Source organism: Pelmatolapia mariae, linkage group LG16_19, assembly GCF_036321145.2.
Source record: "Pelmatolapia mariae isolate MD_Pm_ZW linkage group LG16_19, Pm_UMD_F_2, whole genome shotgun sequence".
In the NCBI taxonomy this organism is placed as follows: Eukaryota; Metazoa; Chordata; class Actinopteri; order Cichliformes; family Cichlidae; genus Pelmatolapia; species Pelmatolapia mariae.
Genome location: NC_086241.1, coordinates 44591405 through 44663493, shown reverse-complemented (window position 1 = coordinate 44663493; position 72089 = coordinate 44591405). Strand labels below are relative to the sequence as shown.

The window sequence follows — 72089 nt, the reverse complement described above, 5'->3', positions numbered from 1 at the left end:
GTTGAGTATTGACATCAGCTGCACCGGTGCATGCAACGTGAGGGCACTAATGGACAGGGAGGAAATAATACTTGAATTCATTTTGAACAAAGACGTCATGCCAAATATTTTTTGATAGCTGTTTCAATTATGAATACACAGACTTTGTGATTGCTTTTTTCCTGTCAACATGTATTGTTCACAAATAACCACGGGCCACAACTGAATCAGATAGTTCCATCATTTCTCTTCATCTGCATTTTCGATCTGAAAGTAGAAACAACTATAATGAGGAGAAATTGAATTTTTATATTTATGAACGAGGACTGTGTGGAGGAGAGCCGAGTCAGGAAACAGGTTGTTCACCTGACCGACAAGCTGGAGTCAGAACCTGTGATTTATCCTCCCTGACTATTGAGTGATGTTATATGCTGATGTTATTTTCCTGTTTTGAGCCAAACCAGATTTCTCTATAGGAACTCTGTGTTAAAGGGTCAATGCACCAAATTGGGTTTTGATAACAGTTTATTTCTCATGCAAGGAAAGACACAAACTGCTCAGAGGGATTAGTAATGAGCACAAGTTAAATGAGCTCATTGCACTACGTTGGCTTTATCAGCCCTGCACAGAACAGATTGGTCTTAGACTCTTTGATTCTCTTAAATAAGTAGAATCTGAAACTGAAGGTTTTAGATTAAATCTGATTCCTAAATCAAGAAGTAAATCTTAAAGAACAACCTAGGTTTGTAATTTGGAACAAAGTTGCGTTAACTAAAACTATCTTGAACTGTGGAAGGTTAAGTGTGACCTTCTTAGCTGCAAACCTTGAACTGGTTTAGTAGCTTTTATATCTGTCTTACTGTGACATAAGTGCTGCAAAAGGGATTTATCTCTCTCCCTCTGTCTATCTCTCAGTCCGTCTCTCTAAAATATTCATTTTACTTTATTTTCTCTATATATGATGTAGGTTTGAATTTTCCCTGCTAAATTGTGACGGTCTGGGAGTCTCCTACGTTCGACCTGCCTGTATGTATGTTTTTCTATGTGTTTTGTTTTGTCTCCCCTCCCAGTCCCCTGCTTCCCCCTTTAAGTGTGTGTGTGTGTGTGTGTGTGTGTGTATTCCAGCGTGCCAATTTATGGGCGTCATCAGGCCGGAAGGTGTTTCCCGTGTTGAAGCCGCCACACATGTCTTCCGTCTAGATTGGCCGCTACTTAAGTGTTTGACTGAGCTTCAGTCAACGCTGGATCATTGAGTTACCAAGTAAGTGAAGTCCCAGCTCTGAGTGGAAATAGTCTGTGCGTGTGTTTCTGTGAGTTCACCAATCTGATCTCTGTACCTTGTCTTGTTAGGAACTTGGAGAGGAGTGTGTCACAGGAGCGAAGTGTTTGTAAATGTCGAGTGTTGGAGTTGTTTTCCTGTCACACCTGGACCACCAGCACAGTCCTGCAGGATGGGAAAGTCCTGCATTTGGGCCCCGTTCTCGCCACGCACCTTAACATAAATAATAAACACTTTGATTGAGAAACTGCATTTTGTGTTTACTTTTGTAGGGTTGCCTACCGCTGCAGGAGGCTGCATCATGAAACCAACATGATGAACTGCCAGTGGGAGAAGCACTACCCTATAGACCTCTGTAATCCAAGTAAAAGTAGCAGTACAGCTATATACAAGTTAATACGAAGGCACAGAATCAACAAGAGCTATGAACTAATCTTAGAGCCGGGGCTACACTGGTGCGAGTCATACAAGGATCCAGCGATGAGTAGCTTCCTTTCCTCAACTTAAGTAGTGGCAGGGATAATGAGGCACAGGTGTTCACTCTCCATAGGTGCGTGGGGCGAGGGCAGGAACCACCATGACTTCCGTCCTGGCGAGACAGAGAGCGCGAGAGAGAAAAATAATGACGCTGCTGATCATCTTCATGCTGGTCCACCGGGCCGTGACATTCAGTAACATGAATATGGAAGTGTAAAGAGTGTGCAGCACAAGAGACTGCAAGATCTCAGTTATTGAAGCACTACAGGTTAAACCATGGTCACTTTGGCCGCAGACACGCTTATCCATGCACATATTTAAATTGTCCATGTAGTCACCAATGTAGATCACATGTTGATCAGACATTGCAGAGATCAGTAGATTCCTGGTGTGATTGAAGACAAGCTTTTCATTGATGATTTAAAAAGAGGGTGATGAGCTATTATTATTATTATTATTACTACTACTACTACTACATTGTCTTGATTAATCCATTAAAAAACAAACAAAAATAAAAACATTTGCAAATGGTTCAAATCTTTCATAAATATTCACGCAGAGCTGGAAATTGTAATTTTTAAATTTGATTTGTGCAGCTAATGAAAGTCTTCTGAAGGTAAGAAGGAGATGTGCAACAAAAAAATTGCAAAGTTTATCTTTTTTGTTTTTTTTCCTAACAAACGTCTGTTCATCAATATATTTTTGTATTCAGTTCATTCTGTTATTATTGTGTGAATGCTGCTGTTGCTCAATTCCTCGTTATTATTCTGAATTCTTTGTGGGATTTTTGGGTGCTGTGACTTTTGGTGTTTGTTCCTGTTTTTCTTTCTTTAATAACCTTTTCTCACAAGATGTTTTACAAAGTAAATACATTTGGAGAAATCTCCCTGACTGTAGTGGCGATTCCTTTTGTTTGAACAACCAAACATCCAAGAATTAAAATTCCGCAAGCCACTGCTGCACTGAGATAAGATCTTGTACGCAGGCAAAAGAAGTCGACTGTCCAAACTTGAAAGTTGCATTTTATGGTTTATTTATTCAGTTTGGCAAGCAATAAAAAGATCAATTTTTGTTGCTTCCTGCTGCTTCTTCTGCTCTGGTAAAAAATAAACAAGACATAGGCTCACTCCAGTGCATACTGGTCCTATACCAGTCTCTTTATTTAGAGAAAAATAGCCCTACAGTTCTTCCTGACTGACTTAACAAGATAAACAACAAAACAAACCCAAACAATTAAGCAAGTATTAACCTACAAATAAAACTTGTGAATAACCTAAAATATAAGTAAACCAACAACAAACTTTAACAAATTTCAAAATATAAAAAATAAAGAACAAATAGCTCCAACACTCCGGCCCCTAATTGTGCATACAATCACAATTACTTTAAAGTTCCAAAAAGAAAGGAGCTATTCACTCTGATTTTCTTCAAGATCAGGCTTCCAGTAGCAAAAGAAGTTTGCTCATGGATGACTTTTGCCATCATCCATGATCCTCTTGGAGCTGTAGCGCCTGCAATCCAAATAATATCTCCAGGTATAAGACATCTTTTAGTCCTCGTCCATTTTTGTCCTTCTTTCATCAGAGGTAGGTACTCAGCAAGCCATCTTTTCCAGAACAACTCTGCCATGTATTGTACCCATTTCCACCTTTTCCTGCCATGAAGATCGCTTGGATCAAACAGTCCTGGTGGCAAAACTGGTTTGTTTTTCAACAACAAGTGATTGGGTGTCAGTGCTTCAAGACCATTTGAGTCATCTGAAACTCTGGTAATGGGTCTGTCGTTCAATAGAGCTTCAACTTCACAGAAGACTATTTGGAGTCCTTCATCATCCAAAACTTGTTCTTTGAAAATTGAGGCTAAAATACTCTTTATGGAACAAATGAGACGCTCCCACACACCACCTTGGTGAGAGGCTGCTGGGACGTTAAAGCTCCATTTGACACCATCCTGAACAAAAGCATTTTGAATTTTAGCATAGCTCAGCTCAGTCAAACTCTTGATTTGCACCAACAAAATTTGTAGCATTATCAGACCTGATGGTCGAAACTGGGCCTCGTCTACAGATGAACCTCCGCACAGCATTTATACAGGAGTCTGTATTAAGTGTATGTGCAATCTCCAGATGTACTGCACGACTGGTCAAACAAGTAAAAAGAACATCCCTTTTAAGGAGACTTTGTCTCTTTTAACACTTATAGGTCCAAAATAGTCCACTCCAACATTTGTGAATGTAGCTGTGTTTGGCACGACTCTATCTTCGGCAGATCTGCCATCTTTTTTTCAACAAACTTTCCTCTGTTGCGTCCACACATGATACAACGAGAGATGATTTTCCTGGCAGCAGAATTTGCATTTACTATCCAGTATTTTTGTCTTAGTTTTCACAGCATGTCCCAACTTTTAATGGATAGGGCTAAAATCAATGTTGACACATTCTGCCTCTGCTAAATCTTCTGGAGTCAGATTTCCTTTCTTCAAAGTGGTCTTAAATCTTTCCATTCTTGTCTCCACTTCTTGCTTCTGACTTTCCCGATCATTCTTATTCAGATCTGCAGCAACCAACTCTTTCCTCTTTCTGCCCTAGCAACACTAAGGTCTCTTTGAGCTTTAAAAATCAGGCTACAGAGATTTTGAGTTTTGCCCAAGACAAGAAGTGTTTAGTTTGTAGGATTTTGTGATTGACATTCACTGTCAGGTCCTTTTTGACCTCTGGGTCATCTGCAGAAATTACACTGCAATCCACATCCAGTTTAGGCCACTCCTCCTCTGACTTGTAGAGAAAGCCTTGCCCATTTATCCACCTCCTACATTTGAGGAAATCCCCAGCTCTCATGGCGCTACAATTCTGATTCCATTTTATATTCTGTTTAACAATTCGATTCTTTATCGATTCTCCCATCGATTCTTATTTTTTAAAAAGGGGAACATACAGGTCGATTAGCTTAGAACTTTGTTTTATATCTTATCTTTGAACAAAATTTAGGACTAGCATGACCTTACAAACCCAACAGCGAGATCTTAAGAGATCCACAGCCTACGGCTCCTCGATGGGGTGCCACAGGTCCCCAGAAAAAAATATGTAAATGTAAAATAATAATAAAATAAATATTCTTCTGTAGCAATAACAAAGTATAACATAAATTATTCTGTGGCAATTACACAAGAATGTCCAGTAACATTTACACTCCCCTTTTTAAAAGTATATATGAGCTGAGCACTCAAAAATAAAACTACATCAGACAGCAAAAAATACAGTCAACTCAAGTCCAACGGCACTGTACAATTCTGCATCCCTCAGCTATGGAAAATTACAAATTCTTTTGCAGAAATATAAGCATATCTGCTTTTTCAGGAACGATACGTGATCTTTCTGGACTTATGGTCTCTCCAGCTGTGGAGAACCGCCTCTCAGACAGGGTGGAGGATGCCTGCACACACAGAAAGCTTTCAGCCAGTGCTGACAGCAGGGGCAGAGTCTCTCTCTTGCTCCACCACCATAGAGTGGCGTTATCCTTGCAGGGGATGGGGGTTAGGCTTCTATACATCTGGCTCTCCTGATCAACTCTCTGGGCCAGGGAAGCAATGGACTGCCGTTGATGGAATGACTGCAGCCCGTTGAACTCCTCTTCAAAGAATTCCTCCAAGGCAGTTTTTTTTTCTGCTTTACTGGTGGCGCCTGAAATAAAATAAAGTTTTAAAAGGGAGGAAAATGTGACATCATGACTATCCTTAAGTATTTATAACTGTCATTTTATTTATGATAAATAAATCATCAATTGTACCTGGTATCGTTTGAAAAGATCTTTCCAAATGTTCTCCTTTATGCTCCTTGTGAAGACAGAGTCATCTTCTTGTACGGTGTAGTGTTGATGTAGCTTTTGCAGGATGGGCAAAATCTCACCACAGGTCGGACTTTTGTCGCTGGAGACTGCTAGTGTGGAGGTGTAGTGCTTCCGCATGAGCACCACAAACTCCTCTGCTTTTCTTAAGTCATCATTGCCCATTTTAGCCAGTCTGCAACATCAACAAAACAAAAATACAACAGATATGTTGCATAAAACAAACAAAATTAAAACCCGAGTCCATTTTAAACCATATTATCATTATGTTTCAATACTACTCACCTTTCCTTTTTCATGGACTTTCTTATCCGTGGATCGATGGCTGCAGCCTGGATGGCAGGAAACTGCTCGCAGAATCTCTCCTTCATCAAATACAGAGAGTTCCATATGGTCTTTACATCTAGGAGCAGCATATGCTTGGGCAGCTCTGAGGGGTAACACATCCACAACAACTTTGCCAACTTTTTTACAGCATAAGGTCCACCTTCCACACTGTTTATCACCTTCCATGACTCTAAAGCGTTGGACGCATCAGTGCCTATCAGTAGCTCCGCATCTGCATCAATGTTGTGAAGTTTAACAGGTGAGGCCACTGATCAATATCCCCTTGCGTGGGAATATTCACCGCAGAAACTGGCATGGTCATTTGAGTCAAAACATCTGGTAACGCCATGAAATCCTTTGCTTCCAAAACAGACAGACAGTGCACTAACAATCCTAATCTGACTCATTGTTCTCAGAAGGATATTTGTCTTTTTCCCATTTAGATTCAGTCTTTTTGCCAGGGTTTCTGTACAGAATGTACCTGAACTTCCAGGATCCAGAAATGCATATGTTTGCACAATTCTATTGCTCTTTTGGCTCTTAACTTGAACTGCAACAATAGAAAAAACTGCATCAACCTCTTGACTGGCCCCAATATACCCACATGTGGTACCACAGCTGAGTGGTTGCAGTTGAGAAGTTGACATCGGAGTTTGTCACCTGTTGAGTTTGTTCTGAGGATGCACCTGGATCTTTTTGCTCTATATGAAGGACCCCTGGGTGCTTTTGGTGACACACGTCACAATCCAAACGACTCCTGCAGTCTTTGCTTGTGTGACCAACTGTAAAACAACCAAAACAAATTCCCATTTCCTTGATAAAAGTCAACTTATCCCAATGCATTTTAGCTCCTCTCCATTTTCTCTCAGTTTGTATGGAAGTTTCATAATAGTCATTCTCATGTTTGAGGGCAAATCCAACTCTTTCATATAAACAGTTTGCTGTGTTAGATTTAAAAATCCTTGACGAAAAAGAGAGAATGACTGAAGACCTTTCACATCTTCGCTTTTAATAGGTGCCCAATTCTTAATCTTCTCCATATATGCAGAGGCAATTTTATTTTCATTCCCAAAATGTTCTTCAAGAAGATGTTTGGCTCTGGAATAGCCCTCCTCAGGAATGCTGACAACTATGCACCAAGTCTTTAGGCTGCCCCCCAGTGGACTGCTCTAAAAAAAATGCAAACAGTTGCTCCAGTTATAACTTTTAGCTTCCACTCCATTTTCAAAGGCATTTATAAATGATCTATACTGGAAAGGGTCTCCATCAAACACAGGGCTGTTTCTGGCTGGGAGGACAGAAGATAAGTTTTGTTTTACAAGTAAAGTAGTGATGTCATTTTGTTTTTGCATAATATTAGCAATCTCATTAGTATGGTTCTCAGTAGATTGAGGCTGTGTTTGCTGCGTCACTTGAGCTGAAGCATGAACTTTTACCATCATCTCATCCACCTGATGTTGTTTTTGACTTTGTTTAGGTATGAAGACCTGTGATTCAGATCCAGCATGATCGATTAATGTCTATCAGAATCGAACTAGGAACAGCTGACGTTAATGTTGTGACCTGCTATGCACCACAGACTGGATGCAGCGATCAGTGTTGGTCAAGTTACTTGAAAAAAGTAATCAGTTACTAATTACTGATTACTTCCCCAAAAAAGTAATCCCGTTACTTTACTGATTACTTATTTTCAAAAGTAATTAATTACTTAGTTACTTAGTTACTTTTTAAAAACACAATTTACAACCTGAATAGGTGATAAAGCGATAGATCTTTCAGCCAAATTCTACTTTTTCTGCATAATCCATCATACAAAATGTAATCAAATGGAAAAGTCTCTTCTTAAAACTTGTTTTATTAGTTTTAATCTTTTAACTTTATGCATCAAGCAAAAATTAAATTATATGCAACATTCTGTGACTGGAAGAAATTTGTTTAACATTTAAACCTATTTTCTGCACATTCCAGCACATAAAACAAAATATTTTTTTGTGTTTACACTCACTCTTTCAAATAGATGCAAGTAAAACACAGCAGAAAATAAATAAAGTCAAAGACTAGTTGCTCTATTTTCACCTGTAAAGCAGGACTGGGGTAGGCGGAGGTTTACCCTGGTGCAGGTGTGCCGCAGCGGACAGTTGAAGACTCCGCGAGTTTCTCTGTGAATTTCCCATTACGTCGTAGCGCACTCGCTGCTTGCTTGGAAGTTTAGGGGGTTTTTTCGCTGTAAAAAGAAGTTTTCTTCCCACGCACAACGGACACTAATGTTTTTGTCACTTTTTATGGAATCAAACTCAAAATAAGGTCAGTACTTCCACGCTTTAAACGCTGCATGCTCATACTCTCTCCCGCACTCGATATATTGTCCATTGTTGATCTGCAGACAGCTGTTGTCACGAACGTCGCACTCGCTTACGTCACTGTCATGAGACATTCTTGAAAAAACTCACGGTTTTAGTAACGCAGTAACGCAGCGTTCCTACGGGAAAGTAACGGTAATCTAATTACCGTTTTTGCAACGGTAATCCCTTACATTACTCGTTACTTGAAAAAAGTAATCGGATTACAGTAACGCGTTACTGCCCATCTCTGGCAGCGATGAAACGAAAAATGAATTTTGGGACAAGTTGGACAGGATCATACGGACCATTGCCCCGGATGAACACATTCTAATCGGAGGCGTCTGAACGGCCACGTGGGATCGAACAGGGGTGGCTACCCACAGTGCCATGGGGGACAAGGCCTCGGCGTGAGGAATGACGACGGAATACGTATCCTCGATTTTGCGGCGGCGCACGATCTGGCTGTTACCAACACATTCTTTAAGAAGCGCCCATCGCACCTAGCCACCTACACCAGTGGCGGACATGCAACTCAGATCGACTATTGGATGGTTCGGCGGCGAGACCTCAAACAGGTCACGGACACGGAAGTAATTCCATATGAATCCGTGGCCCCCCCAGCACCGTCTACTTGTCATGGATACGAAGATTGTCAAGCCAAAGCTGCCCAGATGCCAGACAGGACCAAAACGATTCAAATGGTGGAAGGCGAAGGAGCACAAGGAGAAACTGACAACTATGCTCCTCTCACTTGCAGTAAACACTGACCAACCTGTTGAGAAGATGTGGACTGAAGCGGGGGAGCGCATCCACAACATTGCGGAGGTCACCGTTGGTTCAACAAAACCGGGCAGAAAATACATTGAGAAACAGGTCTGGTGGTGGAATGAGGAGGTACAAAAAGCAATAAAAGCGAAGAAGCTGGCCTATAAGACTTGGTGGCGATCGCGAGCGCATGAAGATCTCACCCAATACCGCTCGCTGAAATCGGCAGCAAAGAGGGCAGTGGCCTCCGCGAAAAGACGACACTACCAAGATCTTTATGACCAGCTCCAAACCCCAGAGGGGGCCAATAACATCTACCGACTTGCCAAAGCCCGCCACCGCGAGAAGCAGGACTTTGATACAAACCATGTTGTCCAAATCAAGGGAGCCGACGGGCAGGTTCTGCGAGACCCCCGAGACATCCTTCAGCGCTGGTCAGATTACTTCACTGGAATCAGCAATGAAGAATTTACACATCCGCCTATCCCGCCCGCGGACCCAGTCGCAGGGACTGTCACACCAATCACCACTGCCAAAGTCCAAAACGCGTTGAAGAAAATGAAAAACGGAAAAGCCACAGGACCGGACGACATCCCAGCTGAAATCTGGAAGATGATGGGCGACCGCGGTACAACATACCTTGCGGCACTCTTCAACCATATCACGGTCGAAGACAAAGCCCCCCGAGCTTGGACATCGAGCATCACAGTGCCCATCTGGAAGGGCAAGGGAGACGTCACAGAGTGCACCAACTATCGACCAATTCGTCTACTCTGTCATGCAATGAAGATCTTCGAACGTGTCCTGGAAAATCGGATCCGTCAACTGGTCACAATCACCCCGAATCAATGCGGCTTTGTTAAGGGCTGTGGAACTATCGATGCCATACACGCGGCCCGTTTGCTGATGGAAAAGCACCGGGAAAAGAACAAGACGGTGCACATGGTCTTCCTGGATCTGGAAAAGGCATTCGATAGGGTCCCCCACAAGCTGATTTGGCGATCATTACGAACTCATGGTGCCCCGGAAGCTTATGTGAAATGGACTCAGCTGCTCTACCGTAATGTCACAAGCGAGGTCCGAAGTTCAGCGGGAACATCACCAGCCTTCCCGATTACCGTTGGCGTCCACCAGGGCTCGGCCCTCTCGCCCCTGCTGTTCACTCTCTGTATGGACACCGCGACGGCTGATCTGCAATCACCACATCCGTGGAGCCTTTTGTATGCAGATGATGTGTGCCTATCAGTAACAGAAAACTGCCTAGCCCTGCAAACCCAAACACAAGCATGGAAAGACCGGCTCTCCGAAAACGGCATGCGCCTGAACATCAAGAAGACTGAGTACCTTGAATGTGGCCCCCAGACCAACAGTACCATCACTATCGACGGCGAGCCGCTGACTAAAGTTGCCCAATTCAAGTACCTCGGGTCCCTTGTCGCCTCGGACTGCCAAACTCTACCAGACGCCAGACTCCGTGTCAACACAGCATGGAGGAAGTGGCATCAGGTGAGTGGAGTCTTATTTGACAAGAGAATGCCAATCTATCTTAAGGCGAAAGTCTATAAGTCGATTGTGCGCCCAGTGGCACTCTACGGGTCAGAGTGCTGGCCAGCGACGACCAAACACGAACAAGCTCTTCACATCATGGAGATGAAGATGCTGAGGTGGCCTCTGGGTCTCACACGACTTGACCGAGCGAGGAACGACGATGTCAGGAAACAATGGGGAGTGACACCAATCACAGACAAGATACGAGAGGCGAGGCTCCGATGGTACGGCCATGTTGTCCGTAGCGATAAAAATTCCATCGCAAAGACAGCCCAGCAATTAGATCTGGATGGAAACAGGCCACAAAGAAGACCAAAAAAGCGCTGGATGGACCGAATCAAGGATGATATGAAGGCGGTGAATGTTACACCAGAAGACGCCCTTGATAGGAAGAAGTGGAGGAAGGCATGCAAGATAGCGGACCCTGCGTCGCGGGATATAAACCGCTAGGAAGAAGATTTATACCAGAGTAATCTCTTTCTATTGGAACAAGTGTATCAGCACAAGGGTTTAACCCAGACGCTTCTTGTACGTGCCCTCTTTCAAAATAAGAGTTCATTCCATCAGAACTTTCAGAGCCACAAACTGAGTTTATTTTTAAGACACAAAGCTTTGCATTTGTTGCTGTCAAAACCGTTTCCAAGGATAATTTCCCCTTTTCTTTTCTCAGTTTTTCCGCTTGCGCTTCAATAAAATGTTTTTTCTTTAATGCAGCGAGTCGCTCCATGAGCGCTGCCTTGTCAGCCGCAGATTTAAAGCGCGAAGAAGATGTCGATGAAATTCGGCTTTGCTTTGAAAATGTTTTTGAACGCGGCTTTACGCCTGAGATATTAGAGATGCTGTCTTCAGGATTTATTTCATCCAAGGAGGAGATTTTTTTTTTTGAGCTCCGCTTTTCTTGACATGTTTATATACATATCTAAACCTTTTGGTGTGAACTTGATGCTTTTTTTCTCCGATTGCATCTGAGTGTCATCCTTTTGTTTACGCTTATCCCACACTTTTGATCGTTCTTTTGAATTATTTCAAACATTACAAAGATGCACAGCACACTGCCAACCCACAGCATAAAGCACAAACATGACATCTATTTACCTGCTGATTCCAGTGAACAAACATTTCCACGACAGGCGTGGGCATGTTTCAATTAGCGATCCAATTACGCACCAATTCAGCAAATCAAAACTCAGTTCATCAGTGTTTGTAGTGAAATAATGGCTTTAAACTCCAATAGCTTCACCGTTTTCCTTTACGGCCTAAACAATATTATCACTCATCAGTTTTGATCAGTGAGTGACGTGTTGATCCAAACCTCAAGCAGCAAGTCCGTCTGGATTACTCCAAAGACGATCTAATAACTTTTGTTCGATGGTGATCCATGAAATCTATATATCCAACATATCCATTAATGAAGGATTATTCCTTCTGGTCCACGGGCAAGACTTTTTTACTTTATGCAGTGGCCATTCCGTTAGTTTGACCAGCCAAACACCCAACAATTAAAAATCCACAAGGCACTGCTGCACTGAGATAAGATCTTGTACGCAGGCAAAAGAAGTCAACTGTCCAAACTTGAAAGTCGCGTTTTATGGTTTATTTATCCAGTTTGGGAAACCAACAACAAACTTCAACAAATTTCAAAATAATAAAAATAAAGAACAAATAGCTCCAACACTAACATTGAGATTTAAACTGTTTAAACTGCTACTTTCAGCTGCAGAAACTATTATAAATTTCAGGTATTGTGGACTTTTCAGTGGTTACTTTTTGTGTTTCTTTCTTCCTTTTAGTTTTTTTTCTTGTGTTGTTTACTGCACAATACAGCAATAATCTTAGATATTGCCATTTTCTTTGCTGCAGGATGATGAAACTAAAAGAGCTTGTGTACTGAAGGCGCTAATTGTTTATCTCAGTGAAGACCCAGAAACCCTCATAAGCTCACTGGCCTCTGCTTTCCATAGATTTGCTTTGTGGAAGCAAAGACAATGTTTTTGCAGGTTTGTGTTCTGGCTAAAGATTTATTTCTTTTTATTTTGACGATGCTGTGGACAACCAGGCGGCAATGCAGAAGATGATCCTGGGAATCTTCGCCATTAAGGAGGAAGGCGCAGAACCCACAGATGACCTTGAAGAGATGCTGGAATAATCATTGACTGTGTCAAAGTGCTTCGTGATCTTGGAAACATTGCAAATGCAGTCACCATTTTGTTTGGCCTCATTTACTCACTGGTCTTGAGCTACCCCACAAAGCTTAAGTACATATTTGAGGTTTTACAAAAAATTGTGATAGAACTGGATGGAAACTGTCTCTCAACAAAAGCTCAAGTGCCAAAAAACAAAAAAAACAAGCTGTTTGAATGAAGAGTTCAGACAAGAAATTGCAAGCAAACAGAGGAGCAGTGAAAGATGGTTTAGTGGAACCTTGAAATGGAACTGCAGAACACTTGGACAAGGGTTTTTGTCCCCAACCATCAACAGTGTCACGGTTGACGATGGCCAACCGTGAGGAAGGCGCAGGAGCTCTGAATGTCAGCAGTGCGTTTATTTACAGTGAATGGACAAACATAACAATAAATCCTCAGTGCACTCCCGACTCCCGTGACGTGTCTTCTTCCCAGTGCTAGTGTTCCTGTCTCCGCTTCTCCGTGATGAGCACCCCGTGCTCGCTGTCCTCTCGTCTCCCCGCTACTCCTGGGAACATAAGAGAGAGGCAGCCGTCAGACACAGCACAATGCAGCAGACTTAAACTAGGAACTGGTCGAGAGACTAACGTGAAGCCACGCAATGATCCAGCGTCGGAGAGAGCTCCACCACACTCTCAAGTAGCTCCTCCGACGAGGCCTGATCAGCTACAGGTGTGTCACGGTCTTCAGGTGTGGCCAATCACCTGCCAGGGCCACACCCACCAGGCCTGAAGGTGCCTGTAAACGAGTGCTCACAGAAACACCTGCATCCACACACACACCTACATACACACATATATCTACAAGCAGGGAGAACGAGGGACAGCAATACCAAAATACAGATATTATAATACAAGTCCATAACTGCTCAGGGACCCTGACAAAGGACCCTGACAAACAGAACTGGAATATTTTGGATCCAAACATTGAAGTACTAATGGTCTTTGGAAATTATGTCTGAATATCTTTTAGCTGACTTTCAAAGTGTTCATAGGAGGTTTTCATTTTATGTTGGTTAGTGAAGGGGGGAAATAAAAATGGAGAATGTAACAAAGATTGGCAAGAAAGAAGGGGAAATCAGAGATGTCAGAAGGGGTGTGTACCATGTGTAAATATTTTCTGTTTCTCCAAAACTATTTACCTGCTGATTCCAGTGAACAAACATTTCCACAACAGGCGTGGGCATGTTTCAATTAGCGATCCAATTAGCAGAAAGGAACTACACATACCACATGTGTAGTTCCTTTCTGCTACAGAGTCCATTTGTTGTTAGTTTTCTCTTTAAAAAGAGATACATTTGACGATATTAACACAGCAGTGGCGGTCCTAGCCTGTTTGGCGCCCTGGGTGAACACTCCCTCTGCCCCCCCCCCCCCCCCCCCCCCACACACACACACACACACACATATAAAACATATTAAGGATTGTACATTAACATAAAACTGTTGTTGGAACCATACTGAATTTCACCAGAGAAACACGCACACACATATATGAAGAGCGAGAGAGTATGCATAGTATGCAAACGGCTACCAAACAGCCATCATAACTCGTCATACAATGAGAATAGGACAAATCAACAATTGACAACTACTAATTAATATTATGCTGAACACAGTCCAAAAGATTCAGTAAGCTACATCAGTGTCTACTGTTTACTATCATAGCCAAGTGACAAACAAACATAAACAGACGTTTTTACAATCCCTACTAATAGATGTTATCTTGTTGTATCTCTGTTTTGGTCAGTGCTATCCTCTATGCTGTTGCATGCTGGGGCAGCAGGTTGAGGGTCACAGATGCCAACAGACTAAATTAACTGATCCACAAGGCCAGCAATGTTGTGGGGATGGAGCTGGACTCCGTTAGGGTGGTGTCTGAGAGGTAGATGTTGTCCAAGATAAAGACAATGTTGGATAATACCCACCCACTCCATGACATGCTGGCTAGTCACATAAGCACATTCAGTGAGAGACTGAGATTACCAAAAATCACCACTGAACGACACAGGAAATCATTCCTGGCTGTGGCCATCTCCCTGTACAACTCCTCCATCTAACACACTGTAAACACTGCAATAGTTACACCCTTTTTATACACGCTCTTTATTACTCTGTAATATTCTTGTCAATCTTCTTAATATTTATTTATAATCACCTCTGTTAATCCTTGATATTTATAATTGAGTGATCTGTTAGTGCTATTTCTTAAATGTGTAAAATCTGTAACATAATGTATTGTTTGGAGTTTAGTCTGTTACTGTTACTATTTTTACCATTTCTTCTTGGAGCAACTGTAGCCCACATAATTTCCTTAGGGATTAATAAAGTATTCTGATTCTGATCGTTTCAGGATACATGACCTGCCATTATCCAATGACACATCTGCTTACCTGTATCTTTTGCTCATTTCTCCTCCTCTTCTTTTGTCTTTTTTCTAAACTGAGGACCTGATGGCTTTGAACTTTTCTTGTCCACCTTCCATTGGTTTTAATTTTGCACTCCAGTATGAACACCCATCCCCCAACTCGAGGATCACCACAACATAACCTAATAGACCTACACCTTAGTTCACAGATTCACTTTGTCTAGGGTTTATTTCTGGGATTTCGCACAACCCAGGATTCAAATCATGATGGATACATAATGGGCTTGGATTTACAACATGATGAATGACATGTGCTCTATTTGGAAGCAGCCGGCCCCCTCCCCTTTCGACAGGTTGTGTGAGACTTTAAATCTTAAAACTGTAAATTATAAATGTTAAATTGTTATTGATCCCTTTACCCCTAGTCCTAAAGTGTATATTTATTTTCTTACTCTTCTTATATTTATTGTTTGTTTACTTGCACTGCTGTAACCGGAGCCTCGTTGTTTACTTTGACTTCAGCAGCGAGCAGGCGCACCGAGGGCTCTCGCGCTCACTTTTCGTGTATAGAATTTCGAAAAAAACATCGGTGCAAATTATAAGTCTGTATCATGATGTCTGGTGTTTTCGTGTTTGTTGGTTTGTTTTTATTTTGTTTTATTTTGCGAGTTGGTTATTAGATGCTGCTCCAGCCAGCCAGAGAATCCCCCGTTGTCCCGCCCTCTCCTCCCTGTGCCGCAAGCAGCAGGCGCACCTCGCAAAACGGAGGGCGCCCTTACTCCCATGGGCGATAGAAAACCGATCGGTGCCTATGCCATTCCCAATATGTGCTGGAATGACGTCGATGACAGCATGAGTACAGCAATTTTGTATTTATTTTTTTGCCGATGCCCGTGATGCCGCCCCCAACCACGATGCCGCCCCGGGCAACCGCCCGTATCAAAAACCGCTACTGTAACACAGCATAGAAAATCACCAGCTATAATCTTATTCATGTGAACATAGAACAACTTTTCCTACTTATTGGCCCTTTAGTGAAAACTGTTAAACATTAAGGCCAAAATAGAAGAAGGAAAATGTGTATTGATACTCAGAGGGTTGGATATCTGTGTTTCATTGATAATAAATGTGTATTCCACAAAACTAACGTGTTGTAATTTCAATGTACTTATTGTTGACATATCCTGGTTTAGTAAATCAAATCAAAACTTCTACGGATATACCAGTTAAAACAAGTTAAGTGAAATAAAATCCAGTGATTGCCACACACACTAATTTAAGTCAGTTAAGTTGGAGCAGCAAAGTATTTTTTGATTGGTTTTACTAAATACAGTTAACCTACTTATGAAAAGAGAACTTAATTCAGTATAATGACATTTTCATGTCTGCATTAATCAGCACATTTAATCATTTTTTTGGTCACTTTAATTAGGTGAACACAGACCTGTTACTTAAATCAAAGCTAACCAGATGAGGTTGGAATTACCTGATTTGGAGAGAGTGACTTTAATTTGCCAGTTTTATTTGACTTTACAACATTTAAGGACAGAATTTTACAATAAAAATGTTATAAATGCAGCAGCTTATTTAGTTTAAATACTAACCCTCAAAAGCGAAACCGATCGCTATTTTTTCAAGTTTGAAATTCGCGTTTATAAAATAGTTTAGTGTGGTCAGAGTCCTCAAAAGTTGCGCATAAATCACTGTACACAAGCCTTTCAGGTAACTTTCACTCTGTACAACTATAACGTGGAAAAAACATCAAAACGTCTTTATCATCCAGTAATGCATATACTCTTATATATTGTACATATATTTATTACTTTCAGATTTAGCCATTCTTATATTTTGCTTGTTTTACGTTATTGTATTTTTGCACAACTCTGTTGCTTGTGAAGCTCGCACACAAGAATTTCACTCGCATGTACTGTACCAGTGTACCTGCACATGTGACGTGACAATAAAAGTGATTTGATTTGATTTTGATTTGATTTGATCAAGGGCGCAGTTAAATGCTGCGACAATATCTGACAGTAAATCATCTTTATTGTACTCGCTTTGTTTGTTTATATATTCATTTTTTATTCGTTCATTTATTTGGGGGGGTTTTTCTGCATGAAGATGATTTTTTTCTTTAAAGTTTTTTAATCTGAGGACTAACTGTTAGTTATTTTAAACAAAAGAAATAAGCAGACTTAACGTGATGAACTTTCGTTATGCATTACAGTCAGGGGCCATTCTAGGATTAGAGCTTTGGGGGTGCTGAGCACCCAGAGAGCTGCCCAGCCAGGCAAGATCAACTTTACACGTCACAATGAGACTTCTTCCCTGTCTCTGTCAGTCCCTGCATCCTTAAATGTCTCCAGTTGTCCCAAGTTCCCTCTGACTGTCTCCTGGGTGCATTTAAACCCTGTTCCTCCCTGTCCTCATTGTCTGTTGTCTTCATCTCCGTTATCAGTCATCATAATTTTACCATCTCTGTGCAAGTCTGCAAATTTCTTTCTTAAATCATATGATTCTTAAATTCAACAAGTCTCTCTGTGCCTGGGTCCTCGTCTCAAAACATGACATCACTGTTTTGTACATTTTAACACAATTTAATCCCCACATTTGAGAAAGAAAGGCAAAACACTTTTTTTGAAAAGTCTGTAACAAAACCATCAAATCTGATAAAGGTTATTTAAATGCTGCAAAAGAAGAATGGATTGGAATAGAAAAAAAAATACATATCCTAACCTTAATTACTGGGGGAGAATAATGAATGATGCTCATAGTGAGTAAGAAGTAAACTGAGTGCATTTGGACAGAGATTCACTTTTAATGTGTATGTATAATATAATACAGATACATAAAAAACACTCCCAAAACAGAATAAATTATTACAAATAAAAATCTTTACTGCAGATACTAATTTTACTAATTTAATAATACTAATTTTGTGTTGTAAGATTTATGAGTTTCATGCTTTCATAGTGGTACTTGGGAGAGCTTGACATTTTTATCAGGTGGTACACACTGTAAAAAGTTTGAGAAACACTGATAAGTGTATGTGTGCTTTTGGAAAACATTTAAAGCTGCTGTACAGAATCTTTGAAACAAGCTAGCTTAAAACACTTTTAGAATATAAACAGAGCACTCTGCTTCTCTTTACAGCTCCTCACTCCACCAGGGCACCGTTTGGCACTTTCTGATACTGTACTGCGGCAGTCATACAGACAACTGGACGGTCCAAAAGTTGGCCTACCTATTACTGGCTGAGGTTTTAGTAGAGTTGTGGCTGAACCACATAAAAATATATCATTAATTTTAATCTCCCCAATCAATGATAATGTTATGTTGGAATGTTGTTAAAGAGGGTCAAAAATGTTTCAACCCAGTTTGTTCTGCAGATTCTGTATAGCAGCTTTTATATAGGGAGAGCACAACTTCCAGATTGTATGAGTAAAATCAGGTTTTTTTCTCTTTGTCAGTTTAATAGTTTCTGTTTTGCCTGTCACTGTTCCCTGTCTTTTTTCTTACCTGGTTCTTCCTGACCTTGTACTTTCTCCTCACGTTCCCCTCTTTCCTCTCTCCCTCTTTGGACTGACAATCATACACAAATAGATTGTATTCAATTAGATGAAAAATTACATTAATATGAAAAAATACTATTAAGATCACTAACAAAAAGTCCTGTCTCAGTCTACTTTCAACCAAAAGGCAAATAACCAAACCACATGAACATCTAATAAAAGATATCAATATTGAAACACTGATCCAACATTATTTTTGATTGATGGATCATTTGATTTTACACTTTTACCTGAATGTGGCTCCTTTTTTTGAAAAAACTTCCTTATATCCCTTATGAACCTGGCTGTCTCTCTGTACACAAACACACACACAACAGGAGTTATAAGGTTAATGGGCATCCAGTCAGTTAGCTAGTTAGTATCCATTTCAAATAGGACAGTGGTAACAACAGTAGTCTACGGACAATTTTAAGTTTTAGATTTTAAATAGGCTGTATACATTTCAATGGGAGTAACAGGGCGGTCAAATGTCGCTGATTTTGCTACAGAGCAGGACGGATTGTAGGGTAGCAAACATCGTCGGAAAACATGTTTTCAACACTGCAGGTTACCTGGGTGTAATGTTTTTCAGCTAAAAAGAAACATGACTCCTACCTAACTATATAAAGAGTAACTGAAGGTTAAATGCAGCTAATATGTCCTGTTTTAAGCCAGGCACTTACACCTCCGCTCCGCTGCGTCTCAGCCACCATGGCTCTGGCAGCAACGGAGCCAGGGCAGCGGAGAGCCGAGCTAGAACAAACCATTTTGGGAGAGGGGGGGTTATCTATACTTTTGTTGTTAAAATTTTATGTCTCAACCAAGTACTGTATGGTTTTTATATTTTTAGCAGTGTGTCACACAGACAGCAAATATTGTCCAAAAAAGTAAGAAATCTTTGGGGGTGCTTTGATTCATTTTGGGGGTGCTTCAGCACCCCCCAAAATGGGCTAAAATCGCCCCTGATTACAGTTATTGATACTCATTGTTTATAAAGTTATAAATTAAAAATTAAAAAAAATATAAGGGCAGGCTGGTAATGATAATAAAATATTTATGAATCGAAAATGTGAAACTAATTGAGAATTTTTTTTTTTTTTTAGAAATATGATAATTGTGGGAAACTTATTCTGAATAAATAAAGCAGAAATGCTTATCACTCCGCGTCGCTTGAATGGGAGTCAAGGTGATGATGACGTGTTGAGCCGCAGGTATAAAAGCAGAGGCCAAGAATCGAATTTTGTTTTCACATGAAAGTGCTAAGAGGAGCTTTTCTAACTAGTGCTGTGAAAACTCGCATTTTACCAGCGACTCTGAAAGTTTTCCAAACTTGAGGATTAAGACCATTGAACCACCCAAAATGGCCACCCGTGGATTACGGCGTCAGCAATACCTGCTGTCCCTTGGTGTCAACCGCATACTTGACGACCGCTATGGTAAAGCTTAGTAAGCTAATAAGTATAGCCTAATAGAGTATTTAAGCAAACAAATACACCGTAGACGGGCCTTTTATTGCTTTAAAGTGATTAAAATTTCATTAGATTTAAAGTCCAGGACAAATATGGCGACTGGGTAACTTTTGTTTGAAAAATGCTAAAGAAAACAATTTAATGCGGCGCGCCATGGAAATGACGTAAGTCATTAGAACCGGCGGGAGGCTGACGTCTGACGTCAGTGCGCCCATCCTGGAGTGCCGTTTATGTATGTGGAGGAATTTGGCAATTGGCCCTGAATTAGACAATAAAGTTAATAGATTGCGGATCTGTATAGAAGCATGATAGACCCGTGAGAGTTCACAGAGGCACTCGTTGAGTTTACAAAGCTATGACAATAAAATAAAAATAAAATAAAAATGATATAGCCTAATTCTGATCTTGTAGGCATTATGTGCAAAATCACTTGTGGCTACTACGAGATGCTGATCTAATTAAATATATGATACTTATGTTAGTGCATCACAGGTGTCCAGATGTATGTTATGTGCTGTGTGAGAAAATGAAATTGCTTGCAATAAGGTTCGAGGTTTCTCACCTGCCTTTAGCTGTTTCATTTTCAACAGACTGATGCTTAACTAAAATAAAAAATATGACCACCTAAGTGCTGAACATGAATTCAGTATCAAACATCACTGAAACTCTATGCAACCTTACTGACAATATGTCCATAATTCACAAGTATTATGGGTTACATTCATTTATCACAAATTTTGATATACTCCATTAAACTTTGATCACCAAGAACACACAAAGTTATTATTTACTGTGAGCTGTAAATTTTTAATTTACATGCAGCTACAATGATAATTTTGCAAATGATTTCTATCAGCAGGACTTATTTAGTCTTTGCAACATAATAAGACGCTTAGTTTTTCATTTGAATTTGAAATTGTTGGTGTGATCTTTGGTTTAAAACAAGCCGTTTAGCCATTTACAGTGAAAAATCATTTTTCTCTCCTTCTACCAATCTTAAGGCTTTCATAAACAATAAGTTGTGCTGTGGCTCCTGACTGCCTGTGAATGGAAATAGCGCATGATGATATAAAGCCATGTGCTGAAATTTAAATCCTTAATTTGTCTGATTATGTTATGATTAACTTGGATGACCTTTCTGATTTTCTCGTAGCTGGGCTGGTGAGGCCAGTCAGTGTGCATCAAATGGTTGTCACCAACTTGAGGAACCGTCCTTTGAGCCCCCCCCATTTGGACTCTATGAAAGATCTGGTCCTCTCCCTTTACCATCACCTGGTTACGGGGTCCAAGGATTTTCCTCACGTCGCATTCAGGGGATTCTTATCCAAAGAGGAGCTGATAACACCTTTTAGACCTGAGCTGGAGAGTCGGAGGGAGAACACCATTCCATCTCCTCTTACTGACTTACCAGGAATGATGGTGCTGCCTGCAGGGTCACGCCTCACATCTCAGATCCTGACTCCGGTACTTCCTGACAAGGCGGATATTTTTGTGCTGAAGGCAGACCGGAGGAACTGTGTCCGCACCCTGGAGGTCAACGGCCTCACCGTCAACAGAGTCATATCTGCTGTGTATCGCACAGAAGACTGTGACACTGAGATGACAAACTGCTGGAGGGTCACTGACTACAGCTCAGAGGGCAACGTCATCATGTCTGTGCTCTGCCGCTTTCTGAAGAGGTTTGCAAAGCGTGCAAAAAGAAAGGCGACAGATGAGGAAAGCAGCAGCAGGAGCCCCGCTCCACCAAGGAAGCGCTTCCGACTCTGATCAAGATCGAAGCCTTTCCTGGAGAACTTATTTTCTCCAAACTTTTGTACATATGTATATAGTTCTTTGTTATTGTTGAGATACACAGGTCAGTGTTTTCAGTGCCTCTTGCACTTTTATTTATTTGTTGGTGCTGGCCTGTGTTTTTTAAATTACTATGAGGAATACAAAATGACTTTATTATATAATCTGTGCAAAACGAAATAAGGATCCATATGGACAGTGGCAAGGATAAATTATCCTCTGCTGCATCTCACACATCAGCAAGAACCAACACAGTGGTAAGTAATAAGTAATGTTGAAGGTTGTCTCTGAAATGATGTCCCAAAATGTTAGAAAACTTCTTGAGGTTTTAACTTTTATTGTTGCTTTTCTGCCTTTTGTTTTTAAGAATCTGATGAAAAGGAGAAACAAGAAGAGACACACCACAAACGAGTTTCCCTTACTAACATGGTAAATATATTCATCATGTAATGACATTTCCTCAGAGTAACCAGAAGTGTTTGTCTTGTTCTAAAGTGATTCAGTCTTCTCTCGTGTTATTTGGCATTTGTCTTTGAAAAGAGAGGAGCAGTAACTGCATACGGAGAAAGAAACAGGAGCATCCAAAGACAACTGAGAGTCTTTAGTGCACCGTGAACAGCAGTCACCTCAGAGCAAGAGAGTCCTCGTGGCTGTCTGGGTTCTCTCCAGGAGCTCTGGCTTCATCCCACAGTCCAGAGAAATGATGTAAGTGTTAAGTGCTTGAAATGAGGCATAGGTGTGAATGTGAGTGTGAATGGTAGTTTGTTTCTTAGTTTGAGTCCTCTCTGTGTCAGATGGCAACCTGTCCAGGGTGTACCCCCGCCTCTGACCCTATAACAACTCCAATTGAACCATTTACAATGCAACATAATTTTTCTCACCTTCTAGCACATGAAAACTGTTCAGGCTTTTATAAACATTGAGTTCTGCTGTGGGTCACTTATTGCCTGTGTGTGGAAATAGCATATGATGATATAAAGCTGTGTCTTGACATTGAAATCCTTAATTTGTCTGATTATGTTATGATTAACATAGATCACTGTTCTGTTTTCTCGTAGCTGAGCTGGTGAGTCCAGTCAGTGTGTGTCAGATAGTCGTCAACAAACTTGAGGAACCGTCCTTTAAACAGCAGCCATTTGGACTCTATGAACAATCTGCTCCTCTCCCTTTACCATGACCTGGTTACCGGGTGCAAGATTTTCCTCCAATCGCAGTCAGGGGATTGATTCACTCAGAGCAGCTGACGACACCCTTTAAACCCCGTGCTGCAGAGTCAGAGGGAGAACACCACTCCATCTCCTTCTACAGACTCACCAGCTGGTATGATGGTGCTGCCTGCAGGGTCCCGCTTACATTCTCAGATCCTGACTCCAATACTTCCAGAGAAGGTGGATATTTATGTGCTGAAGGCAGCCTGGATGAACTGTGTCCACAGCCTGGATGTCAACAACCTCATCGTCATCAGAGTCACCTCTGCTGTTTATCACACAAAAGACACTGAGATGACAAACCGCTGGAGAATCACGGACTCCAGCTCAGAGGGCAGAGTTATCATGTCGGTGCTCTGCCAGTTTCTAAAGAGGTTTGCACAGAGCATGAAGAGAAAGGCTACAGAGGAAGAGAGCAGCAGCAGGAGCCCCACTCCACCAAAGAAACACTTCAGACTGTGAAGCCTTTCTCAGAGAACTTATTTTCTGACGACTCTTTAATAGTTTTAAGACTTTGGCACTGCTTCTGTGAACTGTGTTGGACATATGGCAGGGCTGTGGACTGGATCTTGAACGAGGAACATCTATTGTAGAGCCAAGTGTAAATCTGTGCAACACGAACTAAGGATCCATAAAGACAGTGCCAAGTGTACATTATCCTCTGCTGCATCTCAGACATCAGCAAGAATCAACACAGTGGTAAGTAATAAGTAATGTTGAAGGTTGTCTCTGAAATGATGTCCCAAAATGTTAGAAAACTTCTTGAGGTTTTAACCTTTATTGTTGCTTTTCTGCCTTTTGTTTTTAAGAATCTGATGAAAAGGAGAAACAAGAAGAGACACACCACAAACGAGTTTCCCTTACTAACATGGTAAATATATTCATCATGTAATGACATTTCCTCAGAGTAACCAGGAGTGTTTGTCTTGTTCTAAAGTGATTCAGTCTTCTCTCATGTTATTTGGTATTTGTCTTTGAAAAGAGTGGAGCAGTAACTGCATACGGAGTAAGAAACAGGAGCATCCAAAGACAACTGAGAGTCTTTAGTGCACCGTGAACAGCAGTCACCTCAGAGCAAGAGAGTCCTCGTGGCTGTCTGGGTTCTCTCCAGGAGCTCTGGCTTCATCCCACAGTCCAGAGAAATGATGTAAGTGTTAAGTGCTTGAAATGAGGCATAGGTGTGAATATGAGTGTGAATGGTAGTTTGTTTCTTAGTTTGAGTCCTCTCTGTGTCAGATGGCAACCTGTCCAGGGTGTACCCCTGCCTCTGGCCCTATAACAACTCCAATTGAACCATTTACAATGCAACATAATTTTTCTCACCTTCTAGCACATGAAAACTGTTCAGGCTTTTATAAACATTGAGTTCTGCTGTGGGTCTCTTATTGCCTGTGTGTGGAAATAGCATATGATGATATAAAGCTGTGTCTTGACCTTGAAATCCTTAATTTGTCTGATTATGTTATGATTAACATAGATCACTGTTCTGTTTTCTCGTAGCTGAGCTGGTGAGTCCAGTCAGTGTGTGTCAGATAGTCGTCAACAAACTTGAGGAACCGTCCTTTAAACAGCAGCCATTTGGACTCTATGAACAATCTGCTCCTCTCCCTTTACCATGACCTGGTTACCGGGTGCAAGATTTTCCTCCAATCGCAGTCAGGGGATTGATTCACTCAGAGCAGCTGACGACACCCTTTAAACCCCGTGCTGCAGAGTCAGAGGGAGAACACAGCTCCATCTCCTTCTACAGACTCACCTGCTGGTATGATGGTGCTGCCTGCAGGGTCCCGCTTACATTCTCAGATCCTGACTCCAATACTTCCAGAGAAGGTGGATATTTATGTGCTGAAGGCAGCCTGGAGGAACTGTGTCCACAGCTTGGATGTCAACAACCTCATCGTCATCAGAGTCACCTCTGCTGTTTATCACACAAAAGACACTGAGATGACAAACCGCTGGAGAATCACGGACTCCAGCTCAGAGGGCAGAGTTATCATGTCGGTGCTCTGCCAGTTTCTAAAGAGGTTTGCACAGAGCATGAAGAGAAAGGCTACAGAGGAAGAGAGCAGCAGCAGGAGCCCCACTCCACCAAAGAAACACTTCAGACGTTGAAGCCTTTCTCAGAGAACTTATTTTCTGAAGACTCTTTAATAGTTTTAAGACTTTGGCACTGCTTCTGTGAACTGTGTTGGACATATGGCAGGGCTGTGGACTGGATCTTGAACGAGGAACATCTATTGTAGAGCCAAGTGTAAATCTGTGCAACACGAACTAAGGATCCATAAAGACAGTGCCAAGTGTACATTATCCTCTGCTGCATCTCAGACATCAGCAAGAATCAACACAGTGGTAAGTAATAAGTAATGTTGAAGGTTGTCTCTGAAATGATGTCCCAAAATGTTAGAAAACTTCTTGAGGTTTTAACTTTTATTGTTGCTTTTCTGCCTTTTGTTTTTAAGAATCTGATGAAAAGGAGAAACAAGAAGAGACACACCACAAACGAATTTCCCTTACTAACATGGTAAATATATTCATCATGTAATGACATTTCCTCAGAGTAACCAGGAGTGTTTGTCTTGTTCTAAAGTGATTCAGTCTTCTCTCGTGTTATTTGGTATTTGTCTTTGAAAAGAGAGGAGCAGTAACTGCATACGGAGAAAGAAACAGGAGCATCCAAAGACAACTGAGAGTCTTTAGTGCACCGTGAACAGCAGTCACCTCAGAGCAATAGAGTCCTCGTGGCTGTCTGGGTTCTCTCCAGGAGCTCTGGCTTCATCCCACAGTCCAGAGAAATGATGTAAGTGTTAAGTGCTTGAAATGAGGCATAGGTGTGAATGTGAGTGTGAATAGTAGTTTGTTTCTTAGTTTGAGTCCTCTCTGTGTCAGATGGCAACCTGTCCAGGGTGTACCCCCGCCTCTGACCCTATAACAACTCCAATTGAACCATTTACAATGCAACATAATTTTTCTCACCTTCTAGCACATGAAAACTGTTCAGGCTTTTATAAACATTGAGTTCTGCTGTGGGTCTCTTATTGCCTGTGTGTGGAAATAGCATATGATGATATAAAGCTGTGTCTTGACCTTGAAATCCTTAATTTGTCTGATTATGTTATGATTAACATAGATCACTGTTCTGTTTTCTCGTAGCTGAGCTGGTGAGTCCAGTCAGTGTGTGTCAGATAGTCGTCAACAAACTTGAGGAACCGTCCTTTAAACAGCAGCCATTTGGACTCTATGAACAATCTGCTCCTCTCCCTTTACCATGACCTGGTTACCGGGTGCAAGATTTTCCTCCAATCGCAGTCAGGGGATTGATTCACTCAGAGCAGCTGACGACACCCTTTAAACCCCGTGCTGCAGAGTCAGAGGGAGAACACAGCTCCATCTCCTTCTACAGACTCACCAGCTGGTATGATGGTGCTGCCTGCAGGGTCCCGCTTACATTCTCACATCCTGACTCCAATACTTCCAGAGAAGGTGGATATTTATGTGCTGAAGGCAGCCCGGAGGAACTGTGTCCACAGCCTGGATGTCAACAGCCTCATCGTCATCAGAGTCACCTCTGCTGTTTATCACACAAAAGACACTGAGATGACAAACCGCTGGAGAATCACGGACTCCAGCTCAGAGGGCAGAGTTATCATGTCGGTGCTCTGCCAGTTTCTAAAGAGGTTTGCACAGAGCATGAAGAGAAAGGCTACAGAGGAAGAGAGCAGCAGCAGGAGCCCCACTCCACCAAAGAAACACTTCAGACTGTGAAGCCTTTCTCAGAGAACTTATTTTCTGAAGACTCTTTAATAGTTTTAAGACTTTGGCACTGCTTCTGTGAACTGTGTTGGACATATGGCAGGGCTGTGGACTGGATCTTGAACGAGGAACATCTATTGTAGAGCCAAGTGTAAATCTGTGCAACACGAACTAAGGATCCATAAAGACAGTGCCAAGTGTACATTATCCTCTGCTGCATCTCAGACATCAGCAAGAATCAACACAGTGGTAAGTAATAAGTAATGTTGAAGGTTGTCTCTGAAATGATGTCCCAAAATGTTAGAAAACTTCTTGAGGTTTTAACCTTTATTGTTGCTTTTCTGCCTTTTGTTTTTAAGAATCTGATGAAAAGGAGAAACAAGAAGAGACACACCACAAACGAGTTTCCCTTACTAACATGGTAAATATATTCATCATGTAATGACATTTCCTCAGAGTAACCAGGAGTGTTTGTCTTGTTCTAAAGTGATTCAGTCTTCTCTCATGTTATTTGGTATTTGTCTTTGAAAAGAGTGGAGCAGTAACTGCATACGGAGAAAGAAACAGGAGCATCCAAAGACAACTGAGAGTCTTTAGTGCACCGTGAACAGCAGTCACCTCAGAGCAAGAGAGTCCTCGTGGCTGTCTGGGTTCTCTCCAGGAGCTCTGGCTTCATCCCACAGTCCAGAGAAATGATGTAAGTGATAAGTGCTTGAAATGAGGCATAGGTGTGAATGTGAGTGTGAATGGTAGTTTGTTTCTTAGTTTGAGTCCTCTCTGTGTCAGATGGCAACCTGTCCAGGGTGTACCCCCGCCTCTGGCCCTATAACAACTCCAATTGAACCATTTACAATGCAACATAATTTTTCTCACCTTCTAGCACATGAAAACTGTTAAGGCTTTTATAAACATTGAGTTCTGCTGTGGGTCACTTATTGCCTGTGTGTGGAAATAGCATATGATGATATAAAGCTGTGTCTTGACCTTAAAATCCTTAATTTGTCTGATTATGTTATGATTAACATAGATCACTGTTCTGTTTTCTCGTAGCTGAGCTGGTGAGTCCAGTCAGTGTGTCAGATAGTCGTCAACAAACTTGAGGAACCGTCCTTTAAACAGCAGCCATTTGGACTCTATGAACAATCTGCTCCTCTCCCTTTACCAGTCAGAGGGAGAACACCACTCCATCTCCTTCTACAGACTCACCAGCTGGTATGATGGTGCTGCCTGCAGGGTCCCGCTTACATTCTCAGATCCTGACTCCAGTGCTTCCAGAGAAGGTGGATATTTATGTGCTGAAGGCAGCCTGGAGGAACTGTGTCCACAGCCTGGATGCCAACAACCTCATCGTCATCAGAGTCACCTCTGCTTTTTATCACACAAAAGACACTGAGATGACAACCCGCTGGAGAATCACGGACTCCAGCTCAGAGGGCAGAGTTATCATGTCGGTGCTCTGCCAGTTTCTAAAGAGGTTTGCACAGAGCATGAAGAGAAAGGCTACAGAGGAAGAGAGCAGCAGCAGGAGCCCCACTCCACCAAAGAAACACTTCAGACGTTGAAGCCTTTCTCAGAGAACTTATTTTCTGACGACTCTTTAATAGTTTTAAAACTTTGGCACTGCTTCTGTGAACTGTGTTGGACATATGGCAGGGCTGTGGACTGGATCTTGAACGAGGAACATCTATTGTAGAGCCAAGTGTAAATCTGTGCAACACGAACTAAGGATCCATAAAGACAGTGCCAAGTGTACATTATCCTCTGCTGCATCTCAGACATCAGCAAGAATCAACACAGTGGTAAGTAATAAGTAATGTTGAAGGTTGTCTCTGAAATGATGTCCCAAAATGTTAGAAAACTTCTTGAGGTTTTAACCTTTATTGTTGCTTTTCTGCCTTTTGTTTTTAAGAATCTGATGAAAAGGAGAAACAAGAAGAGACACACCACAAACGAGTTTCCCTTACTAACATGGTAAATATATTCATCATGTAATGACATTTCCTCAGAGTAACCAGGAGTGTTTGTCTTGTTCTAAAGTGATTCACTCTTCTCTCATGTTATTTGGTATTTGTCTTTGAAAAGAGTGGAGCAGTAACTGCATACGGAGAAAGAAACAGGAGCATCCAAAGACAACTGAGAGTCTTTAGTGCACCGTGAACAGCAGTCACCTCAGAGCAAGAGAGTCCTCGTGGCTGTCTGGGTTCTCTCCAGGAGCTCTGGCTTTATCCCACAGTCCAGAGAAATTATATAAGTGATACTCCAAAAGTTGATTCTTTTCATCTGGACGTAGCGTTTTGTGGGAGAAACGTTTTGTCACTCATCCAAGTGACTTCGTCAGTCTCAGCTGACTGCAGGTTTCCCCAATCTTATAAACAGTACATTTGCATAATGATTGAAACCAGCCCACTGAAGGAACAATGGCTGGGACGTCAGTCAGTTCCTTAATCTTAATTATGTAAATTATCATGACCATTGATCAACAACCACTGACCAAAACCCACTGATCAAAGCCCACTGATCAATGGCCATGAGTACCATTCACAGAGAGTTGGGGAATGGCTGCAATCACAGCATTGTAGCATACCTGGATCATTGAGCTTGCGTCAAGATGTTTTAACCCACTTTGGCAAGGACTGCCTACAGCTTGTACGTCAGAATGAGCAAACAGCACGTAAGATGCCGGATTACAGGAACCACCTGAGATTCAGCCTCAGATGCCGACAAAACAGGATTACTCCTAAAAGTCTGCAAATGAGCTCTTCAGTTAAAGGCTTCCGGGCAACAAAAATCCTCCAGAAGGCACAGCATCAGTTGCTCAATGAACGGGTGAGGCAAAGAAATTTTACCATCGACATGCTAAAATCTCAAGAGGAGCGGATCCGACAGAGACTGACAATGCTTCTAGATGAGAGTACTCTTAAAAAGGTGTTTGACTTTACTGAGAAGTCTCGTCTAGCACAGCACAAGAAGTCTAAGACCAGGCAACAAAGGAAATTTGACTTATTTGTTGTACGTCGGAAACCACCGCAAAATATGGAGAGTGTCCTCAGTGGCCAGAAGAGAGAAGGATGTGACACCGAGGATGTGGACAAGTGGGTGAAGAATTTGTCTGACAGACAGCTCACCCAAACAGAGAAAAACATCCTTGCTAAAGGGTTGAATTTTGCTGTCACACCGAGACAAATCCCGCTAGTGGAGCTGATCACAGCCACAGAAACAGCAATTCGTAACAACAATATTGCAGAAGTGGAAGCGGAGCAACTACGGACGAAAGTTTTGGCCTGTCTCAGCAATGCAAAGCCCCCAGCATCCAACATCACCATGGAGGAGAGGAAGGCACTCACATCACTTAGTGATGGCAACAACATTATCATCCTTCCGGCAGACAAGGGTAGGTGCACAGTATTGCTAAACCAGAAAGACTATCATGAGAAGATTTTGTCACTACTCAGTGATGAAAATACTTATGAGCCCCTGAAATGAGACCCAGGAAGTGGCTACAGGAAGAGGGCGATAGACTGTTTGAAGCAGTTAGAACAAGACAAGGCTATTGACCAGAACTCATACCACAGGCTGTACCCAGGGGAGTCTACACCAAGTCTGTATGGTTTACCGAAAATACATAAACAGGGTGCACCTTTAAGACCGATTGTCTGCATGATCAACTCTGTCACCTATAACATCTCCAAGTTTCTGGCTTCAATTCTCAACCCGCTGGTGGGCAGCTCTGAACACCACATCCAGAACACCCTGGATTTTGTTGAGAAGGTGAGAGATGTCATCATGGAGGCAGATGAAACCATGGTCTCGTACGACGTTACATCTCTCTTCACTTGCATCCCAGTCACGGAAGCGTTGGAGGTAGTCCGTAAGAGATTACAGGATGACACCAACCTCAGCAACAGGACCACTCTCAGCATCGACCAAGTGTGTTTGCTTTTGGAACTGTGTCTTCATTCCACCTACTTCACATACAAGGGTCAGTTCTACAGGCAGAAACATGGGTGTGCCATGGGCTCCCCAGTTTCACCCATCGTGGCCAATTTGTACATGGAAGAAGTGGAAAAGAGAGCTTTGCTATCCTACCCTGGAACGCCACCAAGCCATTGGTTCAGGTATATGGATGACACCTGGGTGAAAAATGAAATCTCAGGACGTACCACAATTCACGGATCACATTAACTCGGTGGACCGACACATCAAATTCACCAGGGAGGATATGAAAAGTGGCAGGTTAGCCTTCTTAGACTGTGAGATTTCCATCAGTAATGGGAGACATCTAAAAGCTGACGTGTACCGTAAACCTACGCATACGGGTCAGTCTCTAAGGTTTGACTCTCATCATCCACTGGAGCACAAACTGGGTGTCATTAGGACGCTACGACACAGAGCAAACACCATCCCCACTGACACAGCGGCCAGGGAGGCAGAAGAACAGCACATCAAGAAGGCCCTGAGTAAATGTGGTTATCCCAGCTGGACTTTTGTCAAAGCTGGAAAGGCACCTAAAGAAAGCTCCAGCCGATCCAGGAGAGAAGGACAACCGCTGCCCAAGCGAAAACCTGTAGTGATCCCATATGTGTCAGGAGTATCGGAGCAGTTGAGACGCATTTTTTCTAAACACCGGGTCTCTGTGGCTTTTAAACCCCAAAACACGCTGCGCCAAAAATTGGTCCACCCCAAGGATCGGGTCCCCCGACACAAACAGAGTAACATAGTGTACGCTGTTAAGTGCCAGGAGGATTGCCAGGATTTATACATCGGGGAAACCAAACAACCTCTGGCGAAGCGGATGGCACAACACAGAAGAGCTACCTCGTCAGGCCAGGACTCTGCAGTCTATTTACACCTACAGGCCAGTGGACACTCTTTCAAGGATGAGGATGTACACATCTTGGACAGGGAGGAATGCTGGTTTGAGCGCGGAGTCAAGGAGGCCATTTACGTGAAAAGGGAAAGACCATCTCTGAATCGAGGAGGGGGCCTAAGGGTACATCATTCGCCATCTTACAATGCTGTGATTGCAGCCATTCCCCAACTCTCTGTGAATGGTACTCATGGCCATTGATCAGTGGGCTTTGATCAGTGGTTGTTGATCAATGGTCATGAGAATTTCCATAATTATGATTAAGGAACTGACCTCCAAGCCCATTGTTCCATCAGTGGGCTGGTTTCAGTCATTATGCAAATGTACTGTTTATAAGATTGGGGAAACCTGCAGTCAGCTGAGACTGACGAAGTCACTTGGATGAGTGACGAAACGTTTCTCCCACAAAACGCTACGTCCAAATGAAGAGAATCAACTTTTGGAGATTTACTTACCTGGATGATTGAGAATGCATCAAAACGATATAAGTGATAAGTGCTTGAAATGAGACATAGGTGTGAATGTGAGTGTGAATGGTAGTTTGTTTCTTAGTTTGAGTCCTCTCTGTGTCAGATGGCAACCTGTCCAGGGTGTACCCCCGCCTCTGACCCTATAACAACTCCAATTGAACCATTTACAATGCAACATAATTTTTCTAACCTTCTAGCACATGAAAAATGTTCAGGCTTTTATAAACATTGAGTTCTGCTGTGGGTCTCTTATTGCCTGTGTGTGGAAATAGCATATTATGATATAAAGCTGTGTCTTGACATTGAAATCCTTAATTTGTCTGATTATGTTATGATTAACATAGATCACTGTTCTGTTTTCTCGTAGCTGAGCTGGTGAGTCCAGTCAGTGTGTGTCAGATAGTCGTCAACAAACTTGAGGAACCGTCCTTTAAACAGCAGCCATTTGGACTCTATGAACAATCTGCTCCTCTCCCTTTACCATGACCTGGTTACCGGGTGCAAGATTTTCCTCCAATCGCAGTCAGGGGATTGATTCACTCAGAGCAGCTGACGACATCTTTTAAACCCCGTGCTGCAGAGTCAGAGGGAGAACACCACTCCAGCTCCTTCTACAGACTCACCAGCTGGTATGATGGTGCTGCCTGCAGGGTCCCGCTTACATTCTCAGATCCTGACTCCAATACTTCCAGAGAAGGTGGATATTTATGTGCTGAAGGCAGCCGGGAGGAACTGTGTCCACAGCCTGGATGCCAACAACCTCATCGTCACCAGAGTCAATCCTGCTGTTTATCACACAAAAGACACTGAGATGACAAACCGCTGGAGAATCACGGACTCCAGCTCAGAGGGCAGAGTTATCATGTCGGTGCTCTGCCAGTTTCTAAAGAGGTTTGCACAGAGCATGAAGAGAAAGGCTACAGAGGAAGAGAGCAGCAGCAGGAGCCCCACTCCACCAAAGAAACACTTCAGACGTTGAAGCCTTTCTCAGAGAACTTATTTTCTGAAGACTCTTTAATAGTTTTAAGACTTTGGCACTGCTTCTGTGAACTGTGTTGGACATATGGCAGGGCTGTGGACTGGATGTTGAACGAGGAACATCTATTGTAGAGCCAAGTGTAAATCTGTGCAACACGAACTAAGGATCCATAAAGACAGTGCCAAGTGTACATTATCCTCTGCTGCATCTCAGACATCAGCAAGAATCAACACAGTGGTAAGTAATAAGTAATGTTGAAGGTTGTCTCTGAAATGATGTCCCAAAATGTTAGAAAACTTCTTGAGGTTTTAACTTTTATTGTTGCTTTTCTGCCTTTTGTTTTTAAGAATCTGATGAAAAGGAGAAACAAGAAGAGACACACCACAAACGAGTTTCCCTTACTAACATGGTAAATATATTCATCATGTAATGACATTTCCTCAGAGTAACCAGGAGTGTTTGTCTTGTTCTAAAGTGATTCAGTCTTCTCTCGTGTTATTTGGTATTTGTCTTTGAAAAGAGAGGAGCAGTAACTGCATACGGAGAAAGAAACAGGAGCATCCAAAGACAACTGAGAGTCTTTAGTGCACCGTGAACAGCAGTCACCTCAGAGCAAGAGAGTCCTCGTGGCTGTCTGGGTTCTCTCCAGGAGCTCTGGCTTCATCCCACAGTCCAGAGACATGATATAAGTGATAAGATAATATAACTAAAAAAAAAAACCCAGTTTAGAACAAGTGTGAGCCTCCTTTACAACTTTATTCACATCCTTTAAATGTAAGAGCTGCTGGCACGTCTGGTGAGGGTTTGCCCACACCTAATCTAAACCACAGAGCTTTAGTCCCTCTCATACTTGGTTGAGTATTGACATCAGCTGCACCGGTGCATGCAACGTGAGGGCACTAATGGACAGGGAGGAAATAATACTTGAATTCATTTTGAACAAAGACGTCATGCCAAATATTTTTTGATAGCTGTTTCAATTATGAATACACAGACTTTGTGATTGCTTTTTTCCTCTCAACATGTATTGTTCACAAATAACCACGGGCCACAACTGAATCAGATAGTTCCATCATTTCTCTTCATCTGCATTTTCGATCTGAAAGTAGAAACAACTATAACGAGGAGAAATGGAATTTTTATATTTATGAACGAGGACTGTGTGGAGGAGAGCCGAGTCAGGAAACAGGTTGTTCACCTGACCGACAAGCTGGAGTCAGAACCTGTGATTTATCCTCCCTGACTATTGAGTGATGTTATATGCTGATGTTATTTTCCTGTTTTGAGCCAAACCAGATTTCTCTATAGGAACTCTGTGTTAAAGGGTCAATGCACCAAATTGGGTTTTGATAACAGTTTATTTCTCATGCAAGGAAAGACACAAACTGCTCAGAGGGATTAGTAATGAGCACAAGTTAAATGAGCTCATTGCACTACGTTGGCTTTATCAGCCCTGCACAGAACAGATCGGTCTTAGACTCTTTGATTCTCTTAAATAAGTAGAATCTGAAACTGAAGGTTTTAGATTAAATCTGATTCCTAAATCAAGAAGTAAATCTTAAAGAACAACCTAGGTTTGTAATTTGGAACAAAGTTGCGTTAACTAAAACTATCTTGAACTGTGGAAGGTTAAGTGTGACCTTCTTAGCTGCAAACCTTGAACTGGTTTAGTAGCTTTTATATCTGTCTTACTGTGACATAAGTGCTGCAAAAGGGATTTATCTCTCTCCCTCTGTCTATCTCTCAGTCCGTCTCTCTAAAATATTCATTTTACTTTATTTTCTCTATATATGATGTAGGTTTGAATTTTCCCTGCTAAATTGTGACGGTCTGGGAGTCTCCTACGTTCGACCTGCCTGTATGTATGTTTTTCTGTGTTTTGTTTTGTCTCCCCTCCCAGTCCCCTGCTTCCCCCTTTAAGTGTGTGTGTGTGTGTGTGTGTGTGTGTGTGTATTCCAGCGTGCCAATTTATGGGCGTCATCAGGCCGGAAGGTGTTTCCCGTGTTGAAGCCGCCACACATGTCTTCCGTCTAGATTGGCCGCTACTTAAGTGTTTGACTGAGCTTCAGTCAACGCTGGATCATTGAGTTACCAAGTAAGTGAAGTCCCAGCTCTGAGTGGAAATAGTCTGTGCGTGTGTTTCTGTGAGTTCACCAATCTGATCTCTGTACCTTGTCTTGTTAGGAACTTGGAGAGGAGTGTGTCACAGGAGCGAAGTGTTTGTAAATGTCGAGTGTTGGAGTTGTTTTCCTGTCACACCTGGACCACCAGCACAGTCCTGCAGGATGGGAAAGTCCTGCATTTGGGCCCCGTTCTCGCCACGCACCTTAACATAAATAATAAACACTTTGATTGAGAAACTGCATTTTGTGTTTACTTTTGTAGGGTTGCCTACCGCTGCAGGAGGCTGCATCATGAAACCAACATGATGAACTGCCAGTGGGAGAAGCACTACCCTATAGACCTCTGTAATCCAAGTAAAAGTAGCAGTACAGCTATATACAAGTTAATACGAAGGCACAGAATCAACAAGAGCTATGAACTAATCTTAGAGCCGGGGCTACACTGGTGCGAGTCATACAAGGATCCAGCGATGAGTAGCTTCCTTTCCTCAACTTAAGTAGTGGCAGGGATAATGAGGCACAGGTGTTCACTCTCCATAGGTGCGTGGGGCGAGGGCAGGAACCACCATGACTTCCGTCCTGGCGAGACAGAGAGCGCGAGAGAGAAAAATAATGACGCTGCTGATCATCTTCATGCTGGTCCACCGGGCCGTGACATTCAGTAACATGAATATGGAAGTGTAAAGAGTGTGCAGCACAAGAGACTGCAAGATCTCAGTTATTGAAGCACTACAGGTTAAACCATGGTCACTTTGGCCGCAGACACGCTTATCCATGCACATATTTAAATTGTCCATGTAGTCACCAATGTAGATCACATGTTGATCAGACATTGCAGAGATCAGTAGATTCCTGGTGTGATTGAAGACAAGCTTTTCATTGATGATTTAAAAAGAGGGTGATGAGCTATTATTATTATTATTATTACTACTACTACTACTACATTGTCTTGATTAATCCATTAAAAAACAAACAAAAATAAAAACATTTGCAAATGGTTCAAATCTTTCATAAATATTCACGCAGAGCTGGAAATTGTAATTTTTAAATTTGATTTGTGCAGCTAATGAAAGTCTTCTGAAGGTAAGAAGGAGATGTGCAACAAAAAAATTACAAAGTCTATCTTTTTTGTTTTTTTTCCTAACAAACGTCTGTTCATCAATATATTTTTGTATTCAGTTCATTCTATTATTATTGTGTGAATGCTGCTGTTGCTCAATTCCTCGTTATTATTCTGAATTCTTTGTGGGATTTTTGGGTGCTGTGACTTTTGGTGTTTGTTCCTGTTTTTCTTTCTTTAATAACCTTTTCTCACAAGATGTTTTACAAAGTAAATACATTTGGAGAAATCTCCCTGACTGTAGTGGCGATTCCTTTTGTTTGAACAACCAAACATCCAAGAATTAAAATTCCGCAAGCCACTGCTGCACTGAGATAAGATCTTGTACGCAGGCAAAAGAAGTCGACTGTCCAAACTTGAAAGTTGCATTTTATGGTTTATTTATTCAGTTTGGCAAGCAATAAAAAGATCAATTTTTGTTGCTTCCTGCTGCTTCTTCTGCTCTGGTAAAAAATAAACAAGACATAGGCTCACTCCAGTGCATACTGGTCCTATACCAGTCTCTTTATTTAGAGACAAATAGCCCTACAGTTCTTCCTGACTGACTTAACAAGATAAACAACAAAACAAACCCAAACAATTAAGCAAGTATTAACCTACAAATAAAACTTGTGAATAACCTAAAATATAAGTAAACCAACAACAAACTTTAACAAATTTCAAAATATAAAAAATAAAGAACAAATAGCTCCAACACTCCGGCCCCTAATTGTGCATACAATCACAATTACTTTAAAGTTCCAAAAAGAAAGGAGCTATTCACTCTGATTTTCTTCAAGATCAGGCTTCCAGTAGCAAAAGAAGTTTGCTACTGGATGACTTTTGCCATCATCCATGATCCTCTTGGAGCTGTAGCGCCTGCAATCCAAATAATATCTCCAGGTATAAGACATCTTTTAGTCCTCGTCCATTTTTGTCCTTCTTTCATCAGAGGTAGGTACTCAGCAAGCCATCTTTTCCAGAACAACTCTGCCATGTATTGTACCCATTTCCACCTTTTCCTGCCATGAAGATCGCTTGGATCAAACAGTCCTGGTGGCAAAACTGGTTTGTTTTTCAACAACAAGTGATTGGGTGTCAGTGCTTCAAGACCATTTGAGTCATCTGAAACTCTGGTAATGGGTCTGTCGTTCAATAGAGCTTCAACTTCACAGAAGACTATTTGGAGTCCTTCATCATCCAAAACTTGTTCTTTGAAAATTGAGGCTAAAATACTCTTTATGGAACAAATGAGACGCTCCCACACACCACCTTGGTGAGAGGCTGCTGGGACGTTAAAGCTCCATTTGACACCATCCTGAACAAAAGCATTTTGAATTTTAGCATAGCTCAGCTCAGTCAAACTCTTGATTTGCACCAACAAAATTTGTAGCATTATCAGACCTGATGGTCGAAACTGGGCCTCGTCTACAGATGAACCTCCGCACAGCATTTATACAGGAGTCTGTATTAAGTGTATGTGCAATCTCCAGATGTACTGCACGACTGGTCAAACAAGTAAAAAGAACATCCCTTTTAAGGAGACTTTGTCTCTTATAACACTTATAGGTCCAAAATAGTCCACTCCAACATTTGTGAATGTAGCTGTGTTTGGCACGACTCTATCTTCGGCAGATCTGCCATCTTTTTTTCAACAAACTTTCCTCTGTTGCGTCCACACATGATACAACGAGAGATGATTTTCCTGGCAGCAGAATTTGCATTTACTATCCAGTATTTTTGTCTTAGTTTTCACAGCATGTCCCAACTTTTAATGGATATGGCGTAAAATCAATGTTGACACATTCTGCCTCTGCTAAATCTTCTGGAGTCAGATTTCCTTTCTTCAAAGTGGTCTTAAATCTTTCCATTCTTGTCTCCACTTCTTGCTTCTGACTTTCCCGATCATTCTTATTCAGATCTGCAGCAACCAACTCTTTCCTCTTTCTGCCCTAGCAACACTAAGGTCTCTTTGAGCTTTAAAAATCAGGCTACAGAGATTTTGAGTTTTGCCCAAGACAAGAAGTGTTTAGTTTGTAGGATTTTGTGATTCCTTCACAATGACATTCACTGTCAGGTCCTTTTTGACCTCTGGGTCATCTGCAGAAATTACACTGCAATCCACATCCAGTTTAGGCCACTCCTCCTCTGACTTGTAGAGAAAGCCTTGCCCATTTATCCACCTCCTACATTTGAGGAAATCCCCAGCTCTCATGGCGCTACAATTCTGATTCCATTTTATATTCTGTTTAACAATTCGATTCTTTATCGATTCTCCCATCGATTCTTATTTTTTAAAAAGGGGAACATACAGGTCGATTAGCTTAGAACTTTGTTTTATATCTTATCTTTGAACAAAATTTAGGACTAGCATGACCTTACAAACCCAACAGCGAGATCTTAAGAGATCCACAGCCTACGGCTCCTCGATGGGGTGCCACAGGTCCCCAGAAAAAAATATGTAAATGTAAAATAATAATAAAATAAATATTCTTCTGTAGCAATAACAAAGTATAACATAAATTATTCTGTGGCAATTACACAAGAATGTCCAGTAACATTTACACTCCCCTTTTTAAAAGTATATATGAGCTGAGCACTCAAAAATAAAACTACATCAGACAGCAAAAAATACAGTCAACTCAAGTCCAACGGCACTGTACAATTCTGCATCCCTCAGCTATGGAAAATTACAAATTCTTTTGCAGAAATATAAGCATATCTGCTTTTTCAGGAACGATACGTGATCTTTCTGGACTTATGGTCTCTCCAGCTGTGGAGAACCGCCTCTCAGACAGGGTGGAGGATGCCTGCACACACAGAAAGCTTTCAGCCAGTGCTGACAGCAGGGGCAGAGTCTCTCTCTTGCTCCACCACCATAGAGTGGCGTTATCCTTGCAGGGGATGGGGGTTAGGCTTCTATACAGCTGGCTCTCCTGATCAACTCTCTGGGCCAGGGAAGCAATGGACTGCCGTTGATGGAATGACTGCAGCCCGTTGAACTCCTCTTCAAAGAATTCCTCCAAGGCAGTTTTTTTTTCTGCTTTACTGGTGGCGCCTGAAATAAAATAAAGTTTTAAAAGGGAGGAAAATGTGACATCATGACTATCCTTAAGTATTTATAACTGTCATTTTATTTATGATAAATAAATCATCAATTGTACCTGGTATCGTTTGAAAAGATCTTTCCAAATGTTCTCCTTTATGCTCCTTGTGAAGACAGAGTCATCTTCTTGTACGGTGTAGTGTTGATGTAGCTTTTGCAGGATGGGCAAAATCTCACCACAGGTCGGACTTTTGTCGCTGGAGACTGCTAGTGTGGAGGTGTAGTGCTTCCGCATGAGCACCACAAGCTCCTCTGCTTTTCTTAAGTCATCATTGCCCATTTTAGCCAGTCTGCAACATCAACAAAACAAAAATACAACAGATATGTTGCATAAAACAAACAAAATTAAAACCCGAGTCCATTTTAAACCATATTATCATTATGTTTCAATACTACTCACCTTTCCTTTTTCATGGACTTTCTTATCCGTGGATCGATGGCTGCAGCCTGGATGGCAGGAAACTGCTCGCAGAATCTCTCCTTCATCAAATACAGAGAGTTCCATATGGTCTTTACATCTAGGAGCAGCATATGCTTGGGCAGCTCTGAGGGGTAACACATCCACAACAACTTTGCCAACTTTTGTACAGCATAAGGTCCACCTTCCACACTGTTTATCACCTTCCATGACTCTAAAGCGTTGGACGCATCAGTGCCTATCAGTAGCTCCGCATCTGCATCAATGTTGTGAAGTTTAACAGGTGAGGCCACTGATCAATATCCCCTTGCGTGGGAATATTCACCGCAGAAACTGGCATGGTCATTTGAGTCAAAACATCTGGTAACGCCATGAAATCCTTTGCTTCCAAAACAGACAGACAGTGCACTAACAATCCTAATCTGACTCATTGTTCTCAGAAGGATATTTGTCTTTTTCCCATTTAGATTCAGTCTTTTTGCCAGGGTTTCTGTACAGAATGTACCTGAACTTCCAGGATCCAGAAATGCATATGTTTGCACAATTCTATTGCTCTTTTGGCTCTTAACTTGAACTGCAACAATAGAAAAAACTGCATCAACCTCTTGACTGGCCCCAATATACCCACATGTGGTACCACAGCTGAGTGGTTGCAGTTGAGAAGTTGACATCGGAGTTTGTCACCTGTTGAGTTTGTTCTGAGGATGCACCTGGATCTTTTTGCTCTATATGAAGGACCCCTGGGTGCTTTTGGTGACACACGTCACAATCCAAACGACTCCTGCAGTCTTTGCTTGTGTGACCAACTGTAAAACAACCAAAACAAATTCCCATTTCCTTGATAAAAGTCAACTTATCCCAATGCATTTTAGCTCCTCTCCATTTTCTCTCAGTTTGTATGGAAGTTTCATAATAGTCATTCTCATGTTTGAGGGCAAATCCAACTCTTTCATATAAACAGTTTGCTGTGTTAGATTTAAAAATCCTTGACGAAAAAGAGAGAATGACTGAAGACCTTTCACATCTTCGCTTTTAATAGGTGCCCAACTCTTAATCTTCTCCATATATGCAGAGGCAATTTTATTTTCATTCCCAAAATGTTCTTCAAGAAGATGTTTGGCTCTGGAATAGCCCTCCTCAGGAATGCTGACAACTATGCACCAAGTCTTTAGGCTGCCCCCCAGTGGACTGCTCTAAAAAAAATGCAAACAGTTGCTCCAGTTATAACTTTTAGCTTCCACTCCATTTTCAAAGGCATTTATAAATGATCTATACTGGAAAGGGTCTCCATCAAACACAGGGCTGTTTCTGGCTGGGAGGACAGAAGATAAGTTTTGTTTTACAAGTAAAGTAGTGATGTCATTTTGTTTTTGCATAATATTAGCAATCTCATTAGTATGGTTCTCAGTAGATTGAGGCTTTGTTTGCTGCGTCACTTGAGCTGAAGCATGAACTTTTACCATCATCTCATCCACCTGATGTTGTTTTTGACTTTGTTTAGGTATGAAGACCTGTGATTCAGATCCAGCATGATCGATTAATGTCTATCAGAATCGAACTAGGAACAGCTGACGTTAATGTTGTGACCTGCTATGCACCACAGACTGGATGCAGCGATCAGTGTTGGTCAAGTTACTTGAAAAAAGTAATCAGTTACTAATTACTGATTACTTCCCCAAAAAAGTAATCCCGTTACTTTACTGATTACTTATTTTCAAAAGTAATTAATTACTTAGTTACTTAGTTACTTTTTAAAAACACAATTTACAACCTGAATAGGTGATAAAGCGATAGATCTTTCAGCCAAATTCTACTTTTTCTGCATAATCCATCATACAAAATGTAATCAAATGGAAAAGTCTCTTCTTAAAACTTGTTTTATTAGTTTTAATCTTTTAACTTTATGCATCAAGCAAAAATTAAATTATATGCAACATTCTGTGACTGGAAGAAATTTGTTTAACATTTAAACCTATTTTCTGCACATTCCAGCACATAAAACAAAATATTTTTTTGTGTTTACACTCACTCTTTCAAATAGATGCAAGTAAAACACAGCAGAAAATAAATAAAGTCAAAGACTATTGCTCTATTTTCACCTGTAAAGCAGGACTGGGGTAGGCGGAGGTTTACCCTGGTGCAGGTGTGCTGCAGCGGACAGTTGAAGACTCCGCGAGTTTCTCTGTGAATTTCCCATTACGTCGTAGCGCACTCGCTGCTTGCTTGGAAGTTTAGGGGGTTTTTTCGCTGTAAAAAGAAGTTTTCTTCCCACGCACAACGGACACTAATGTTTTTGTCACTTTTTATGGAATCAAACTCAAAATAAGGTCAGTACTTCCACGCTTTAAACGCTGCATGCTCATACTCTCTCCCGCACTCGATATATTGTCCATTGTTGATCTGCAGACAGCTGTTGTCACGAACGTCGCACTCGCTTACGTCACTGTCATGAGACATTCTTGAAAAAACTCACGGTTTTAGTAACGCAGTAACGCAGCGTTCCTACGGGAAAGTAACGGTAATCTAATTACCGTTTTTGCAACGGTAATCCCTTACATTACTCGTTAATTGAAAAAAGTAATTGGATTACAGTAACGCGTTACTGCCCATCTCTGGCAGCGATGAAACGAAAAATGAATTTTGGGACAAGTTGGACAGGATCATACGGACCATTGCCCCGGATGAACACATTCTAATCGGAGGCGTCTGAACGGCCACGTGGGATCGAACAGGGGTGGCTACCCACAGTGCCATGGGGGACAAGGCCTCGGCGTGAGGAATGACGACGGAATACGTATCCTCGATTTTGCGGCGGCGCACGATCTGGCTGTTACCAACACATTCTTTAAGAAGCGCCCATCGCACCTAGCCACCTACACCAGTGGCGGACATGCAACTCAGATCGACTATTGGATGGTTCGGCGGCGAGACCTCAAACAGGTCACGGACACGGAAGTAATTCCATATGAATCCGTGGCCCCCCCAGCACCGTCTACTTGTCATGGATACGAAGATTGTCAAGCCAAAGCTGCCCAGATGCCAGACGGGACCAAAACGATTCAAATGGTGGAAGGCGAAGGAGCACAAGGAGAAACTGACAACTATGCTCCTCTCACTTGCAGTAAACACTGACCAACCTGTTGAGAAGATGTGGACTGAAGCGGGGGAGCGCATCCACAACATTGCGGAGGTCACCGTTGGTTCAACAAAACCGGGCAGAAAATACATTGAGAAACAGGTCTGGTGGTGGAATGAGGAGGTACAAAAAGCAATAAAAGCGAAGAAGCTGGCCTATAAGACTTGGTGGCGATCGCGAGCGCATGAAGATCTCACCCAATACCGCTCGCTGAAATCGGCAGCAAAGAGGGCAGTGGCCTCCGCGAAAAGACGACACTACCAAGATCTTTATGACCAGCTCCAAACCCCAGAGGGGGCCAATAACATCTACCGACTTGCCAAAGCCCGCCACCGCGAGAAGCAGGACTTTGATACAAACCATGTTGTCCAAATCAAGGGAGCCGACGGGCAGGTTCTGCGAGACCCCCGAGACATCCTTCAGCGCTGGTCAGATTACTTCACTGGAATCAGCAATGAAGAATTTACACATCCGCCTATCCCGCCCGCGGACCCAGTCGCAGGGACTGTCACACCAATCACCACTGCCAAAGTCCAAAACGCGTTGAAGAAAATGAAAAACGGAAAAGCCACAGGACCGGACGACATCCCAGCTGAAATCTGGAAGATGATGGGCGACCGCGGTACAACATACCTTGCGGCACTCTTCAACCATATCACGGTCGAAGACAAAGCCCCCCGAGCTTGGACATCGAGCATCACAGTGCCCATCTGGAAGGGCAAGGGAGACGTCACAGAGTGCACCAACTATCGACCAATTCGTCTACTCTGTCATGCAATGAAGATCTTCGAACGTGTCCTGGAAAATCGGATCCGTCAACTGGTCACAATCACCCCGAATCAATGCGGCTTTGTTAAGGGCTGTGGAACTATCGATGCCATACACGCGGCCCGTTTGCTGATGGAAAAGCACCGGGAAAAGAACAAGACGGTGCACATGGTCTTCCTGGATCTGGAAAAGGCATTCGATAGGGTCCCCCACAAGCTGATTTGGCGATCATTACGAACTCATGGTGCCCCGGAAGCTTATGTGAAATGGACTCAGCTGCTCTACCGTAATGTCACAAGCGAGGTCCGAAGTTCAGCGGGAACATCACCAGCCTTCCCGATTACCGTTGGCGTCCACCAGGGCTCGGCCCTCTCGCCCCTGCTGTTCACTCTCTGTATGGACACCGCGACGGCTGATCTGCAATCACCACATCCGTGGAGCCTTTTGTATGCAGATGATGTGTGCCTATCAGTAACAGAAAACTGCCTAGCCCTGCAAACCCAAACACAAGCATGGAAAGACCGGCTCTCCGAAAACGGCATGCGCCTGAACATCAAGAAGACTGAGTACCTTGAATGTGGCCCCCAGACCAACAGTACCATCACTATCGATGGCGAGCCGCTGACTAAAGTTGCCCAATTCAAGTACCTCGGGTCCCTTGTCGCCTCGGACTGCCAAACTCTACCAGACGCCAGACTCCGTGTCAACACAGCATGGAGGAAGTGGCATCAGGTGAGTGGAGTCTTATTTGACAAGAGAATGCCAATCTATCTTAAGGCGAAAGTCTATAAGTCGATTGTGCGCCCAGTGGCACTCTACGGGTCAGAGTGCTGGCCAGCGACGACCAAACACGAACAAGCTCTTCACATCATGGAGATGAAGATGCTGAGGTGGCCTCTGGGTCTCACACGACTTGACCGAGCGAGGAACGACGATGTCAGGAAACAATGGGGAGTGACACCAATCACAGACAAGATACGAGAGGCGAGGCTCCGATGGTACGGCCATGTTGTCCGTAGCGATAAAAATTCCATCGCAAAGACAGCCCAGCAATTAGATCTGGATGGAAACAGGCCACAAAGAAGACCAAAAAAGCGCTGGATGGACCGAATCACGGATGATATGAAGGCGGTGAATGTTACACCAGAAGACGCCCTTGATAGGAAGAAGTGGAGGAAGGCATGCAAGATAGCGGACCCTGCGTCGCGGGATATAAACCGCTAGGAAGAAGATTTATACCAGAGTAATCTCTTTCTATTGGAACAAGTGTATCAGCACAAGGGTTTAACCCAGACGCTTCTTGTACGTGCCCTCTTTCAAAATAAGAGTTCATTCCATCAGAACTTTCAGAGCCACAAACTGAGTTTATTTTTAAGACACAAAGCTTTGCATTTGTTGCTGTCAACACCGTTTCCAAGGATAATTTCCCCTTTTCTTTTCTCAGTTTTTCCGCTTGCGCTTCAATAAAATGTTTTTTCTTTAATGCAGCGAGTCGCTCCATGAGCGCCGCCTTGTCAGCCGCAGATTTAAAGCGCGAAGAAGATGTCGATGAAATTCGGCTTTGCTTTGAAAATGTTTTTGAACGCGGCTTTACGCCTGAGATATTAGAGATGCTGTCTTCAGGATTTATTTCATCCAAGGAGGAGATTTTTTTTTTTGAGCTCCGCTTTTCTTGACATGTTTATATACATATCTAAACCTTTTGGTGTGAACTTGATGCTTTTTTTCTCCGATTGCATCTGAGTGTCATCCTTTTGTTTACGCTTATCCCACACTTTTGATCGTTCTTTTGAATTATTTCAAACATTACAAAGATGCACAGCACACTGCCAACCCACAGCATAAAGCACAAACATGACATCTATTTACCTGCTGATTCCAGTGAACAAACATTTCCACGACAGGCGTGGGCATGTTTCAATTAGCGATCCAATTACGCACCAATTCAGCAAATCAAAACTCAGTTCATCAGTGTTTGTAGTGAAATAATGGCTTTAAACTCCAATAGCTTCACCGTTTTCCTTTACGGCCTAAACAATATTATCACTCATCAGTTTTGATCAGTGAGTGACGTGTTGATCCAAACCTCAAGCAGCAAGTCCGTCTGGATTACTCCAAAGACGATCTAATAACTTTTGTTCGATGGTGATCCATGAAATCTATATATCCAACATATCCATTAATGAAGGATTATTCCTTCTGGTCCACGGGCAAGACTTTTTTACTTTATGCAGTGGCCATTCCGTTAGTTTGACCAACCAAACACCCAACAATTAAAAATCCACAAGGCACTGCTGCACTGAGATAAGATCTTGTACGCAGGCAAAAGAAGTCAACTGTCCAAACCTGAAAGTCGCGTTTTATGGTTTATTTATCCAGTTTGGGAAACCAACAACAAACTTCAACAAATTTCAAAATAATAAAAATAAAGAACAAATAGCTCCAACACTAACATTGAGATTTAAACTGTTACTTTCAGCTGCAGAAACTATTATAAATTTCAGGTATTGTTTTTTTTCTTGTGTTGTTTACTGCACAATACAGCAATAATCTTAGATATTGCCATTTTCTTTGCTGCAGGATGATGAAACTAAAAGAGCTTGTGTACTGAAGGCGCTAATTGTTTATCTCAGTGAAGACCCAGAAACCCTCATAAGCTCACTGGCCTCTGCTTTCCATAGATTTGCTTTGTGGAAGCAAAGACAATGTTTTTGCAGGTTTGTGTTCTGGCTAAAGATTTATTTCTTTTTATTTTGACGATGCTGTGGACAACCAGGCGGCAATGCAGAAGATGATCCTGGGAATCTTCGCCATTAAGGAGGAAGGCGCAGAACCCACAGATGACCTTGAAGAGATGCTGGAATAATTATTGACTGTGTCAAAGTGCTTCGTGATCTTGGAAACATTGCAAATGCAGTCACCATTTTGTTTGGCCTCATTTACTCACTGGTCTTGAGCTACCCCACAAAGCTTAAGTACATATTTGAGGTTTTACAAAAAATTGTGATAGAACTGGATGGAAACTGTCTCTCAACAAAAGCTCAAGTGCCAAAAAACAAAAAAAACAAGCTGTTTGAATGAAGAGTTCAGACAAGAAATTGCAAGCAAACAGAGGAGCAGTGAAAGATGGTTTAGTGGAACCTTGAAATGGAACTGCAGAACACTTGGACAAGGGTTTTTGTCCCCAACCATCAACAGTGTCACGGTTGACGATGGCCAACCGTGAGGAAGGCGCAGGAGCTCTGAATGTCAGCAGTGCGTTTATTTACAGTGAATGGACAAACATAACAATAAATCCTCAGTGCACTCCCGACTCCCGTGACGTGTCTTCTTCCCAGTGCTAGTGTTCCTGTCTCCGCTTCTCCGTGATGAGCACCCCGTGCTCGCTGTCCTCTCGTCTCCCCGCTACTCCTGGGAACATAAGAGAGAGGCAGCCGTCAGACACAGCACAATGCAGCAGACTTAAACTAGGAACTGGTCGAGAGACTAACGTGAAGCCACGCAATGATCCAGCGTCGGAGAGAGCTCCACCACACTCTCAAGTAGCTCCTCCGACGAGGCCTGATCAGCTACAGGTGTGTCACGGTCTTCAGGTGTGGCCAATCACCTGCCAGGGCCACACCCACCAGGCCTGAAGGTGCCTGTAAACGAGTGCTCACAGAAACACCTGCATCCACACACACACCTACATACACACATATATCTACAAGCAGGGAGAACGAGGGACAGCAATACCAAAATACAGATATTATAATACAAGTCCATAACTGCTCAGGGACCCTGACAAAGGACCCTGACAAACAGAACTGGAATATTTTGGATCCAAACATTGAAGTACTAATGGTCTTTGGAAATTATGTCTGAATATCTTTTAGCTGACTTTCAAAGTGTTCATAGGAGGTTTTCATTTTATGTTGGTTAGTGAAGGGGGGAAATAAAAATGGAGAATGTAACAAAGATTGGCAAGAAAGAAGGGGAAATCAGAGATGTCAGAAGGGGTGTGTACCATGTGTAAATATTTTCTGTTTCTCCAAAACTATTTACCTGCTGATTCCAGTGAACAAACATTTCCACAACAGGCGTGGGCATGTTTCAATTAGCGATCCAATTAGCAGAAAGGAACTACACATACCACATGTGTAGTTCCTTTCTGCTACAGAGTCCATTTGTTGTTAGTTTTCTCTTTAAAAAGAGATACATTTGACGATATTAACACAGCAGTGGCGGTCCTAGCCTGTTTGGCGCCCTGGGTGAACACTCCCTCTGCCCCCCCCCCCCCACACACACACACACACATATAAAACATATTAAGGATTGTACATTAACATAAAACTGTTGTTGGAACCATACTGAATTTCACCAGAGAAACACACACACACATATATGAAGAGCGAGAGAGTATGCATAGTATGCAAACGGCTACCAAACAGCCATCATAACTCATCATACAATGAGAATAGGACAAATCAACAATTGACAACTACTAATTAATATTATGCTGAGCACAGTCCAAAAGATTCAGTAAGCTACATCAGTGTCTACTGTTTACTATCATAGCCAAGTGACAAACAAACATAAACAGACGTTTTTACAATCCCTACTAATAGATGTTATCTTGTTGTATCTCTGTTTTGGTCAGTGCTATCCTCTATGCTGTTGCATGCTGGGGCAGCAGGTTGAGGGTCACAGATGCCAACAGACTAAATTAACTGATCCACAAGGCCAGCAATGTTGTGGGGATGGAGCTGGACTCCGTTAGGGTGGTGTCTGAGAGGTAGATGTTGTCCAAGATAAAGACAATGTTGGATAATACCCACCCACTCCATGACATGCTGGCTAGTCACATAAGCACATTCAGTGAGAGACTGAGATTACCAAAAATCACCACTGAACGACACAGGAAATCATTCCTGGCTGTGGCCATCTCCCTGTACAACTCCTCCATCTAACACACTGTAAACACTGCAATAGTTACACCCTTTTTATACACGCTCTTTATTACTCTGTAATATTCTTGTCAATCTTCTTAATATTTATTTATAATCACCTCTGTTAATCCTTGATATTTATAATTGAGTGATCTGTTAGTGCTATTTCTTAAATGTGTAAAATCTGTAACATAATGTATTGTTTGGAGTTTAGTCTGTTACTGTTACTATTTTTACCATTTCTTCTTGGAGCAACTGTAGCCCACATAATTTCCTTAGGGATTAATAAAGTATTCTGATTCTGATCGTTTCAGGATACATGACCTGCCATTATCCAATGACACATCTGCTTACCTGTATCTTTTGCTCATTTCTCCTCCTCTTCTTTTGTCTTTTTTCTAAACTGAGGACCTGATGGCTTTGAACTTTTCTTGTCCACCTTCCATTGGTTTTAATTTTGCACTCCAGTATGAACACCCATCCCCCAACTCGAGGATCACCACAACATAACCTAATAGACCTACACCTTAGTTCACAGATTCACTTTGTCTAGGGTTTATTTCTGGGATTTCGCACAACCCAGGATTCAAATCATGATGGATACATAATGGGCTTGGATTTACAACATGATGAATGACATGTGCTCTATTTGGAAGCAGCCGGCCCCCTCCCCTTTCGACAGGTTGTGTGAGACTTTAAATCTTAAAACTGTAAATTATAAATGTTAAATTGTTATTGATCCCTTTACCCCTAGTCCTAAAGTGTATATTTATTTTCTTACTCTTCTTATATTTATTGTTTGTTTACTTGCACTGCTGTAACCGGAGCCTCGTTGTTTACTTTGACTTCAGCAGCAGCAGGCGCACCGAGGGCTCTCGCGCTCACTTTTCGTGTATAGAATTTCGAAAAAAACATCGGTGCAAATTATAAGTCTGTATCATGATGTCTGGTGTTTTCGTGTTTGTTGGTTTGTTTTTATTTTGTTTTATTTTGCGAGTTGGTTATTAGATGCTGCTCCAGCCAGCCAGAGAATCCCCCGTTGTCCCGCCCTCTCCTCCCTGTGCCGCAAGCAGCAGGCGCACCTCGCAAAACGGAGGGCGCCCTTACTCCCATGGGCGATAGAAAACCGATCGGTGCCTATGCCATTCCCAATATGTGCTGGAATGACGTCGATGACAGCATGAGTACAGCAATTTTGTATTTATTTTTTTGCCGATGCCCGTGATGCCGCCCCCAACCACGATGCCGCCCCGGGCAACCGCCCGTATCAAAAACCGCTACTGTAACACAGCATAGAAAATCACCAGCTATAATCTTATTCATGTGAACATAGAACAACTTTTCCTACTTATTGGCCCTTTAGTGAAAACTGTTAAACATTAAGGCCAAAATAGAAGAAGGAAAATGTGTATTGATACTCAGAGGGTTGGATATCTGTGTTTCATTGATAATAAATGTGTATTCCACAAAACTAACGTGTTGTAATTTCAATGTACTTATTGTTGACATATCCTGGTTTAGTAAATCAAATCAAAACTTCTACGGATATACAAGTTAAAACAAGTTAAGTGAAATAAAATCCAGTGATTGCCACACACACTAATTTAAGTCAGTTAAGTTGGAGCAGCAAAGTATTTTTTGATTGGTTTTACTAAATACAGTTAACCTACTTATGAAAAGAGAACTTAATTCAGTATAATGACATTTTCATGTCTGCATTAATCAGCACATTTAATCATTTTTTTGGTCACTTTAATTAGGTGAACACAGACCTGTTACTTAAATCAAAGCTAACCAGATGAGGTTGGAATTACCTGATTTGGAGAGAGTGACTTTAATTTGCCAGTTTTATTTGACTTTACAACATTTAAGGACAGAATTTTACAATAAAAATGTTATAAATGCAGCAGCTTATTTAGTTTAAATACTAACCCTCAAAAGCGAAACCGATCGCTATTTTTTCAAGTTTGAAATTCGCGTTTATAAAATAGTTTAGTGTGGTCAGAGTCCTCAAAAGTTGCGCATAAATCACTGTACACAAGCCTTTCAGGTAACTTTCACTCTGTACAACTATAACGTGGAAAAAACATCAAAACGTCTTTATCATCCAGTAATGCATATACTCTTATATATTGTACATATATTTATTACTTTCAGATTTAGCCATTCTTATATTTTGCTTGTTTTACGTTATTGTATTTTTGCACAACTCTGTTGCTTGTGAAGCTCGCACACAAGAATTTCACTCGCATGTACTGTACCAGTGTACCTGCACATGTGACGTGACAATAAAAGTGATTTGATTTGATTTTGATTTGATTTGATCAAGGGCGCAGTTAAATGCTGCGACAATATCTGACAGTAAATCATCTTTATTGTACTCGCTTTGTTTGTTTATATATTCATTTTTTATTCGTTCATTTATTTGGGGGGGTTTTTCTGCATGAAGATGATTTTTTTCTTTAAAGTTTTTTAATCTGAGGACTAACTGTTAGTTATTTTAAACAAAAGAAATAAGCAGACTTAACGTGATGAACTTTCGTTATGCATTACAGTCAGGGGCCATTCTAGGATTAGAGCTTTGGGGGTGCTGAGCACCCAGAGAGCTGCCCAGCCAGGCAAGATCAACTTTACACGTCACAATGAGACTTCTTCCCTGTCTCTGTCAGTCCCTGCATCCTTAAATGTCTCCAGTTGTCCCAAGTTCCCTCTGACTGTCTCCTGGGTGCATTTAAACCCTGTTCCTCCCTGTCCTCATTGTCTGTTGTCTTCATCTCCGTTATCAGTCATCATAATTTTACCATCTCTGTGCAAGTCTGCAAATTTCTTTCTTAAATCATATGATTCTTAAATTCAACAAGTCTCTCTGTGCCTGGGTCCTCGTCTCAAAACATGACATCACTGTTTTGTACATTTTAACACAATTTAATCCCCACATTTGAGAAAGAAAGGCAAAACACTTTTTTTGAAAAGTCTGTAACAAAACCATCAAATCTGATAAAGGTTATTTAAATGCTGCAAAAGAAGAATGGATTGGAATAGAAAAAAAAATACATATCCTAACCTTAATTACTGGGGGAGAATAATGAATGATGCTCATAGTGAGTAAGAAGTAAACTGAGTGCATTTGGACAGAGATTCACTTTTAATGTGTATGTATAATATAATACAGATACATAAAAAACACTCCCAAAACAGAATAAATTATTACAAATAAAAATCTTTACTGCAGATACTAATTTTACTAATTTAATAATACTAATTTTGTGTTTGTAAGATCTATGAGTTTTTATGAGTGGTACTTGGGAGAGCTTGACATTTTTATCAGGTGGTACACACTGTAAAAAGTTTGAGAAACACTGATAAGTGTATGTGTGCTTTTGGAAAACATTTAAAGCTGCTGTACAGAATCTTTGAAACAAGCTAGCTTAAAACACTTTTAGAATATAAACAGAGCACTCTGCTTCTCTTTACAGCTCCTCACTCCACCAGGGCACCGTTTGGCACTTTCTGATACTGTACTGCGGCAGTCATACAGACAACTGGACGGTCCAAAAGTTGGCCTACCTATTACTGGCTGAGGTTTTAGTCGAGTTGTGGCTGAACCACATAAAAATATATCATTAATTTTAATCTCCCCAATCAATGATAATGTTATGTTGGAATGTTGTTAAAGAGGGTCAAAAATGTTTCAACCCAGTTTGTTCTGCAGATTCTGTATAGCAGCTTTTATATAGGGAGAGCACAACTTCCAGATTGTATGAGTAAAATCAGGTTTTTTTCTCTTTGTCAGTTTAATAGTTTCTGTTTTGCCTGTCACTGTTCCCTGTCTTTTTTCTTACCTGGTTCTTCCTGACCTTGTACTTTCTCCTCACGTTCCCCTCTTTCCTCTCTCCCTCTTTGGACTGACAATCATACACAAATAGATTGTATTCAATTAGATGAAAAATTACATTAATATGAAAAAATACTATTAAGATCACTAACAAAAAGTCCTGTCTCAGTCTACTTTCAACCAAAAGGCAAATAACCAAACCACATGAACATCTAATAAAAGATATCAATATTGAAACACTGATCCAACATTATTTTTGATTGATGGATCATTTGATTTTACACTTTTACCTGAATGTGGCTCCTTTTTTTGAAAAAACTTCCTTATATCCCTTATGAACCTGGCTGTCTCTCTGTACACAAACACACACACAACAGGAGTTATAAGGTTAATGGGCATCCAGTCAGTTAGCTAGTTAGTATCCATTTCAAATAGGACAGTGGTAACAACAGTAGTCTACGGACAATTTTAAGTTTTAGATTTTAAATAGGCTGTATACATTTCAATGGGAGTAACAGGGCGGTCAAATGTCGCTGATTTTGCTACAGAGCAGGACGGATTGTAGGGTAGCAAACATCGTCGGAAAACATGTTTTCAACACTGCAGGTTACCTGGGTGTAATGTTTTTCAGCTAAAAAGAAACATGACTCCTACCTAACTATATAAAGAGTAACTGAAGGTTAAATGCAGCTAATATGTCCTGTTTTAAGCCAGGCACTTACACCTCCGCTCCGCTGCGTCTCAGCCACCATGGCTCTGGCAGCAACGGAGCCAGGGCAGCGGAGAGCCGAGCTAGAACAAACCATTTTGGGAGAGGGGGGGTTATCTATACTTTTGTTGTTAAAATTTTATGTCTCAACCAAGTACTGTATGGTTTTTATATTTTTAGCAGTGTGTCACACAGACAGCAAATATTGTCCAAAAAAGTAAGAAATCTTTGGGGGTGCTTTGATTCATTTTGGGGGTGCTTCAGCACCCCCCAAAATGGGCTAAAATCGCCCCTGATTACAGTTATTGATACTTATTGTTTATAAAGTTATAAATTAAAAATTAAAAAAAATATAAGGGCAGGCTGGTAATGATAATAAAAATATTTATGAATCGAAAATGTGAAACTAATTGAGAATTTTTTTTTTTTTTTAGAAATATGATAATTGTGGGAAACTTATTCTGAATAAATAAAGCAGAAATGCTTATCACTCCGCGTCGCTTGAATGGGAGTCAAGGTGATGATGACGTGTTGAGCCGCAGGTATAAAAGCAGAGGCCAAGAATCGAATTTTGTTTTCACATGAAAGTGCTAAGAGGAGCTTTTCTAACTAGTGCTGTGAAAACTCGCATTTTACCAGCGACTCTGAAAGTTTTCCAAACTTGAGGATTAAGACCATTGAACCACCCAAAATGGCCACCCGTGGATTACGGCGTCAGCAATACCTGCTGTCCCTTGGTGTCAACCGCATACTTGACGACCGCTATGGTAAAGCTTAGTAAGCTAATAAGTATAGCCTAATAGAGTATTTAAGCAAACAAATACACCGTAGACGGGCCTTTTATTGCTTTAAAGTGATTAAAATTTCATTAGATTTAAAGTCCAGGACAAATATGGCGACTGGGTAACTTTTGTTTGAAAAATGCTAAAGAAAACAATTTAATGCGGCGCGCCATGGAAATGACGTAAGTCATTAGAACCGGCGGGAGGCTGACGTCTGACGTCAGTGCGCCCATCCTGGAGTGCCGTTTATGTATGTGGAGGAATTTGGCAATTGGCCCTGAATTAGACAATAAAGTTAATAGATTGCGGATCTGTATAGAAGCATGATAGACCCGTGAGAGTTCACAGAGGCACTCGTTGAGTTTACAAAGCTATGACAATAAAATAAAAATAAAATAAAAATGATATAGCCTAATTCTGATCTTGTAGGCATTATGTGCAAAATCACTTATGGCTACTACGAGATGCTGATCTAATTAAATATATGATACTTATGTTAGTGCATCACAGGTGTCCAGATGTATGTTATGTGCTGTGTGAGAAAATGAAATTGCTTGCAATAAGGTTCGAGGTTTCTCACCTGCCTTTAGCTGTTTCATTTTCAACAGACTGATGCTTAACTAAAATAAAAAATATGACCACCTAAGTGCTGAACATGAATTCAGTATCAAACATCACTGAAACTCTATGCAACCTTACTGACAATATGTCCATAATTCACAAGTATTATGGGTTACATTCATTTATCACAAATTTTGATATACTCCATTAAACTTTGATCACCAAGAACACACAAAGTTATTATTTACTGTGAGCTGTAAATTTTTAATTTACATGCAGCTACAATGATAATTTTGCAAATGATTTCTATCAGCAGGACTTATTTAGTCTTTGCAACATAATAAGACGCTTAGTTTTTCATTTGAATTTGAAATTGTTGGTGTGATCTTTGGTTTAAAACAAGCCGTTTAGCCATTTACAGTGAAAAATCATTTTTCTCTCCTTCTACCAATCTTAAGGCTTTCATAAACAATAAGTTGTGCTGTGGCTCCTGACTGCCTGTGAATGGAAATAGCGCATGATGATATAAAGCCATGTGCTGAAATTTAAATCCTTAATTTGTCTGATTATGTTATGATTAACTTGGATGACCTTTCTGATTTTCTCGTAGCTGGGCTGGTGAGGCCAGTCAGTGTGCATCAAATGGTTGTCACCAACTTGAGGAACCGTCCTTTGAGCCCCCCCCATTTGGACTCTATGAAAGATCTGGTCCTCTCCCTTTACCATCACCTGGTTACGGGGTCCAAGGATTTTCCTCACGTCGCATTCAGGGGATTCTTATCCAAAGAGGAGCTGATAACACCTTTTAGACCTGAGCTGGAGAGTCGGAGGGAGAACACCATTCCATCTCCTCTTACTGACTTACCAGGAATGATGGTGCTGCCTGCAGGGTCACGCCTCACATCTCAGATCCTGACTCCGGTACTTCCTGACAAGGCGGATATTTTTGTGCTGAAGGCAGACCGGAGGAACTGTGTCCGCACCCTGGAGGTCAACGGCCTCACCGTCAACAGAGTCATATCTGCTGTGTATCGCACAGAAGACTGTGACACTGAGATGACAAACTGCTGGAGGGTCACTGACTACAGCTCAGAGGGCAACGTCATCATGTCTGTGCTCTGCCGCTTTCTGAAGAGGTTTGCAAAGCGTGCAAAAAGAAAGGCGACAGATGAGGAAAGCAGCAGCAGGAGCCCCGCTCCACCAAGGAAGCGCTTCCGACTCTGATCAAGATCGAAGCCTTTCCTGGAGAACTTATTTTCTCCAAACTTTTGTACATATGTATATAGTTCTTTGTTATTGTTGAGATACACAGGTCAGTGTTTTCAGTGCCTCTTGCACTTTTATTTATTTGTTGGTGCTGGCCTGTGTTTTTTAAATTACTATGAGGAATACAAAATGACTTTATTATATAATCTGTGCAAAACGAAATAAGGATCCATATGGACAGTGGCAAGGATAAATTATCCTCTGCTGCATCTCACACATCAGCAAGAACCAACACAGTGGTAAGTAATAAGTAATGTTGAAGGTTGTCTCTGAAATGATGTCCCAAAATGTTAGGAAACTTCTTGAGGTTTTAACTTTTATTGTTGCTTTTCTGCCTTTTGTTTTTAAGAATCTGATGAAAAGGAGAAACAAGAAGAGACACACCACAAACGAGTTTCCCTTACTAACATGGTAAATATATTCATCATGTAATGACATTTCCTCAGAGTAACCAGAAGTGTTTGTCTTGTTCTAAAGTGATTCAGTCTTCTCTCGTGTTATTTGGCATTTGTCTTTGAAAAGAGAGGAGCAGTAACTGCATACGGAGAAAGAAACAGGAGCATCCAAAGACAACTGAGAGTCTTTAGTGCACCGTGAACAGCAGTCACCTCAGAGCAAGAGAGTCCTCGTGGCTGTCTGGGTTCTCTCCAGGAGCTCTGGCTTCATCCCACAGTCCAGAGAAATGATGTAAGTGTTAAGTGCTTGAAATGAGGCATAGGTGTGAATGTGAGTGTGAATGGTAGTTTGTTTCTTAGTTTGAGTCCTCTCTGTGTCAGATGGCAACCTGTCCAGGGTGTACCCCCGCCTCTGACCCTATAACAACTCCAATTGAACCATTTACAATGCAACATAATTTTTCTCACCTTCTAGCACATGAAAACTGTTCAGGCTTTTATAAACATTGAGTTCTGCTGTGGGTCACTTATTGCCTGTGTGTGGAAATAGCATATGATGATATAAAGCTGTGTCTTGACATTGAAATCCTTAATTTGTCTGATTATGTTATGATTAACATAGATCACTGTTCTGTTTTCTCGTAGCTGAGCTGGTGAGTCCAGTCAGTGTGTGTCAGATAGTCGTCAACAAACTTGAGGAACCGTCCTTTAAACAGCAGCCATTTGGACTCTATGAACAATCTGCTCCTCTCCCTTTACCATGACCTGGTTACCGGGTGCAAGATTTTCCTCCAATCGCAGTCAGGGGATTGATTCACTCAGAGCAGCTGACGACACCCTTTAAACCCCGTGCTGCAGAGTCAGAGGGAGAACACCACTCCATCTCCTTCTACAGACTCACCAGCTGGTATGATGGTGCTGCCTGCAGGGTCCCGCTTACATTCTCAGATCCTGACTCCAATACTTCCAGAGAAGGTGGATATTTATGTGCTGAAGGCAGCCTGGAGGAACTGTGTCCACAGCCTGGATGTCAACAACCTCATCGTCATCAGAGTCACCTCTGCTGTTTATCACACAAAAGACACTGAGATGACAAACCGCTGGAGAATCACGGACTCCAGCTCAGAGGGCAGAGTTATCATGTCGGTGCTCTGCCAGTTTCTAAAGAGGTTTGCACAGAGCATGAAGAGAAAGGCTACAGAGGAAGAGAGCAGCAGCAGAAGCCCCACTCCACCAAAGAAACACTTCAGACTGTGAAGCCTTTCTCAGAGAACTTATTTTCTGACGACTCTTTAATAGTTTTAAGACTTTGGCACTGCTTCTGTGAACTGTGTTGGACATATGGCAGGGCTGTGGACTGGATCTTGAACGAGGAACATCTATTGTAGAGCCAAGTGTAAATCTGTGCAACACGAACTAAGGATCCATAAAGACAGTGCCAAGTGTACATTATCCTCTGCTGCATCTCAGACATCAGCAAGAATCAACACAGTGGTAAGTAATAAGTAATGTTGAAGGTTGTCTCTGAAATGATGTCCCAAAATGTTAGAAAACTTCTTGAGGTTTTAACCTTTATTGTTGCTTTTCTGCCTTTTGTTTTTAAGAATCTGATGAAAAGGAGAAACAAGAAGAGACACACCACAAACGAGTTTCCCTTACTAACATGGTAAATATATTCATCATGTAATGACATTTCCTCAGAGTAACCAGGAGTGTTTGTCTTGTTCTAAAGTGATTCAGTCTTCTCTCGTGTTATTTGGTATTTGTCTTTGAAAAGAGTGGAGCAGTAACTGCATACGGAGTAAGAAACAGGAGCATCCAAAGACAACTGAGAGTCTTTAGTGCACCGTGAACAGCAGTCACCTCAGAGCAAGAGAGTCCTCGTGGCTGTCTGGGTTCTCTCCAGGAGCTCTGGCTTCATCCCACAGTCCAGAGAAATGATGTAAGTGTTAAGTGCTTGAAATGAGGCATAGGTGTGAATATGAGTGTGAATGGTAGTTTGTTTCTTAGTTTGAGTCCTCTCTGTGTCAGATGGCAACCTGTCCAGGGTGTACCCCTGCCTCTGGCCCTATAACAACTCCAATTGAACCATTTACAATGCAACATAATTTTTCTCACCTTCTAGCACATGAAAACTGTTCAGGCTTTTATAAACATTGAGTTCTGCTGTCGGTCTCTTATTGCCTGTGTGTGGAAATAGCATATGATGATATAAAGCTGTGTCTTGACCTTGAAATCCTTAATTTGTCTGATTATGTTATGATTAACATAGATCACTGTTCTGTTTTCTCGTAGCTGAGCTGGTGAGTCCAGTCAGTGTGTGTCAGATAGTCGTCAACAAACTTGAGGAACCGTCCTTTAAACAGCAGCCATTTGGACTCTATGAACAATCTGCTCCTCTCCCTTTACCATGACCTGGTTACCGGGTGCAAGATTTTCCTCCAATCGCAGTCAGGGGATTGATTCACTCAGAGCAGCTGACGACACCCTTTAAACCCCGTGCTGCAGAGTCAGAGGGAGAACACAGCTCCATCTCCTTCTACAGACTCACCTGCTGGTATGATGGTGCTGCCTGCAGGGTCCCGCTTACATTCTCAGATCCTGACTCCAATACTTCCAGAGAAGGTGGATATTTATGTGCTGAAGGCAGCCTGGAGGAACTGTGTCCACAGCTTGGATGTCAACAACCTCATCGTCATCAGAGTCACCTCTGCTGTTTATCACACAAAAGACACTGAGATGACAAACCGCTGGAGAATCACGGACTCCAGCTCAGAGGGCAGAGTTATCATGTCGGTGCTCTGCCAGTTTCTAAAGAGGTTTGCACAGAGCATGAAGAGAAAGGCTACAGAGGAAGAGAGCAGCAGCAGGAGCCCCACTCCACCAAAGAAACACTTCAGACGTTGAAGCCTTTCTCAGAGAACTTATTTTCTGAAGACTCTTTAATAGTTTTAAGACTTTGGCACTGCTTCTGTGAACTGTGTTGGACATATGGCAGGGCTGTGGACTGGATCTTGAACGAGGAACATCTATTGTAGAGCCAAGTGTAAATCTGTGCAACACGAACTAAGGATCCATAAAGACAGTGCCAAGTGTACATTATCCTCTGCTGCATCTCAGACATCAGCAAGAATCAACACAGTGGTAAGTAATAAGTAATGTTGAAGGTTGTCTCTGAAATGATGTCCCAAAATGTTAGAAAACTTCTTGAGGTTTTAACTTTTATTGTTGCTTTTCTGCCTTTTGTTTTTAAGAATCTGATGAAAAGGAGAAACAAGAAGAGACACACCACAAACGAATTTCCCTTACTAACATGGTAAATATATTCATCATGTAATGACATTTCCTCAGAGTAACCAGGAGTGTTTGTCTTGTTCTAAAGTGATTCAGTCTTCTCTCGTGTTATTTGGTATTTGTCTTTGAAAAGAGAGGAGCAGTAACTGCATACGGAGAAAGAAACAGGAGCATCCAAAGACAACTGAGAGTCTTTAGTGCACCGTGAACAGCAGTCACCTCAGAGCAATAGAGTCCTCGTGGCTGTCTGGGTTCTCTCCAGGAGCTCTGGCTTCATCCCACAGTCCAGAGAAATGATGTAAGTGTTAAGTGCTTGAAATGAGGCATAGGTGTGAATGTGAGTGTGAATGGTAGTTTGTTTCTTAGTTTGAGTCCTCTCTGTGTCAGATGGCAACCTGTCCAGGGTGTACCCCCGCCTCTGACCCTATAACAACTCCAATTGAACCATTTACAATGCAACATAATTTTTCTCACCTTCTAGCACATGAAAACTGTTAAGGCTTTTATAAACATTGAGTTCTGCTGTGGGTCTCTTATTGCCTGTGTGTGGAAATAGCATATGATGATATAAAGCTGTGTCTTGACCTTGAAATCCTTAATTTGTCTGATTATGTTATGATTAACATAGATCACTGTTCTGTTTTCTCGTAGCTGAGCTGGTGAGTCCAGTCAGTGTGTGTCAGATAGTCGTCAACAAACTTGAGGAACCGTCCTTTAAACAGCAGCCATTTGGACTCTATGAACAATCTGCTCCTCTCCCTTTACCATGACCTGGTTACCGGGTGCAAGATTTTCCTCCAATCGCAGTCAGGGGATTGATTCACTCAGAGCAGCTGACGACACCCTTTAAACCCCGTGCTGCAGAGTCAGAGGGAGAACACAGCTCCATCTCCTTCTACAGACTCACCAGCTGGTATGATGGTGCTGCCTGCAGGGTCCCGCTTACATTCTCAGATCCTGACTCCAATACTTCCAGAGAAGGTGGATATTTATGTGCTGAAGGCAGCCTGGAGGAACTGTGTCCACAGCCTGGATGTCAACAGCCTCATCGTCATCAGAGTCACCTCTGCTGTTTATCACACAAAAGACACTGAGATGACAAACCGCTGGAGAATCACGGACTCCAGCTCAGAGGGCAGAGTTATCATGTCGGTGCTCTGCCAGTTTCTAAAGAGGTTTGCACAGAGCATGAAGAGAAAGGCTACAGAGGAAGAGAGCAGCAGCAGGAGCCCCACTCCACCAAAGAAACACTTCAGACTGTGAAGCCTTTCTCAGAGAACTTATTTTCTGAAGACTCTTTAATAGTTTTAAGACTTTGGCACTGCTTCTGTGAACTGTGTTGGACATATGGCAGGGCTGTGGACTGGATCTTGAACGAGGAACATCTATTGTAGAGCCAAGTGTAAATCTGTGCAACACGAACTAAGGATCCATAAAGACAGTGCCAAGTGTACATTATCCTCTGCTGCATCTCAGACATCAGCAAGAATCAACACAGTGGTAAGTAATAAGTAATGTTGAAGGTTGTCTCTGAAATGATGTCCCAAAATGTTAGAAAACTTCTTGAGGTTTTAACCTTTATTGTTGCTTTTCTGCCTTTTGTTTTTAAGAATCTGATGAAAAGGAGAAACAAGAAGAGACACACCACAAACGAGTTTCCCTTACTAACATGGTAAATATATTCATCATGTAATGACATTTCCTCAGAGTAACCAGGAGTGTTTGTCTTGTTCTAAAGTGATTCAGTCTTCTCTCATGTTATTTGGTATTTGTCTTTGAAAAGAGTGGAGCAGTAACTGCATACGGAGAAAGAAACAGGAGCATCCAAAGACAACTGAGAGTCTTTAGTGCACCGTGAACAGCAGTCACCTCAGAGCAAGAGAGTCCTCGTGGCTGTCTGGGTTCTCTCCAGGAGCTCTGGCTTCATCCCACAGTCCAGAGAAATGATGTAAGTGATAAGTGCTTGAAATGAGGCATAGGTGTGAATGTGAGTGTGAATGGTAGTTTGTTTCTTAGTTTGAGTCCTCTCTGTGTCAGATGGCAACCTGTCCAGGGTGTACCCCCGCCTCTGGCCCTATAACAACTCCAATTGAACCATTTACAATGCAACATAATTTTTCTCACCTTCTAGCACATGAAAACTGTTAAGGCTTTTATAAACATTGAGTTCTGCTGTGGGTCACTTATTGCCTGTGTGTGGAAATAGCATATGATGATATAAAGCTGTGTCTTGACCTTAAAATCCTTAATTTGTCTGATTATGTTATGATTAACATAGATCACTGTTCTGTTTTCTCGTAGCTGAGCTGGTGAGTCCAGTCAGTGTGTCAGATAGTCGTCAACAAACTTGAGGAACCGTCCTTTAAACAGCAGCCATTTGGACTCTATGAACAATCTGCTCCTCTCCCTTTACCAGTCAGAGGGAGAACACCACTCCATCTCCTTCTACAGACTCACCAGCTGGTATGATGGTGCTGCCTGCAGGGTCCCGCTTACATTCTCAGATCCTGACTCCAGTGCTTCCAGAGAAGGTGGATATTTATGTGCTGAAGGCAGCCTGGAGGAACTGTGTCCACAGCCTGGATGCCAACAACCTCATCGTCATCAGAGTCACCTCTGCTGTTTATCACACAAAAGACACTGAGATGACAACCCGCTGGAGAATCACGGACTCCAGCTCAGAGGGCAGAGTTATCATGTCGGTGCTCTGCCAGTTTCTAAAGAGGTTTGCACAGAGCATGAAGAGAAAGGCTACAGAGGAAGAGAGCAGCAGCAGGAGCCCCACTCCACCAAAGAAACACTTCAGACGTTGAAGCCTTTCTCAGAGAACTTATTTTCTGACGACTCTTTAATAGTTTTAAAACTTTGGCACTGCTTCTGTGAACTGTGTTGGACATATGGCAGGGCTGTGGACTGGATCTTGAACGAGGAACATCTATTGTAGAGCCAAGTGTAAATCTGTGCAACACGAACTAAGGATCCATAAAGACAGTGCCAAGTGTACATTATCCTCTGCTGCATCTCAGACATCAGCAAGAATCAACACAGTGGTAAGTAATAAGTAATGTTGAAGGTTGTCTCTGAAATGATGTCCCAAAATGTTAGAAAACTTCTTGAGGTTTTAACCTTTATTGTTGCTTTTCTGCCTTTTGTTTTTAAGAATCTGATGAAAAGGAGAAACAAGAAGAGACACACCACAAACGAGTTTCCCTTACTAACATGGTAAATATATTCATCATGTAATGACATTTCCTCAGAGTAACCAGGAGTGTTTGTCTTGTTCTAAAGTGATTCACTCTTCTCTCATGTTATTTGGTATTTGTCTTTGAAAAGAGTGGAGCAGTAACTGCATACGGAGAAAGAAACAGGAGCATCCAAAGACAACTGAGAGTCTTTAGTGCACCGTGAACAGCAGTCACCTCAGAGCAAGAGAGTCCTCGTGGCTGTCTGGGTTCTCTCCAGGAGCTCTGGCTTTATCCCACAGTCCAGAGAAATTATATAAGTGATATTCCAAAAGTTGATTCTTTTCATCTGGACGTAGCGTTTTGTGGGAGAAACGTTTTGTCACTCATCCAAGTGACTTCGTCAGTCTCAGCTGACTGCAGGTTTCCCCAATCTTATAAACAGTACATTTGCATAATGATTGAAACCAGCCCACTGAAGGAACAATGGCTGGGACGTCAGTCAGTTCCTTAATCTTAATTATGTAAATTATCATGACCATTGATCAACAACCACTGACCAAAACCCACTGATCAAAGCCCACTGATCAATGGCCATGAGTACCATTCACAGAGAGTTGGGGAATGGCTGCAATCACAGCATTGTAGCATACCTGGATCATTGAGCTTGCGTCAAGATGTTTTAACCCACTTTGGCAAGGACTGCCTACAGCTTGTACGTCAGAATGAGCAAACAGCACGTAAGATGCCGGATTACAGGAACCACCTGAGATTCAGCCTCAGATGCCGACAAAACAGGATTACTCCTAAAAGTCTGCAAATGAGCTCTTCAGTTAAAGGCTTCCGGGCAACAAAAATCCTCCAGAAGGCACAGCATCAGTTGCTCAATGAACGGGTGAGGCAAAGAAATTTTACCATCGACATGCTAAAATCTCAAGAGGAGCGGATCCGACAGAGACTGACAATGCTTCTAGATGAGAGTACTCTTAAAAAGGTGTTTGACTTTACTGAGAAGTCTCGTCTAGCACAGCACAAGAAGTCTAAGACCAGGCAACAAAGGAAATTTGACTTATTTGTTGTACGTCGGAAACCACCGCAAAATATGGAGAGTGTCCTCAGTGGCCAGAAGAGAGAAGGATGTGACACCGAGGATGTGGACAAGTGGGTGAAGAATTTGTCTGACAGACAGCTCACCCAAACAGAGAAAAACATCCTTGCTAAAGGGTTGAATTTTGCTGTCACACCGAGACAAATCCCGCTAGTGGAGCTGATCACAGCCACAGAAACAGCAATTCGTAACAACAATATTGCAGAAGTGGAAGCGGAGCAACTACGGACGAAAGTTTTGGCCTGTCTCAGCAATGCAAAGCCCCCAGCATCCAACATCACCATGGAGGAGAGGAAGGCACTCACATCACTTAGTGATGGCAACAACATTATCATCCTTCCGGCAGACAAGGGTAGGTGCACAGTATTGCTAAACCAGAAAGACTATCATGAGAAGATTTTGTCACTACTCAGTGATGAAAATACTTATGAGCCCCTGAAATGAGACCCAGGAAGTGGCTACAGGAAGAGGGCGATAGACTGTTTGAAGCAGTTAGAACAAGACAAGGCTATTGACCAGAACTCATACCACAGGCTGTACCCAGGGGAGTCTACACCAAGTCTGTATGGTTTACCGAAAATACATAAACAGGGTGCACCTTTAAGACCGATTGTCTGCATGATCAACTCTGTCACCTATAACATCTCCAAGTTTCTGGCTTCAATTCTCAACCCGCTGGTGGGCAGCTCTGAACACCACATCCAGAACACCCTGGATTTTGTTGAGAAGGTGAGAGATGTCATCATGGAGGCAGATGAAACCATGGTCTCGTACGACGTTACATCTCTCTTCACTTGCATCCCAGTCACGGAAGCGTTGGAGGTAGTCCGTAAGAGATTACAGGATGACACCAACCTCAGCAACAGGACCACTCTCAGCATCGACCAAGTGTGTTTGCTTTTGGAACTGTGTCTTCATTCCACCTACTTCACATACAAGGGTCAGTTCTACAGGCAGAAACATGGGTGTGCCATGGGCTCCCCAGTTTCACCCATCGTGGCCAATTTGTACATGGAAGAAGTGGAAAAGAGAGCTTTGCTATCCTACCCTGGAACGCCACCAAGCCATTGGTTCAGGTATATGGATGACACCTGGGTGAAAAATGAAATCTCAGGACGTACCACAATTCACGGATCACATTAACTCGGTGGACCGACACATCAAATTCACCAGGGAGGATATGAAAAGTGGCAGGTTAGCCTTCTTAGACTGTGAGATTTCCATCAGTAATGGGAGACATCTAAAAGCTGACGTGTACCGTAAACCTACGCATACGGGTCAGTCTCTAAGGTTTGACTCTCATCATCCACTGGAGCACAAACTGGGTGTCATTAGGACGCTACGACACAGAGCAAACACCATCCCCACTGACACAGCGGCCAGGGAGGCAGAAGAACAGCACATCAAGAAGGCCCTGAGTAAATGTGGTTATCCCAGCTGGACTTTTGTCAAAGCTGGAAAGGCACCTAAAGAAAGCTCCAGCCGATCCAGGAGAGAAGGACAACCGCTGCCCAAGCGAAAACCTGTAGTGATCCCATATGTGTCAGGAGTATCGGAGCAGTTGAGACGCATTTTTTCTAAACACCGGGTCTCTGTGGCTTTTAAACCCCAAAACACGCTGCGCCAAAAATTGGTCCACCCCAAGGATCGGGTCCCCCGACACAAACAGAGTAACATAGTGTACGCTGTTAAGTGCCAGGAGGATTGCCAGGATTTATACATCGGGGAAACCAAACAACCTCTGGCGAAGCGGATGGCACAACACAGAAGAGCTACCTCGTCAGGCCAGGACTCTGCAGTCTATTTACACCTACAGGCCAGTGGACACTCTTTCAAGGATGAGGATGTACACATCTTGGACAGGGAGGAATGCTGGTTTGAGCGCGGAGTCAAGGAGGCCATTTACGTGAAAAGGGAAAGACCATCTCTGAATCGAGGAGGGGGCCTAAGGGTACATCATTCGCCATCTTACAATGCTGTGATTGCAGCCATTCCCCAACTCTCTGTGAATGGTACTCATGGCCATTGATCAGTGGGCTTTGATCAGTGGTTGTTGATCAATGGTCATGAGAATTTCCATAATTATGATTAAGGAACTGACCTCCAAGCCCATTGTTCCATCAGTGGGCTGGTTTCAGTCATTATGCAAATGTACTGTTTATAAGATTGGGGAAACCTGCAGTCAGCTGAGACTGACGAAGTCACTTGGATGAGTGACGAAACGTTTCTCCCACAAAACGCTACGTCCAAATGAAGAGAATCAACTTTTGGAGATTTACTTACCTGGATGATTGAGAATGCATCAAGACGATATAAGTGATAAGTGCTTGAAATGAGACATAGGTGTGAATGTGAGTGTGAATGGTAGTTTGTTTCTTAGTTTGAGTCCTCTCTGTGTCAGATGGCAACCTGTCCAGGGTGTACCCCCGCCTCTGACCCTATAACAACTCCAATTGAACCATTTACAATGCAACATAATTTTTCTAACCTTCTAGCACATGAAAAATGTTCAGGCTTTTATAAACATTGAGTTCTTCTGTGGGTCTCTTATTGCCTGTGTGTGGAAATAGCATATTATGATATAAAGCTGTGTCTTGACATTGAAATCCTTAATTTGTCTGATTATGTTATGATTAACATAGATCACTGTTCTGTTTTCTCGTAGCTGAGCTGGTGAGTCCAGTCAGTGTGTGTCAGATAGTCGTCAACAAACTTGAGGAACCGTCCTTTAAACAGCAGCCATTTGGACTCTATGAACAATCTGCTCCTCTCCCTTTACCATGACCTGGTTACCGGGTGCAAGATTTTCCTCCAATCGCAGTCAGGGGATTGATTCACTCAGAGCAGCTGACGACATCTTTTAAACCCCGTGCTGCAGAGTCAGAGGGAGAACACCACTCCAGCTCCTTCTACAGACTCACCAGCTGGTATGATGGTGCTGCCTGCAGGGTCCCGCTTACATTCTCAGATCCTGACTCCAATACTTCCAGAGAAGGTGGATATTTATGTGCTGAAGGCAGCCGGGAGGAACTGTGTCCACAGCCTGGATGTCAACAACCTCATCGTCACCAGAGTCAATCCTGCTGTTTATCACACAAAAGACACTGAGATGACAAACCGCTGGAGAATCACGGACTCCAGCTCAGAGGGCAGAGTTATCATGTCGGTGCTCTGCCAGTTTCTAAAGAGGTTTGCACAGAGCATGAAGAGAAAGGCTACAGAGGAACAGAGCAGCAGCAGGAGCCCCACTCCACCAAAGAAACACTTCAGACGTTGAAGCCTTTCTCAGAGAACTTATTTTCTGAAGACTCTTTAATAGTTTTAAGACTTTGGCACTGCTTCTGTGAACTGTGTTGGACATATGGCAGGGCTGTGGACTGGATGTTGAACGAGGAACATCTATTGTAGAGCCAAGTGTAAATCTGTGCAACACGAACTAAGGATCCATAAAGACAGTGCCAAGTGTACATTATCCTCTGCTGCATCTCAGACATCAGCAAGAATCAACACAGTGGTAAGTAATAAGTAATGTTGAAGGTTGTCTCTGAAATGATGTCCCAAAATGTTAGAAAACTTCTTGAGGTTTTAACCTTTATTGTTGCTTTTCTGCCTTTTGTTTTTAAGAATCTGATGAAAAGGAGAAACAAGAAGAGACACACCACAAACGAGTTTCCCTTACTAACATGGTAAATATATTCATCATGTAATGACATTTCCTCAGAGTAACCAGGAGTGTTTGTCTTGTTCTAAAGTGATTCAGTCTTCTCTCGTGTTATTTGGTATTTGTCTTTGAAAAGAGAGGAGCAGTAACTGCATACGGAGAAAGAAACAGGAGCATCCAAAGACAACTGAGAGTCTTTAGTGCACCGTGAACAGCAGTCACCTCAGAGCAAGAGAGTCCTCGTGGCTGTCTGGGTTCTCTCCAGGAGCTCTGGCTTCATCCCACAGTCCAGAGAAATGATATAAGTGATAAGATAATATAACCAAAAAAAAAAAAAAACAGTTTAGAACAAGTGTGAGCCTCCTTTACAACTTTATTCACATCCTTTAAATGTAAGAGCTGCTGGCACGTCTGGTGAGGGTGTGCCCACACCTAATCTAAACCACAGAGCTTTAGTCCCTCTCATACTTGGTTGAGTATTGACATCAGCTGCACCGGTGCATGCAACGTGAGGGCACTAATGGACAGGGAGGAAATAATACTTGAATTCATTTTGAACAAAGACGTCATGCCAAATATTTTTTGATAGCTGTTTCAATTATGAATACACAGACTTTGTGATTGCTTTTTTCCTGTCAACATGTATTGTTCACAAATAACCACGGGCCACAACTGAATCAGATAGTTCCATCATTTCTCTTCATCTGCATTTTCGATCTGAAAGTAGAAACAACTATAACGAGGAGAAATTGAATTTTTATATTTATGAACGAGGACTGTGTGGAGGAGAGCCGAGTCAGGAAACAGGTTGTTCACCTGACCGACAAGCTGGAGTCAGAACCTGTGATTTATCCTCCCTGACTATTGAGTGATGTTATATGCTGATGTTATTTTCCTGTTTTGAGCCAAACCAGATTTCTCTATAGGAACTCTGTGTTAAAGGGTCAATGCACCAAATTGGGTTTTGATTTCTCATGCAAGGAAAGACACAAACTGCTCAGAGGGATTAGTAATGAGCACAAGTTAAATGAGCTCATTGCACTACGTTGGCTTTATCAGCCCTGCACAGAACAGATCGGTCTTAGACTCTTTGATTCTCTTAAATAAGTAGAATCTGAAACTGAAGGTTTTAGATTAAATCTGATTCCTAAATCAAGAAGTAAATCTTAAAGAACAACCTAGGTTTGTAATTTGGAACAAAGTTGCGTTAACTAAAACTATCTTGAACTGTGGAAGGTTAAGTGTGACCTTCTTAGCTGCAAACCTTGAACTGGTTTAGTAGCTTTTATATCTGTCTTACTGTGACATAAGTGCTGAAAAGGGATTTATCTCTCTCCCTCTGTCTATCTCTCAGTCCGTCTCTCTAAAATATTCATTTTACTTTATTTTCTCTATATATGATGTAGGTTTGAATTTTCCCTGCTAAATTGTGACGGTCTGGGAGTCTCCTACGTTCGACCTGCCTGTATGTATGTTTTTCTATGTGTTTTGTTTTGTCTCCCCTCCCAGTCCCCTGCTTCCCCCTTTAAGTGTGTGTGTGTGTGTGTGTGTGTGTATTCCAGCGTGCCAATTTATGGGCGTCATCAGGCCGGAAGGTGTTTCCCGTGTTGAAGCCGCCACACATGTCTTCCGTCTAGATTGGCCGCTACTTAACTGTTTGACTGAGCTTCAGTCAACGCTGGATCATTGAGTTACCAAGTAAGTGAAGTCCCAGCTCTGAGTGGAAATAGTCTGTGCGTGTGTTTCTGTGAGTTCACCAATCTGATCTCTGTACCTTGTCTTGTTAGGAACTTGGAGAGGAGTGTGTCACAGGAGCGAAGTGTTTGTAAATGTCGAGTGTTGGAGTTGTTTTCCTGTCACACCTGGACCACCAGCACAGTCCTGCAGGATGGGAAAGTCCTGCATTTGGGCCCCGTTCTCGCCACGCACCTTAACATAAATAATAAACACTTTGATTGAGAAACTGCATTTTGTGTTTACTTTTGTAGGGTTGCCTACCGCTGCAGGAGGCTGCATCATGAAACCAACATGATGAACTGCCAGTGGGAGAAGCACTACCCTATAGACCTCTGTAATCCAAGTAAAAGTAGCAGTACAGCTATATACAAGTTAATACGAAGGCACAGAATCAACAAGAGCTATGAACTAATCTTAGAGCCGGGGCTACACTGGTGCGAGTCATACAAGGATCCAGCGATGAGTAGCTTCCTTTCCTCAACTTAAGTAGTGGCAGGGATAATGAGGCACAGGTGTTCACTCTCCATAGGTGCGTGGGGCGAGGGCAGGAACCACCATGACTTCCGTCCTGGCGAGACAGAGAGCGCGAGAGAGAAAAATAATGACGCTGCTGATCATCTTCATGCTGGTCCACCGGGCCGTGACATTCAGTAACATGAATATGGAAGTGTAAAGAGTGTGCAGCACAAGAGACTGCAAGATCTCAGTTATTGAAGCACTACAGGTTAAACCATGGTCACTTTGGCCGCAGACACGCTTATCCATGCACATATTTAAATTGTCCATGTAGTCACCAATGTAGATCACATGTTGATCAGACATTGCAGAGATCAGTAGATTCCTGGTGTGATTGAAGACAAGCTTTTCATTGATGATTTAAAAAGAGGGTGATGAGCTATTATTATTATTACTACTACTACTACTACATTGTCTTGATTAATCCATTAAAAAACAAACAAAAATAAAAACATTTGCAAATGGTTCAAATCTTTCATAAATATTCACGCAGAGCTGGAAATTGTAATTTTTAAATTTGATTTGTGCAGCTAATGAAAGTCTTCTGAAGGTAAGAAGGAGATGTGCAACAAAAAAATTACAAAGTTTATCTTTTTTGTTTTTTTTCCTAACAAACGTCTGTTCATCAATATATTTTTGTATTCAGTTCATTCTATTATTATTGTGTGAATGCTGCTGTTGCTCAATTCCTCGTTATTATTCTGAATTCTTTGTGGGATTTTTGGGTGCTGTGACTTTTGGTGTTTGTTCCTGTTTTTCTTTCTTTAATAACCTTTTCTCACAAGATGTTTTACAAAGTAAATACATTTGGAGAAATCTCCCTGACTGTAGTGGCGATTCCTTTTGTTTGAACAACCAAACATCCAAGAATTAAAATTCCGCAAGCCACTGCTGCACTGAGATAAGATCTTGTACGCAGGCAAAAGAAGTCGACTGTCCAAACTTGAAAGTTGCATTTTATGGTTTATTTATTCAGTTTGGCAAGCAATAAAAAGATCAATTTTTGTTGCTTCCTGCTGCTTCTTCTGCTCTGGTAAAAAATAAACAAGACATAGGCTCACTCCAGTGCATACTGGTCCTATACCAGTCTCTTTATTTAGAGACAAATAGCCCTACAGTTCTTCCTGACTGACTTAACAAGATAAACAACAAAACAAACCCAAACAATTAAGCAAGTATTAACCTACAAATAAAACTTGTGAATAACCCAAAATATAAGTAAACCAACAACAAACTTTAACAAATTTCAAAATATAAAAAATAAAGAACAAATAGCTCCAACACTCCGGCCCCTAATTGTGCATACAATCACAATTACTTTAAAGTTCCAAAAAGAAAGGAGCTATTCACTCTGATTTTCTTCAAGATCAGGCTTCCAGTAGCAAAAGAAGTTTGCTACTGGATGACTTTTGCCATCATCCATGATCCTCTTGGAGCTGTAGCGCCTGCAATCCAAATAATATCTCCAGGTATAAGACATCTTTTAGTCCTCGTCCATTTTTGTCCTTCTTTCATCAGAGGTAGGTACTCAGCAAGCCATCTTTTCCAGAACAACTCTGCCATGTATTGTACCCATTTCCACCTTTTCCTGCCATGAAGATCGCTTGGATCAAACAGTCCTGGTGGCAAAACTGGTTTGTTTTTCAACAACAAGTGATTGGGTGTCAGTGCTTCAAGACCATTTGAGTCATCTGAAACTCTGGTAATGGGTCTGTCGTTCAATAGAGCTTCAACTTCACAGAAGACTATTTGGAGTCCTTCATCATCCAAAACTTGTTCTTTGAAAATTGAGGCTAAAATACTCTTTATGGAACAAATGAGACGCTCCCACACACCACCTTGGTGAGAGGCTGCTGGGACGTTAAAGCTCCATTTGACACCATCCTGAACAAAAGCATTTTGAATTTTAGCATGGCTCAGCTCAGTCAAACTCTTGATTTGCACCAACAAAATTTGTAGCATTATCAGACCTGATGGTCGAAACTGGGCCTCGTCTACAGATGAACCTCCGCACAGCATTTATACAGGAGTCTGTATTAAGTGTATGTGCAATCTCCAGATGTACTGCACGACTGGTCAAACAAGTAAAAAGAACATCCCTTTTAAGGAGACTTTGTCTCTTTTAACACTTATAGGTCCAAAATAGTCCACTCCAACATTTGTGAATGTAGCTGTGTTTGGCACGACTCTATCTTCGGCAGATCTGCCATCTTTTTTTCAACAAACTTTCCTCTGTTGCGTCCACACATGATACAACGAGAGATGATTTTC

The 72089-nt window shown here is 42.0% G+C and overlaps 3 long non-coding RNA genes and 2 pseudogenes across 7 annotated transcripts in view; all 5 read left to right on the top strand.

Annotated features, from left to right (window-relative positions):
• Positions 1-2373, top strand: part of LOC134645276 (uncharacterized) — a 2655-nt gene extending 282 nt beyond the window's left edge. Inside the window, exons 1-3 of the long non-coding RNA XR_010096537.1 lie at positions 1-1005; positions 1105-1240; positions 1330-2373. The exon at positions 1-1005 is cut by the window's left edge and continues 282 nt beyond it. This is a non-coding gene — a long non-coding RNA (uncharacterized LOC134645276). The remainder of the gene's footprint in view (positions 1006-1104; positions 1241-1329) is intronic.
• A 19789-nt stretch (positions 2374-22162) lies between these two features.
• Positions 22163-36798, top strand: LOC134645271 (uncharacterized). Of its 3 annotated transcripts, XR_010096533.1 has the most exons (5): positions 22163-22177; positions 25588-25649; positions 34994-35052; positions 35154-35289; positions 35379-36798. It is a non-coding gene; the product is annotated as an uncharacterized LOC134645271 (long non-coding RNA). The 3 variants fall into 3 exon arrangements; XR_010096534.1 differs by lacking the exons at positions 22163-22177; positions 25588-25649 and adding an exon at positions 33778-33883; XR_010096532.1 differs by lacking the exons at positions 22163-22177; positions 25588-25649 and having other exon boundaries at positions 33927-35052.
• Positions 29296-32302, top strand: LOC135932120 (uncharacterized; annotated as a pseudogene).
• A 19351-nt stretch (positions 36799-56149) lies between the features above and the next one.
• Positions 56150-70766, top strand: LOC134645269 (uncharacterized). Of its 3 annotated transcripts, XR_010096527.1 has the most exons (5): positions 56150-56164; positions 59575-59636; positions 68972-69030; positions 69128-69263; positions 69353-70766. It is a non-coding gene; the product is annotated as an uncharacterized LOC134645269 (long non-coding RNA). The 3 variants fall into 3 exon arrangements; XR_010096528.1 differs by lacking the exons at positions 56150-56164; positions 59575-59636 and adding an exon at positions 67757-67870; XR_010096526.1 differs by lacking the exons at positions 56150-56164; positions 59575-59636 and having other exon boundaries at positions 67886-69030.
• LOC135932119 (uncharacterized) lies at positions 63283-66289 on the top strand (annotated as a pseudogene).
• Positions 70767-72089: the final 1323 nt, after the last annotated feature.